The sequence below is a fragment of the Liolophura sinensis genome, chromosome 1, assembly GCF_032854445.1.
Source record: "Liolophura sinensis isolate JHLJ2023 chromosome 1, CUHK_Ljap_v2, whole genome shotgun sequence".
NCBI classification, from domain to species: Eukaryota; Metazoa; Mollusca; class Polyplacophora; order Chitonida; family Chitonidae; genus Liolophura; species Liolophura sinensis.
Genome location: NC_088295.1, coordinates 82,611,296 through 82,683,384, shown reverse-complemented (window position 1 = coordinate 82,683,384; position 72,089 = coordinate 82,611,296). Strand labels below are relative to the sequence as shown.

The window sequence follows — 72,089 nt, the reverse complement described above, 5'->3', positions numbered from 1 at the left end:
TTTGGTAAGCCGCGTTGACTAGCACTTTTCCGTCACCGGGTGGAGTAGACATGCTGATCTATATAGAAATTGTCGCGACGTGTATTCAAATGAAGATTCTTTTCTTGCGGCGTGATATCTTTTTGCGGCGTAATATCTGCACCTCCTGCATGTGCTGTATAGCGGCTGCGCCACACGCGTAGCAACACTAGCACTGCAAGGCTGCCAACGCCTAATAACGCCAGGGGCGCCCTCCAGTCGGTGATTTGATGTGCCTTCGTAGAATCCGGTTCCTTCGCGGCCTCCCCCACCGGTTCCTTCGGCTGTTTCTTGGTGGAATCAGCTGCGCCAAGCAAAGCAGCCTTTGCCTCGCGAAGTTCGTCCTTGAGCTTTTCAGCCTTGGCCTTTCTCGCTGCAGCACCCGCTCGACCCGCAGCGACTTTTTTGGGATTCTTCGCAGGGCCGTCATTCGTAGAATCCGCTGTCACCCCCTCCGCTTCCTTCGGGCCTTCCGGATTCGTTGAACTCATGTTCCTCTGGATCATACGGCTCATTTCTAGGACAGCAGTGGTGTTCAAATGAGCAGTGCTCAGCGGTGGTCATCGCCATGGTTAACGGTGCCAAGTACTTACCATAGCAGTAGTATAGCCAGCAGCTAGCACTGCTAAGCGCCAGTTCAGCAAAAAGGTCGGTGGCGAGCTGTGCCATGAACATTGGTCGATTCTCTGGTGGGATTGGTAGGAGCCAGCTGGCCGCCCTTACATATGATCTCAAGAACATACCTCCGAGACCGTTAACCATCCGCGCACCGAGCTTAGCCACGAACCGGGAGTGCAGCCTTTCAACGTCTTCGTCGCTCATGGCGTCGATCTCAGCGGCTGTTACGTCTTTTCCCAGATATCGCTTGGCCTGCCCACCCACCGCAAGTGCCGCCAGCCTATCCCTGAGCTGCCGTGCATCATCTTGTTGGCTGGGGTCGGGCTATTGGCTGGGGCCGGGCAGTTGGCTGGGGCCGGGCTGTTGGCTGGGGCCGGGCTCCTCCTCTGCGCCCAGAATCTCGTCTATAAGCTCGTCGGTATTCATGCTTCATACGTAGGGGCGACTACGTCTGATATATAATTTTAGATGTGGCATGCGTATCAGTCATTAGCAGGAGCTTAGAATGCGGATTGTTCTTGAGCTCCTGTCGAACCTCTGCCTTTTCGCTCTCGGCCTCGATGATGTGGTTCTCCCCCAGGCATTCGTTGAACGAGTGTCGATCTTTGCAGTGGAATAAAACCACCCACCTTGTCTGCTCTCGAAAGTCTTTGAGGACGGCGTTGTATTTCTGAGTGAGGACCCAGACCCTTTGCTTTGCATGACGGCCCGAGAAAGCCATGAATGACAGCATTTTTTGTTTCTTCTTCATCGCCTCTAACGCGCTACAATCATCGATGATGTATAGGGTGGATCTGTAGAAAGGATCTGTAGAAAACTCTCAGGCAGCCGTTGAGCCGCTCGTCGGGATCAAAACGATAGACCTCAGGGTCAGACTGTATCCATCGCCGCCGGTACGCCTCGTTATGCTTAAGAGTGGGGCACAGGATCACAATGTGATGAAAGAAACCGCGGAAAGGCCCCTCAAGCAGGTCCAGCAAGAAGACTGTTTTGCCGCAGTTCGTCTGCAGCTTTGCGTCCATGATCACATAGAGATATACATACAACACGCCGGGCTCTTCTCTCTCTTTTGTCACCTGTATCGTAATCCCCTCCCTGGCGTTCAGAACGCGCCTCCCACTGCCATGCAACTCGTCATCTTCGCTTGGCCGAAGGTCAAGCCAGAAGGCGTGCTTGTGCGTCAAGAACTCTTCCAGGGAGACGTCTGCCAGGCCTAAGTCTTTAACGACCCTGGCCACCTCAGGGTTCCGCTTTCGTAGGGGGGAGCTGGCGAAGAACCTCTGGACCTCGCCCCACTGCTGGTACGCCCGCATGCCCTGGCTGTACAGCTGATTGGGGACCCCTTCTATTGTGACTTCTACTTTGGTGATCTTCGGGTTGTAGAAGGATTCCGACCTCCTCTTCCACGGGGTTCCTTTAGTCTCGAACAGCATGAGGATGCCCTTTATTGCTCTCGCGGGCGTGTTCAGTTTTATGTTCCAGAGAGTATCAGACTTGTCCTTCACAAACTTTCGGTGGCGGAGGACGCGATCATACAGAATGGAGACGCCCCCGGCAAACTGGGTGCGGATCTGTCTAGCGAGCTCATCTTCAGTGTCCATAACGAACTCCAGGCTGTTGTTGTCGATGGTGCAAGTCGCGTCGTCATCGCCTGTTTTCTGGATGACCCGACTGTAATCGTTGAACGTCAGTTCGTACTCCAGTCGGTCGGCCAAGGCACTCTGGTAGAATGGCATGTGGCTATCTAGAAACTCAAAGTCTAGCGGGATGTGGAACCGGCTGCCAAAGGGGCGAGCGATGGACTTTTCTCCAGCATCGTCGTCACTTGCGTACTCCGCTTCGACTCGAAGTTTAAGCATGTTTTCGCTGCAGATGCCTTGGTAGGCCGCATTCCGCCGTTCGTTTTTGGTCAGCCATAAGTAGCCGTAGCATTGAAACACATCAGAGTCGTAGATGGACATTACCTCGTTCCCGCTGATTCTGATCGTGGTTTTCTTGACTACTGCGCGTCCGAGATTCCCGACCACTGTGGCGTTCCGGTCGGATAAATTGATCGTGATCGAGAAGGCCAAGCGCACGGTACCGGGCACAATGACGTCATTTGCGCCGAGGTTGGGGAAGCGGACCAAGAGTTGTTGATTCTGGTCGATCGTACTCGGGTTGTTGGTGACGACCAAGGACTGCCGTACACCTTGTACCTCCCGTGGCTTACGGAGTGTTCTGAAAGGGTTTAGCCTGCGTCCGTATGCATCCATTGTGCGTATTGAAGGTATACCTTGCAATGTTCAATACGAGGATTATGGCAGACTTTGACTGATAATCCGGCGTTCGACGACGCCCAAGAGGACTATAACAGCGACGACGAGCAGACCACTCTCCGTGCAGGTGGTGATGTTCCCGAGCAACAAAGCCGGGGTGCGGCCGCCAGAAACCTCCAACAAGAGCTGACGCAGGCCGCCGTGAATGATTATTACGATGCCTTGGCGAAGGCGGATCCCAGCCTTACCCCCTCTTTCGCGATTACACGAAGTTTACTGTTTTCCAAGGACGTCTGCGACTCGTGGCTCACCGCAAACTGGACATCATCAACAAACGAACAGGTGAACCGCTAGCCCTCTCAACAGTCGCCAATAAAGAAGGGGTTAATGTTGTTAAGGGGGAAGGGGGGGCTGGTCTTTATAGACTGGAAAAGAAAAGAACAGACATCGTTGCATCCGGTAGCAGTCGCAGCCCTGGAGACAGCCAGTTTAGAACTCGGTGCCGCGGCCGGCGAGGCAGATACCATGGAGCTGGAGGATTTAAGGCAACCAGCGAAAAAGGCCGCTGATGCTGTCCACACACTGGAAACAAGCTCGACGGATAGTGAGGTCGGGCGGGCTCTTGAAACGATAAACGACCCTCCTCTTCCCATGCGAGAACTTCTGGGGCTTGACAAGGCACTGAAGACCTCGGAAGGCGAACACGCGAATAACCTCGCCAAGCTGTCAAGTCTCGATAAGGACATCGCAAAACAAAAACAGAAGTTGGAGGAGGCCACTGATGAATTCTCCCGGCGTCGGATCGCAGACCGGATAAGGAATCTCGAGGACGAGAGGGTGGTCCGGCTCGAAGCAGACTCTTTAACGGCCGAAGCCCTGCGCACGCAAATACGCCGCATCAAGCAGACGGTCGATCGCATCCTACACAAGGATACCAGTCTGGCCGAGCGCGTCCGCACCCTCTTTCGGGAGCAGGGAATAACCGTGGTCTCCATTCTCACGGCAATTGGGATGGCGATTTCGACACTGGGGCTAGCGATAAAGTTGGCGCTGACTGGCGGGTCTGGGGGGGCATCCAGCCAACACCCCCTCCATCCGACGGGCGTGGTCTTAAAGAATGGGTGAAAAAGCATCTCCAGCCCCTGGTGCGCGCCCTTGGCAAGCTGGGTGGGAAGGCTGCCGCTGCGATTCCGGGTATTATTGGCAGTACCGTGTCCTGGCTACTGAATCTTCTCGGGAAAGCAGCTGGGTGGCTGGCCGATAATGTCTGGGCTCTAGTCGTCGCAGTAGGTGGCCTAATGCTCGTGGCTGTTCGCAAGTATTTAACGCATAGTCCACAGCAGCGGTAAGCCGATACCAACCCCAGCGACGACGATGGCTGTCTTCTGCGCATTGTGATTCTTTTGCTTTGGAAATAGGGGTTCTTGTTTGCCTCCGGTGGCAGCAACATGCTGGACGCGCGGTGGCTGGTGGGACGCTTTCTTGTGGCTCAACGATCCCGTGGGAAGGTGCGCGCTTGTGCAAAGTGGGCGGCACTTTAGCGTTCACACCCTCATTGGCGCCTAGCTTCTGGTCCTCTGTGGCCACGACGATTTTGTTGTTGTAGTTTGCCACATGGCCGATCTGCAGAAGCATGTCGCTGGGGGTCATATATAGGCCTATGCCATACACAAAGTCTACAGCGCTCCCGGCATACTGTAGCACGTCCTGGTAGCGTTTGATAGCAGACGGAAGGTCGATCGGAGAGGAAATAGCGTCTTCAACGTTCATGGCAAACTGTTTTTGCGCGTCGAAGGCTGTGCCCGTGCCTAGAATACGCGCCCTTGTTTGCGCTTGGGCGCCTAGAATAGCCCACACGTATGTCCGGATGGAATCGTTTAGGCGCTCTACGCCCGGCTGCGTGAATCCTTGGGATGTGTCGACAATGAACGCCGCCCAAGCCTCCTCGGCGTCCTGCTCGATGTAGTCGACGTGGAGCGCTGTAGGCTTTCTAGAGAACGACATCCTGCTCGGATCGAAGGTCCCATCGCCCATGGGGCTGTAGCCCGTTCTCGTGACATAGCAATATGCCACTCCGAGGCCGTGATTCACCCCCCTGCGCCTCCAGTCTGTGTGCGCATCTACGCGGAACTCCATACAAATTCTCTCATAAGCCCGCTCGTCGTAGGGGGTTTTTGAATGTCGCCCACGCTCTGTATTGCGGCATGGGGGCCTTTATCTCTTCCAAGATCCGCCTAACTTGGTAATACACATAGAACGTGTACAGGGCCCTTATTCGTTTGTCGGAGGCGAGAAGATGGTCTTTTGTAGAGACGCCACAGCCCGTGGTTGCGCACCAGACCGCGAAGTTCACTTGGTTCTGCCAGAATTGCATAGGACTGGTGTTCCAGGCCTGAACAATGTCATTGCTGGTTATCTTTGGCAGCCGGTACTTGGCCAACACATCTGTGAACTGAACTGGAAAGGCCTTCTTTTCATCGATGTAGATGTCAAATCGCGTGAGCTGCTCTGCGTGGGCTTGGATACTATGAAATGCCCCGGCCTTGTAAGTGGCCTCTCTATTGAACCTGTAAGCCTCGCTGTTCATCGTGGCTAAAATGTTCATCACATTGACTGACATTCTAAATGGGGCACAGCACACGCTGCCTCATGCCCTTAACAACCTCGACGGCCGCCTTTAAACCGCCCTTCGCGAGATAACATTCTACCCAGCCTTGGTGAATATCCCCACCGGAGTGGGCTTCTTGCTTGAGGGCAAACGTGTTGAAGTGCCGACGGGCTACTACAATGTCTGTACGCTGGACAAGGACAAATTCCGCCCGCATGGGATTTCTCTGGGATTGAATGAAGCCACGGGCCACTTAGTCCTTACCCTCCCTAGAAATGCCTTCATAATACTCCAAGAGCTTGCCCCCATCTTAGGGTTCTCCGACGGGATTGCGCCCATAGGGGGGACTATGGAGGGTGAAAATCTACCTAAGTTGGTCACACACAAAGAAGTCTTCGTGCATTTGGATGAACTGAGCACCTCAGAAAACGTGAGAATAACCTCAGATTTCGGTGGCGGTTCAACACTACTTCAGGCCATCGCCGTGACTGGTGAAGGGATAAACTGCGGGAAGACGGTTTCATTTCCCAACCCACAGTACAAAGCCTTTCGCGCCGACTATATAACGCACTTGACCGTGGCACTTTTAGACAAAAACGGCAAGAGTACCTCAGTGCTACCCTAGAAATACAATGACTATGGTGGACGCAGCCGGTCCCAGGTCTGCGTGCCTGTCTTTAAGCGACTTGGCAGATGTGTCGGAGTTCGAACTTCAAGGCCAGGAAGGTAAAATCTACGCCTTCCACTTTCAAAGTGGCAAGTACAGCCGCAAAAAGATTACGGGGGAGGCAAGCAGAACCTGCCACGTTTGCTTCCCTTCAAGATGTCTCATCCTCTGTAGAGCAAGAGCGCAGGTCGCCTTAGGAGGTGATTAAAGAACAAAAACTCTCATTAATTCGCTTTGAAGACCGCTTTGTTCTTGCCAGAGCTCGCGACCCCGATTGGTTTATAGATGTGAAGGTGACCCCAATGACGGTCCAGGCCGATATGACCAAGGTGAAAAAAGTTTTCAACTCCGGAACCTCTTTCGTGTCGTGGGTACCAGTCAGCAAGTGCTATCTAGCTAAGGGTGTAAGAGGTGGCTTAGCACTATCTGCGGGCAAAGGTGTAGATTCCGCACTTCTTATAGGGCGAGCAAGTATATCTTTGTCCATGCTAGAAATAAACCCTGGATCTATACTTATCTTCAACATCATACTTGGCGCGGCCTCTCAGCGCCGTTCCTCCTTGATTACCGGTGTGAGACTAAAGTGGCCTGCAGAGCACGATGGAAAGGAGCTCAGACTTATGATCAAATTACCGGCCCAGGGCGACCCAGTCATCCGGAGCTCTCTCGAGGATATACGGGTCTTTGTAGGGAGCGATGACAAACTCCGGATTTAGAATCCGGTATAAAACTTATAAGCTTTCGTGTTAGTATTCCCGATGACTATTTAGAGCTTACTGACGTTGTTGATTCGTAGGACGGACAATATGGGACGACTGTACCCAGCGATCACGGATGAAGAGCCGACGGATGACCATCCCTTGACCCCGACCGCGCCGATGGTTGAAAACCCCCCGGAGGGCGTGGCGCACGCCCATCGCCTGCAGTATATCAGCGAAATACAGAGGCAGCTTGAATCTGAGCGAGATCTCCGCCGGGCCCTGTACAAAAAGTACCGGTGCGGTGTCTTAGCCGCCGAGGCCCTTGATTCGGCCATGCTCACGGCCGGTTTGGGACTAGGGGTTGCAGGTGTGGGACTACTCACAACAATAATTGCAGCCCCTGCTGTCTTGGCTATGGAAGCTGCGGCCATAGCTTGCGGTGTCTTAAAGGCCGCCGGAAAATTCGTTAGCCGCCGACTTCACGCAAAGGCCAAGAAACATAACGATATACGGCTGTTGGCTGAGGCTAAACTTAACAGCATCCGTGCGCAGGTATCTACGGCATTATCTGATGGTGTTATTTCGGACGTAGAGTACAGGCAAGTCGTTCAGGAGCTCAAGAACTACTCTGATCTGAAGCAGGGGATGCGCGCTAAGTCTCGTAAGGCATTCAACGCCGTAGAGATCGATGAAAGCACGAAAAAAACAGCTTATAGATCGCGGCCGAAAACTAGCTCGGCAAGAGCTGAAAAACGCTCTTTCCGAATGATGTTCTGGAGAGGTGCCCAGAGGGAACTTGTTTGGAACCAGGGCAACCCCATGCTATGTCTCGAGAGCCCCGGGGGCAGGGCATTAGCCAGGATCTGACAATAGGGGGTTTGGGGGCCGCCGTAAATAAGCAGGGGGTCTGCTGCCGGAGACATTTTATCGCCACTGTATCATTGAAAAACAAGACCTTTTAATAGCTTTATATCACTGGAAATTGTATGGTTACAACCTGTTATGTTTTGGACAACCAAGTGTGAAATAGGGGGTAGAAACTGTAGAATACACAATTCAATACAGATGTAAGAAAACAATGGCAATTTGGCACAGCAGTTCAAGTGTGAATGCTGTAAATCAGGAGGTAGAAATAAATAAAAAATAAAATACACAAAAGGAAAATAATCAAAATGCATGGTAATTTGGCACAGCGGGTGGATGTCACTCAGAGTTACACTACTTCACATGCAACGGAACCAAATCAGAATACAGTATACATAGCTCTGAGACTGAGAACAGGCAGAATTATCACCGCTGAATTTGTGACCGTCACTCACTAAAAGAGTAGTGGCACTATACGTTTTGAGCACCTAAGTCACAGTAGGTAGAAATAAACTTTGTAAAATACAAAAAACAATTCAAATACATGTACTATCAGTCACATATCTATGTCGAGAAATTAACTCTGGGCACAGTAGTGCGTGTCAAACATCAGTTCTGTCATCTGAATACATATATGAATACACTTTTTAAACTTACATGTTAGAAAAATATCCACAATCTAGTATACATACATATAATATTAATACACTTTGAAACAATGTACTTGTCTGTGGGCTGGGACTCGCCGTAAAAAAATTTTACCCGTCAAAAATACCCCCTTTGGCTGGATTGGCCGTCCAGTTGGCCGGGTGTCTGGCTAGCCTGGTGCCCGGGGGTAAAAAAAATTTCTGCCCAGTGTGAGGTTCGAACCCATGGCCCAAAAAAGCAAAAGGCCTGGTTTATAGCTCAGCCTGTTACCAATTAATCACCACCGTAACGGCGGGCTCCGGATTTTTTGCGCTAGCGACCCACCGTTAATTGGCGCTGACACATCCCACTACCTTTGGGCCATCTACAACACCCCTTGGTAAGGTTTTTCTGCCTCCGAAACTGTCGAAAGTTGCAGAGATTCCATAGAAGTGCGTAGAGCCCGGCGCCATATGCAGGTAACGCATTCATATACTACATATACAGGAGACCAAATCCGGATTTGAGCTAGCAAACATCCCTTATACATGTAGTATATGAATTACACACAGCGCCTTTCCCACCTCTGTCAACCGACTGAGCTATATCCCACGACCCACAAAACATAGGCTAAATTGGAAAGACTATTTTGCATTAACAAAATATTTCCAATCCTCCTAAAAATACTGGATCTTATCAAACAAGACACGCTGAAAAAAGCTGTCACATTTATTTTTCATAAAAATCAGTGGTTTAAGCCCTATACTGGGGAGAAAATCAGCTGAATCACCCTGTTGTGCAATACAGCCGGTCTATATATATACTTTACGCCTTATGTATTAAGTGCCAACTAGGTCGCCTCATATCAATGTGTGTGTAGGCGAGACTTGTAAATAAGCGTGTATGCCTTGGCTGGGGAGGTGCCTAAGGGAGGGGGGGTATGGGGGGCTGGGAAGGGGGGCCTCTATTTGTTATGGGGAGGGCCCCAAGGGGGGGGGGGTGCCAGAACCTATAGTGTGTATACTAGAACCTCTGGACCTCGCCGGGAATAGGGGCTGGGGGCCTCTATTTACCAAGGGGAGGGTGCGCCAGAACCTATACTCCCCCTACTACTATGAATTAAACAGTCATCATTTGGTTTCCATGACCTTCCACGTGGTTTTGCTATGGTCTTGCAACGTATGTTTTCCATGGCCTTGCAACATGTGGTTTCCATGGCCTTCAAATCTATTTTGATTGTATGTACTTTTTCATATATAACTAGCAGACAACAAGCCTGCGATCTGAGAAGCTTCCATAATCGCAATGACTCAGTGACACAATGACAATGAATGATATTGAAAAACACCTACTGGGACAGTTCAGTCAATAGTGGCTTATATCGCCTCAAGGTGAACAACAAGGCCGTCGAGGTGACACCGCTTCAGGAAGTCGGACTGAGGATGCCAGGTCGACTAGGTCGGTGCCAGTTACAATGTGTCCTGTTTCGTGATGTATATGATGCGTCGGTATGTGAACGAAACAAAAGAATAAAAGTAAGGAAAATGCATATAGTTTAATGCATTGTTTAGCAAAATGTATAGTGTAATGTGCCTTTTTCACATTATCACATATATATGTGCCTTGTAAGACACATGGAGCCGCAGTGCAAAACCAACTAAGACCGGCAGCAGTAGCTTGGCCATAACATTTATTGTTATTTGACACCAAGATTTGACGTCAACTGCTATCTGCACAACAGATCTACTTTGTGCGTATCTCTGGATATACGATACAAAAAACAGTTTATGCTTCATGTAATCTCTTTAGCAAACCCGCGGTGTCCTACAACTAGGAAGTAGCATTTGCATAGGAAAGATTTAATCTGGAGAACAACTCTGTGAACTTGTTTGTCTGTTGCTATGTGAAATGTGAAAGTTGAGAAAATATGGCATACATGTGTATTCACCTGAGAAATTCTCCAAAGACTAAAAAGTGGAATGCCCACAGATACATATAATCATGAAAAGGCCTGTTTTGAGAGAAATGTCTAATTACTACCATCGCCTAGTTTTTTCCATCTGGTGCTTCCCCATATCGAGAATTAAAGAGTTGAATTATAACATATTTTCATGAAAGTAGATCTGAGACCTTGAAAGTTCTGTTAGTGTATTCTTTTTTGTCGGTATGGGAAAAGACACCTGCAGGTCAGCAGTGATGCGTAGTGGCGCCTACAGGTAAAGATGATTGTACATATCCTTGCCTCACTCACTTAAAACCCAGAGCTTGATTACAAAACTGAGATCTGAGTAAAGTAGGAATCACGAAAGTCTTACAAGGCTATGCTCAAAGTAGCCAACTCCTTACCGCCTGATCTTTTGTTAACTAGGTGCTATCGATCTTGTGTTAGGGGACCTCCGTGGCTCAGTTGGTTAGCGCGCTAGCGCAGTGTAATGACCCAGGAGTCTCTCACTAATGCGATCGCTGTGAGTTCAAGCCAAGCCCATGCTGGCTTCCTCTCCGGCCGAGAGGGTCTGTCAGCAACCTGCGGATGGTCGTGAGAGCCCGGTTTCCACCCATTATAATGCTGGTCACCCTCGCATAAGTGAAATATTCTTGAGTACGGCGTAAAACACGGATCAAATAAATAAATACATAAATCATAGATCTTAACTAGGTTAACTAGGTGTCATCGGTCCTCTGGTATCGTCAGACATGACAAATAGGGTTTTAGCGGGTATTTTCCCGTATAGGATAGGTCCCGATTGATTGGCTATTTAGTACTTCCTTGTTACACAACACCGTAATTTATATTCTCCTGCTGGTTTTGGTGTGGTCACAGTTGCTATCAAAACCTGAACATCTGATACAATGGCCATGCTGCTGCTGTCTGTCATAGTCGGTTCGCTCACTTTTACCCCAGCTCTGTTTCAAGGTTCGTACATGTATCCTGAAGGGAAAAAGATACTGCTATTTTAAGAGTTAATGCGTGTCTACATGTATGATTGATCTTACTTCTTTATTCCTGGCATATTTATGAATACTTTTACACCAGGTATACTCTGCTTGGACAAGAGATTTTACAGTTTGAAGCATGTGGTGTTCATGAATTCAATGTGTACCATATTTACAGTTTGTTCAGTTGTATATCTGAAAACTGATTCACACTAATCTCTGGGTTCACTGCTTTCTTTTTCAGCGCTAAACCCATGCCAGTCAAACGCCGTTTTATCAGGAACAGTTTTACGCAGCTTCGACAACGTGAAGAACTTCAGTGATATAGAGAATGCCTATTGCGACATTTCGCTCAGCGATGGCTGGTATCGCCTCAAGGTGGACACCAAGGACGTCGACCTGGCCCAATCTGTACCACCTCCTGGCAGCTGTAATGCATATTATCCCATCTGGATGAACGGTACGTCTGTTGTATGGAATTTTCAGTCGTACACTAATATGTACCTACGGATCCCATGAACGAAATTTAGAAGGACAAAAGAATACAACTACACGTTGTTTTCAATCAAACAGCTAATATATGGCAACCATAAACTGTTGAACGTCTGTCACTGTTAATGAAATACACTCACGGAGAAACAACAGTTAGTAGCTGCAAGGCAATAATGGCACTGACGATCAGGCAGTATCCCCTATACATAGATGCGAATATAACGTAACCCCTATAGCATATGACTGGTCACTATAGTCGGGGCCTCGTGTTTTAAACTCGAGCCCTCAACTTTAAAATCTAACAGCTAAAAGAGTCCTTTTTCCACTTTATCACTTTTACGGCTCCGTACGTACTACGTGGAAATAAAGATGATCTAATTTCTGTATGATATTTTCATATGATCTTGCAAGAATATAATAACACTATAATAACATAAATTATAATAATAGATTAATTACGCTACACGTGTAAGGGAGGACACAATGTTATAAATCAAATGAAAATATGTTTCGTTAAAACATTAACTTACGATAGTTAAGGCCAACAGGTATTAGTTAAATGTTATGAGATTTTTTTGGCTGAGTGGTAATACTATCCACATGCATATGCAAATGAATACGTACATGAACTGCTTGGTACATTCATATACCAATACAAAGAATACAAATATGGTATATACCAAAGCGTGTCTACAATGTAACTACACCATACGTGAGATACGGTGATAATAGTTGTATGCACCGTTATCTTTTTAAATGTTTCTACAACCTGTGATTACAAATCCACAACACATTACAATTTGATGGACCTTAATTTATGATACCATAAATTTTCCACACAAAAGAATACGCTAGAAACAATACTGTTTAACGTCACTGTCTATATATGTGTGTGTATGTAAATGAATACAAAAACGATATAGTCTTAGTATCTAATGTATGAAATTATCATTAAGGAACCCCAATGCACAGAATAGTCTCAAATGATCTCTTTGATTCCTTTTAAGTTGCCATTTACATACTTGAATACATTTTAGGTGAACAAAATGCTGCCTGTCTCTCTTATCTTTGCATTTCATTATTCTCTCAAGCTGATCTCATGTCACCTTACATATGCATAGCGATCGCATGTCCATACATCTAGTATTAAATTATTGAGGGAATGCAGCCTTCATATATTTGTTTTAGTAGGGTATATACCGTTTGTTGAATCCAGGACAAAATACAAACGGGGAAAATCCGAAAGGACAAAAATGCATCCGACGAAATCCCTGATTCCCATGAATCGTTTGCGACAGCTCAGTGTGTTCACCATGATTAAAGTGTGTGCGACAGCTCAGTGTGTTCACCATGACTAAAGCGTGTGCGACAGCTCAGTGTGCTTACCATGATTAAAGCGTGTACGATATCTCAGTGTGTTCACAATGATTAAAGCGCGTGCGACAGCTCAGTGTGTTCACCATTATTAATTTATTTATTAAACTATTTGATAGGTGTTTTACGCCGTACTCAAGAATATTTCACTTATACGACGGCGGTCAGCATTATGGTGGCAGGAAGCCGGGCAGGGCCGGGGAAAACCTACGACCATCCGCAGATTCTCACTTACGGCCGGAGAGAAAAACCAGGATTTGAACTCAGAACAACTGCATTGGTCAGAGGATTTTGGGTCATTACGCTGCGCTAACCAACTGAGCCATGCAGGCCCCCGCCATGATTAGAGGCGGAACATAATCTGATTAACTGAACTTTTTCAGCATGGCGTCAGCCATTTTCTTCACGGGTGTTCGTCTGAACCCTTGAGAGATAGTACATCATTCCTATCTCGTGGGCAAGAAGTTTATTTTATCTGCAAAATGGCTTAGAAAACTGTTAGATGGCATGGAGTTTGGACGACGCAGTTTCCATGAAGCAATACAACAAGGGTGCTACCCATTTATAAAACTTGTAATTTAAAAAAACTTGCTGGCGGTCCGAATTCCTGCAATATAGGCATCATGTATGATTAAAATTCGGTTGAATATATATGGGGTAATCAAACCTTTCCATGTACAAACCTCTATGACATAAACATTTTAGTTATATAAAATTTGCTATCAATAAAATCTAAAGCGCTTCTTGAGCGAAAAGCTTTGAAGTTTTGTCACAGAAACAGCCTTTTATCCGCCAACTTCTCCCTCCCCCCACTCCACATACCCACCCACCTGGTACATACCTCCGTATATACCATATCTTTTGAAGTTATTGCATCACTGGCCACGGAGTTCTGTTTTAGTCGACTGGTATCAGCGCGGATATATTGACAGTGATTCTAAAGGCACCGTGGCTGCACGTATTACCAGCGAAAGCACTGCATCTCAACGAACATTACAAGAGAGTTATTGCGCGAATCTAACTCAACAAACTTGATTTGGGATAGCTACATCAGCGATATTATATGGGTTTCACCGGTCACAATCAACTAAATTCGTGTTCCTTGTCATTATCTGCAAATAATTACTACCAGATCGAGCAGAAGATTCAATCTCTTATAGTATCGTCCTCTCTTGTTGAGCTATCGCAATAAGAGAACATGTATATATGGAAGCCGACAGAGGACATATCGCTCTTTTTAATATTGGGTGAGGCAGCGAAGTAACGAGGTAATGAAGTGAGGTAAAGAGGTATAGAAGCGAGGTAACGAGCTAACAAAGTAGCGCGGCAACACACTGGTGTAACTTATATTTTTGACTTATTTTAGCTTATATATTAGCATGGTACACGATGTGAATATTGATTTTACTGAATTCACCGATTCACCTAAAACGTACCTTGCATCTTTCCAAAATCACTGGAAACTGTTGACTGCTTCTCATTGTATGATTCTCTCCTAATTTAGTACTTCGTATACGGTACTTTCTTAGTTCTTTGGTAATTTGTGTTATACCGGTGCGTCGTTTTGGGAATGGGCCTTGCGATTCTTAACCTGGAACGTCCATGTTTCGCCCCATAGATTTAAGGTCTATTTTTATGTAGCCGTCCTGGAACATGTGATATCCTCTACACGTTAATATTCACATTACGATACAGAGAGTATACTTGTAATATGATTAAAAATAAAGAATGTGCTCCGATTAAGGCATGTAAAAACCCTCTGACCGGCCTTACTGATGGGTGACTATATACCAGTTAGGTACATGTGAGTTGCTTGGGTAGTTTGGTACGTTCGTACATGACCTTTTCCAGATTTATATTTTACCCATATTGTTGGATATTTAAAAAATAAAACGTGGACTAGGTGTTTATACACCCTAGTTCAAAATGGTAACACGCTAGTTTATCCATCAGCCTAAAAAGCCTGGGACAGGCGGGCACGGCATAACATGTTGCCACATGCATTTTTGGCACCGTGTCAAGAATTGCACATCCTGTAGTGCACAAAGTTGGACTCTTCCAAATAAAGGGTGGTAAGACAATCTAAATATTTTCAAGCTATGTTAGTCGGCTAAGGGTCATTTAGTCGACGACAGGAGCCCGTTTAACAAAAAAATGTAATCCCAAAACTTAAACGACTAACTTAGTTAGCCGACTGGTAATTTTGTCAAGCTATGGAAGCCGGATAATGCCATCATCGTACCATCGTCCCATCGCACGGCGAAGGCACGAAGCGATTTCACGATGGTACGAAGCGATGGCACGATGGTAAGAGGCGATGGCAAGAAGAATACTTAAGTGACCAGTGACATCGGGCTTTTGTCATTTTCCACTACTGATACTTGTGTAAAATTTTGTATACATATCCATATGAATCTGTTTAGCGTCAAGCGTTTGTCCTTAAGCGCGTGCTTAAGGAAACTGGGACCTACGTGACTCAGTTGGTTTACGCGCTAGCGCAGCGTAATGACCAAGGAGCCTCTCACCAATGCGGTTTCTGTCCAGCCCATGCTGGCTTCCTCTCCCGCCGTACATGGGAACGTCAGACCAACAACCTGCGGATGGTCGTAGGTTTCCCCCTGGCTTTGCCCGGTTTCCTCCCGCCATAATATTGGCCGCCATCGTATAAGTAAAATATTCTTGAGTACGGCGTAAAATGTACGCCGTACTAGGATACGGCGGAATATAGCCACGTGGCTGAAAGAAACACACCATAGTAATAAAATGTATGTACCATAATGCACCACGTCGCTTGTCTAATGTCCTATGGCACCATGATGCGCGGCGATGGCACGATGGCACAAAGCGATCACATGATTGCACGAAGCGAATGTACGTTACTGGCATCGTGTCATCTCTTCGTGCCATCGTGCCATCACTTTGCCTTCTCCGGCTTCAACATCTAGTCCGTTTCACAAGGAAAATATTTGGGTACTGGGTAAAGTTTTTCGTCTTAGACTCGTCGAAAGTTAGTCCGAAATCTTTAGTCACGTCCGAGAGTGACAAGTAGGAAACAAACACGCGTTAAAAGTGTTATGAGGGCCATTTTATAGAGTTCGTTCACTGACTGGAGAAAATAGAAACAAGTCCGCTTTAGGCTATTTGCCAATGAAGCTTTTCTAAAGCTCACAAATCAACAGAACGCATAGGCCTACGATGTTGTTGTTTCACTTTGACTGTCTGTTGTGAGGGTTATATCAATTCGTTGTTAGAAAGGAAAATTGACAAGAAAGTATCACCCTCTTGTCTTATGTCTACACAGTAATTTAATTAATTTATACTTAGGGATCAATTTAAGAACAATCATCAGAGATTCTACCAGTCAGATTGCTGCAGAGTGACAACATAGCCGACTGTGGTTTTAACCGACTAAGCTTTAGACAGTTTTACAGTTTGTTGCCTGCGTACGGTAGCTGGCAGCAATTTGATTGATACAGCCCTTGATAATAATAGTTAAATTGTCTTCAACATATAAATAAATTAAATTACTATGCCTAAATAACACTAAAAGAGGATAGCTTCTTATTCATTTTCGTTTTTAACAAGGTTTGCAAACCCAGGGCGATAACTCTAACAACAGTCGAAGGGTAATAACAAAAAAAAAAAAAACACACACACACAAAAAACTCGTATCTATGAGGCCTAAATGTTGCCATCATGCTGTATAGTTATGTAGAACAAATGAGCTCAGCTATGTTTCCACCCGATTCATCCAAGTTGCAGTTATTTTAATCCTGGGTAGGTATAGACAAAACCCTTCTCCTTGTCCTTCTTTGTATTGCACTGGTGCAATACTGAAGACAAAAAAAAAACTTGTGCAAGCTAAGACAGAAATACTGTCTAATACTGATATTATAGTGTGTCGCCGCCACTTATTGAGTGAGTGCTTGGGGTTTAACGTCGTCATATGCCGACGAAGGAATCATAGGGTGCATGTACGTGTAATGTGCCTCCTTGTTGCAGGACGGATTTCCACCGCTCTTTTATTTAGTGCTGCTTCACTGAGACTTACCGAAGGCATGTAAGCCCGAGCCATTATACTGATAGGGGTCAACCAGTCGTTGCACTATCCCCTTCATGCTGAACGCCAAGCGAGGAAGTTACAACTTCCTCTTTTAAGGTCTTAGGTGTGACTCGATCAAGGATTGACCCTGGATCTACCGGTCCCGAAGCGGACGCTCTACCAACTGTGCTAGCCGGGCCGGTCGCCACTTATTGAAAATTTCAATATACATATACACTTGCTACCATAACGTATGATTATTACACTACCGGTAGCAAGTGCTATTTGTAATCTCGCATTATTACATTCCTAGATTCCCATAATCTAATTATTTTTGTATTATTACTTTCTGGCCATCATGTATTATGTGCAGTGTTTCACTGTGGATAAGCCTGGCCCATTCTTGTTTCTTTGCAATAAATCGAGTCGCGGTGTCCACAATGTACCTGCATTCAGATGGAATGTGCTCTCAAATCTGTTTGTCATTTGTCATTTGTTGCTTCTGATCTTATTAGGTGTGAAGTGTTTTGAAAACACTTTGTTTTATTAATGATAACAGTTTTTTTCCCATAAGCCATATTCTCATTATCTTGCTTTTAGAGTATAAACGAAATTTCCAACGAAGTTCATACAAAGTTTACAAAATAAACCAATCTTTTATCTTTTATATGTTCTTGTGTTTACCTGAAAGACTTTTACGTCATACTGAATAATGTATCGCCCATATGGGGGCGGTTAGATTTATGGTTGAAGGAGTGCCCTGAGTAAAGCACTATCATTTGGCACGATGAACTTTTCCACGTATATATATGGATATATATGTCATACTGGTAGGAAACAAGTGGTCTTCAGCGAACATTAGGCTATGCTAACGTAGTTGTTGTGTCGACAACAAAAAGAGTAGACTAAACCTACAAAATCGATCTGGACTCGATTCCTCAACCGGTTTGTCCTACGTTAATAGTCGCGCACCTTACGGCTTATCCATGTTTTGCTTACTTAGAATGTATCAATTTACCTGCCAATTTATGGCAATTATCAATATGCGATATGCACAATGGTTGTAAACTGGGTTTGTAATGTTTAGATCTTGGACAAACTCGACACGCTATTTGTGGTGACCTCTCAGAAACGTAACTTTAACTTAAGTTATTGAAAGTCTTCAGTAAGAACGGACAAAGCAATCCTCAAACCGTTTTACCAGAGAACAAACAGAGTGGGGGTAGAAAAATAGCCATTCCATCTTGGTTAACAATGACCAGAGTATACAAAAAGTTAATTATTTTTAAAATCAGTCAATATTAAAACCAATCAATATCGCTTCTGGCCACCCCTTGCTTCAATGCATGCAAAAAAAATCTCCGACGCATAGAAAAACTCAGTCGTCTGATGAGATGACGTGGGATTCGTTGTCGTTCACAGCGAACGCCAGTTCTTGTCGGTTTGACTGTAAGGTGTGGCGGTTGTCTTACTCGACGACCCATGATATCCCAAAGGTGTTCTATGGGGGACCTATCTGTGAAACGTGCAGGCCACGGCAAGATGTTGACGTCGTTGACGTCCAGGAAGTTCGGCACAACTTGAGTTGTGTGCGGTCTGGCGTTGTCACGCGGGTACAGGACACCACGTGGCTGTTGTTGAAGGAATGCCAAGACAACAGGACATAGAATTTCATCCACGTAACGTTGAGCTGTTAGGTTACCGTAGATGATGACCAGTGGTGTCCGCTCCTCTCCACAAATCCCACTTTCATCGCGTTGTTCTGGAGGCAATACTTTGGTGGTTTTTAGTAAGTGTACAAGACCAACACACTGTGTGTAACGTTTTTATACACTTATTACATGTGTAGTGCCATCCATGGGTCACGTGAACTTTCTTCGTTGTCTCAAAACAAATTCGTGTGGGCGTATATGACTCTTGCCGCACATGGGAATATGCTTCGTACAGTGTTTTTCTACAATATTTTGGTATTAATTTACTGAAAAGGCAGGTTAAATTTAACTCACGGAGTCGTAAAGTTTATTTTGGCCGTCAGTTTATAAAAGCGGTAGCGGACTTGGATGCTACATCCCTCCCATCATGTGGGTCAGATTCGTCCATGGAAAGCAAACATATTCAGTAACATGCAGGAAGTATATATACGTAGTACATGAGATTCTGAAGAGTGAACAACACTGTACCAAGGATTCGAAATCAGCAACTCAGCTTTCTGACATCGACAGGTGCGGGTGTTATGCATCAATGAATAATATCATTAACATAAACAATGTCATGCACATATGATTAACAACTGCACATATAGCTATGACACTATGCAGTATATTCATACAAAATTGAAACAAGTCATCATGTGGGCTTGATCTCAAACATTTAGGAACACCAAAATGCCATTCATTTATAACAGTTAATGTCAGTGAACTAATTACATTTTGTAATCGCGAAATCTGGTTGGCACCTCTATCTGACGAGGTGGATTCCTGCGGATTTGTGGAGTTGGGATCGGGATATCTCCCGGATATTTCGCGGGACCATGGAACCTTTCACGCGAATAACGGTGTATGGAGCTGGATTAAATGGCGTGCATAGCTTATAAGTTTCTTTTTGGCAAACTAGAACATTATCACCCACTTTTATGGCACTGGGTTTCGCGGCGGCTCGGTTATCAGCATGTGTCTTCATGCGTTGTTTGGACTTACCGTCTTTGGACCGTAGAGAGGGATTTTTTTACAGGTATCACTGGTTCAGGTAGTGATGTTCGAAAATATCGGTTGAATAACAGTTCAGCGGGGGATTTTCCTGTAGACGTGTGGGGTGTCGCGCGATATTGCCCGAGAAAAGTGTAGAGTTATTGTTTCCATGGTCTTCCATGGGCGTCACACGTTCTTATGGCCTTTTCGAGAGTTTTGATGAACCGCTCTGTTTCATCGTTTGTACGAGGCCAGTAAAGCTTGATCTTGCTGTGTTGGAAACTGAGATACTGAGCGAATTGCGCAAACTCTGCACTTTGGAACGGGGGACCGTTATAGGTTCTTAGCACACGAGGGATTCCGTGAGTAGCGAATATCTTGTCCAAAGCTGGCAACGTAGCCTTACAAGAGATCGACGAAACGCGTTCAGTTTCAGCGAATCGTGAGTACTCGTCACATACAACTAGGAGATAATCACTCTGCACTTTGGAACGGAGGACCGTTATGGGTCTTTAGCACACGAGGGATTCCGTGAGTAGCGAATATCTTGTCTAAAGCTGGCAACGTAGCCTTACAAGAGGTCGATGAAACGCGTTCAGTTTCAGCGAATCGTGAGCACTCGTCACATTCAACTAGGAGATAATCACCGGACGGTAAAGGACTGACGAAATCAGCGCAAACCTATTCCCATGACCAAGTTGGTAAATTAGTCACATTCAGGGGTTCGCGAGGGGTGGAGTTTTCCGGGGTTCCCGCTTGGTAAGGAAGACAGTTGTTGATTACAGAGAAGACAAGAGAATCAATTCCCGGAAACCAAACCTTTTGTCTTAAAAGCGTCTTTGTTTCCACGATACATTGATGTCCTTGATGAGCAAGGTCTCACACTCTGCGTTGTATGAATGAAACTGTTGTCGTGGCCGACAGACAGTTCGTGGTGAAATGCAGCAAGCGACAGTAGTTGTTTTGACTTGTAGACAGTTTTCCACCTGATATGTTCTTCGGCGAATTGCTCTTCATGGATAGACAATTGGGTTGACATAAGTGGATGTCTGCTTATGAAATCAGCGGGATTACTGGTACCAGTCCGATATATGAGGTTGTAGCTGTAGCCATACAACTTCACCGTTCTATGCAGGTGAGTGGACGTGACGCTGGGCCTCGTGAATAGCGGAATCAGCGGCTTATGATCAGTGACAGCAGTAAACGTAAGTCCATACAGGTACAGGTGGTGGTGGAGAATTAACCATGTGAGGGCAATGGCTTCTCGTTCAGTATGGCTATATCGCTGTTCAACGTCAATCAGCGCTCGACTGGCGTACAAGATTATCTTACTGCAAGATTTGTAGTCTTTCTGGGTCAGTATAGCGCCTAATCCAACAGGACTAGCATTGACTATTAGTTCGGCTAGTTTGGACGAGTCGAAATACGGCATGACACTGTCTGCAGTTAATGCAACTTTGATCGCGACAAATGCTTGGTCTCCATGTTCTGTCCATAGGAAATCAACATTTTGTTTTGTCATATTGCTTTGAAAGCGTAACTAGATCAGTAATAAATCGTGAACAATACTGCACCAATCCGAGGAAGCTCTTGGTTTCAGTCACCGACTGAGGACGTTCAGAGTTGCGTATTGCATCGACTTCTTGAGATCTGTGGAGATACCGTCCTTCCAGAACACATAGCTATAAAACTTGATACGCGACTTCTGGAATTCGCACTTTTCGGGGTTCAATGTAAGGTTTCGATCGCGCAAGCGAACAAGTAGGACATGAAGACGAATGTTGTGCCCTTCAGTATCTACACCACGTAGGAAAATGTCGTCACTAACATTAATGACACCGTCCTTGCAGGGCTTGTTGAATCAGGTTCTGTAATACCTCAGAAGCGGAACACACACCGAAATTAGGTCGCTTATATCGGAATAAGCCAACATGAGTGGAGAAAGTCGTTATGTGACGGGATTCTGGTGAAGGTGGATCTGGTAATATCCAGAGTTGAGGCCTAGTTTGGAGAACACTGTGGACCCGTTAACTTCGGCCATGATGTCATCGATGGTGGGGGTTATGTGACGCTCACGTTCGATGGCTTGATTAGCAGCGCGCATGCCCAAACAAATTCTGATTTCAGACGGGTTTTTTTTGTTTTTCAACGACTCAAATTGGTGAAACCCATGGCGTTGGCTCAATAATGTCCAGTTCCAGAAGGCGATCAAGTTCAGCGGCGGTGCATTCACGGAGATGAAAGGGTAGACGTCGGTGTGGCTGAGCGACAGGCGAAACAGTTACTATTTGTTTGGCAGTTCGTGTTTTTTTGTGTCCTCTGCGTAACATTTGTTCTACAAACTGAGGAAAAATGACCAATTATATGGTAGTAGTTGCATTCTTGTCTCTTGGCCGAGCATCTGTTGCCTGATGCGTAACGTGTATAACCAAAGTTTTGACATTTTTCACTTGGCTTGGACTGAACAAATTTAAGCTGTTGGCGGTCAGGTTTATGCGACAGTGCAGGCAGTCGAGGTTTCTGGTTAGATTTTTTAAAACAAACTTTCAGTTATAAACAGTGTGTACAGTTTCTTCTCGCTTTTGTCCACTATTGTTTTCAATACCAGAGGAATGGAGTTCTGATTGTTCTACTGATCGTGCCAGGTCCTGGATAGCAGTCAGTGTTATATCTGAATCACGGAGAATTCTGCGACGCAGTCGAGTGGAAGTACAGCCTTGAATAACTTGATGTTTTATTTCCCTTGATGTATCGGCAAATTCACAATGCGCAGCTAACTGCCAGAGTCTGATAACGTAGACATCGACAAGCTCATCTTGGTTTTGCCGGGCATTTCGAAAGACGTACGTTTCGTAGGCCACGCTTTTCTTGGGGTTGAAGTACTCGTTGAGTTTTGTTACAGCTCCATCGATGTCGGCGCCAGTTTTCGTCAGTGTGTCGAGGATGCCACCGACGTCTTCACCAGCGAAATGTAACAGAAGATCTCTTTGACGTTTCTTGTCCTTAATGTCCATGACAATCATAAGGTTATGGAATCTTTTGAGGTAGTTTGACCATCTCTGAGACAAGGAACTGGAGTCGGTGTGAATGTCAAACGACGGAAATACAGGTAGCGCTTGAGACATTTTGTTGTTTCGCGGAAATTGCAGGGTCACGTGACAGGGAGACAGACGATCAGAGAGGAGTGAGAAAGTTTAGAAAACAACAGTTTTTTAGCTTACGTGACTGCAATGATGATAGACAGATTATGCTTTACACCTTCTGCAAGAAATCTGACACTTTTAGTGACTGTCGTTCATCCGCGTCGCCAAATGAAATGTTCAGATCCTGGGCAGACTGGACACAGGGCACGCTATCTCTGGTGACTACTCAAAAACGTAACTTTAATACCGACTATGCGGAGCACATTGTAAATTATAACAGCGGTAACGGACTTGGATACTACAGTGTTCCGTTGGAATGTGTTTACCACATGCCATGGGAATGGTGTACCAGGATGTCTTAAATGTGCGTACTTGGTACATGTGAGGATATTGCTTAATATGACTTAAGATGCTAGTTTTGTTGGAATAGCATACGGGAGCCTATTTGAAATTGTGCATGGCTTGAAGTTCTTTTACTTGTGTTTTTGAAGAAGTGTATATCTACCCACTATCCTTTAATTTTAACTGGTTTTTATTCCTTTGTTATCTTTCAAGTCGCGTGTGTAGGTTGTTTTCGTTTGTATGGACAATTTCGTTTGTTTTTCCTCGTCTTCTCCAATGTTTAAAAAACCAAGCGCATGCATACTATCGTATTGGATTGAACAAAATCAAACTAATCAGTAAATAAATAGTGCTTTATTACAAATAATCACAAATCAGCTTACTCTTAATGTTCCTTCATTTCAGGAAGTGTACCCACTATTTTGAACCAGAAGACATCAGCTAAAGCCTGTATGGTCACCAGTCAAGATTCCGACTGTGGAGTAAGCCTTGACATCGAGGTGATGAACTGTGGAGAGTACAACGTGTATTATTTACGACCTCCCGACACTTGTCCAGCTGCATACTGCTTGGGTTAGTAGGTCTAAAGAGAAATTTCGGCTTGCTACCAAATGTTATGTTCCCGTGGCTTTTTTTGTGAAAATTTGATTTGAGAGAAAAACTTCACCACAAGTTACTGATCATACCATATCTTTACAGACATAAGAGCGCCCTGTCCTGAAGGCACCTCATCGGAAACTGGCACCTATCCAGACTGTTCAGGTGAGAGAGAGAGAGAGAGAAAGAGAGAGAGAGAGAGAGAGAGAGAGAGAGAGAGAGAGAGAGAGAGAGAGAGAGAGGTGTTACTGTCAAAGAAAGAAACAAGGAGTATCAATGCATCTGCTGTAATTCACATGAAACAAATCTTGGCGATGCCCATAAGGATGGTAAATACCCAAATTCCCAGGGGATAACTAATCAGTAATTACATCACCACACTTATTTATTGAAATTTACAGTTAATTTTCCCCGCGTGAATGTCACACCGTCGGTGGAGCCATTGCTAGGCATCAGTGTAGAGAACGCCGCTTTTCAAGATCTGCGTTTCCAGTGTGTGTTTACTCCCCTGACCCAAGTTATTTCTACGACATCGTGTGGAGAATAAATGGAGAAGAAGTGACCAGAATAATCCAACAACCTTCAGCTAATCTTCCCGTGACCGCTCAGCTTCTGGAGACGGAATGGAAGACACGCTACAGGCTTGGCATAAACGTAAGATTTCATTGACCTTGTTTTTGATTTATTTACTTATTTGATTGGTGCTTGACGCCATACTCAAGAATATGTCACTTATACGATGGCATCATTATGGTAGAAGAAAGCGGACAGTGCCCGCGAAGAAACCAACGACCATCCGCAGGCTGGTGGAAGACCTTCACACACGTACCTATGAGCCGAAAGGAAGCTAGCATGAGAATTGACTTGAAGTCAGTGATCGTATACTGGTTTTGTCTGTGTAAGCTTTTATAGGGCCGTCCGAAAACAAAATTCACAGTCAGGTACAATTTGTACATGCACCTTGACTAGGCTTTTTAACAACAAAGCATTGCGAAATCATTTATGTCACATACAGATTTGAGCATGAGGATATTAGCTATAAGTATGTCAGAACTGACCAAACCTGAAATAGGATGTAAATCTTCATTACAAAACGATCGAAGCTGATTGCTCTACTACCATAGCTCCGATTCAGCTATCAAATTTGAAGTATATATTTATGAGTGTAATTTGGATGATAATTTTAGACCACAGCACAAATCGAGTTTGTTTAATGCACCCTCGGTTTGTATTATACAGATCGTTACCCGTTACAGGTGCGATGCTCTGTGAGGGTTAGGGCGTCAGAAGATGGTATCCCCAGTCCGGAACATCACAGTCAGGAATTCTTCGCTGGTTTGAAAGTTGGTATAATGTGAAAATGAAACTGACAGTTACCTACTTATCTATCTGATCGTTGTTTAATATTATATTTCACTTATATCACGGCGGCCGGCATTATGGAAGGTGGGAATACTTGAGCATGCATTTACCTGACTGATTGGTTGTACGGCTAATGACGTTTCTATTAAAATCTCCAGCATGGTCAGATGTTGGGCGATGGGATGTTATAACCATCTGATTAATCCTTAATCAACTTACATACAAAAGCTTCTGTTTTATGACTGGCTAAGATAGAATTGTAAAATGAAATAGTTTATAAAGGAATGATAATAGCTTAACGCCTCATCGATGGTATTGCAACCTTATCGTGGCGAAAAATAATTTATAACATAGTCGGAGGCTTATTTCGTCTGTTAAAATATTTACCGAGGACAAATTTCTGAAATAATAGAGCGTGTGTTTTGAATTTCATTTATGAGGCGTAATATGGTTATTAAATATTTCATTTTAATAGACGTTAACTCCTGCAGTTGAAGTGACAGAGGGAGAATCAGTTATAATTCAGTACCAGGCCACAGTACCCATCCCCTGCAGAAACAATATCCCCTGCACTGTATTCTTCATTGATCGCGCATATGAGAAGATAAATGGACAGTGTAAAAGGAACAAACCCGGCAAATGTGGGTTTGATGTAAAAGCTGTAGACTGGAACGCTATCGGTGAACTAAGAGTGATTGGAGATTATGATAACCGGTACGGTGACCGCCTGGCGGAGATCTCCCTAAAATCCGCCAAACCAATCCCGATGGGCCTCTCAATGTTTGGACTGACGTCTCTCCCCAAGTGGTATTAGTGAGTATACTCTATTACATTAGATATTTATCGAAATCAATAAATGATTTATCGATATCGCTAAAGGAACTAGCAATATCGATAAAGAAATTAGCGATATCGATTAAGTAATTAGAGATATCAACAAATGATTTATCGATATCGATAAATGAAACAGTAATATTGAAGAAAGAGTGCTTCCTATTGGTTTCAATGGAAATGACTGCTCCCTCTAGATTGCTGCGAAGGAGATGCTGAGAGAAAATGCCAGTATTTACTATGGCTGACGTAGCAGGGCCAACCGCAGTGAGGCAGCGGAATCATGGCCGTCTCCCCCAGATCGGTACTAGTATCATACTTGTAGAAAAACTTTGCAAATTTTATTCGTTTTACTCGGTTCCGCTAAAATTTCTGGTTAAAATGTTACGAGAGCAGTAGGCCTAATTATCAGAGGCTAAAAAGGCGGAATTATCGATCGATACTTGTATCAAAAAATATCTCACGCCGCTTTGTGAAAGTGGTTCCAGGTACGGCCAGAGTCAAGAGAACAAATTTCCATCACTCAATTTTGAAATAAACAGAGAAACAGAAAGATATCATCCACATTTACCTATGCCGTAGTGTGAAAACTTATCATTTGAATGGAATTACCTATCATGTAGATGTAAGATCTCCAGTTACCACACATGCCTCTATTGACAGTTAACGATCAAAGTCACGTCAAACACTTGAACCAAAGCATGTGGAACAGGCAAACTACCTACTGGTGTTAAATTTAGGCCCCTGAGTTACGACAATCCGATTTTTAAAAGTCAGGGATAAGAAATTACATCAGAAGTTTTCAGACAATATTGGGCCGTGTATTTGAAATTATAGCGAAATCATAAAAACGAAGACAGGTAGATGATAAATGAGAGACAGTAAACAAGAAATTTGGGATAGTCAAAGTGATAGAACAGTAGTTGAGTGACAATGAAAGAACAAAAATGGATTACCGTAATTCGTTGACCTATTCAACCAGCAGGTTTCAAGGAGCCGCTGTTTGCCAGATCGTTGAATCTGCCAGTTTAATTCGAATGATCGAAACTTAAAAAGGTGCCACATTGTTGGGATGGGCGAATGCTTTCTCGCCTCGACCAATGAAGTGTTCTTTCTTCTCGCTATGTCATTTTAATTTGGACTTTTATGTTTGCATTTGTTACTGAACCATTTTAGTAACGCCATCATAAAATCATGTGCCGGTATAGGTGTATTACAAAGATATTCAGGACGTTTACATGTAATTGTTTTAGCACAGGTAGAATTCAAAACAATCACCAAAACAGCAGGTGGTCTGGTCGGGTCTCTGCTGTGATTGACGGGTCCTACAAACAATGTTGGATCTTCAAAGGCTATACCCAGAGCTGTGCAAAGTTACGACTTGCATATCAATACAACACGGCTGTGTATATTTGAATACACTGTCACTTTTAGATTGACCGTTCCTCCCCAAAATTTCCTCACAAAGAATCGTATTGTTAGATCTTGACAGCCTCCATTGGTATGGTGTGAATAGGTAGGTGAAAATAGATAGGTAAAAAAATAGATTTTCTTGCGAGAAGAAACATGTAATGCTGAGTCTAATTTCTGTATTTTAAGGCGGAGAAGCGCTGTGGCTCGTTTTAAACAATGTCGTGTTCAACTGCTGAAAAAATATACAAAAATAACGCTGCAGTTGGACCGATAATGGTGGGTCGATCGGATTACACGCAACAGACAACTTAACATGTTATCCGTACTGTCACACTAACATGTTCGCTGTACCTACACGTGTGTTTGCTGTATAAACTCATACATGTAAACTTATATAATTAAATTAAGATGTGTAATAGGCTATTAAACTATCTACTTCGCTGTGATCGACGTCGACGTCACCTTGTAGCATCTGAGGCTTCTGTGTATATACAACACAGACCACAGGAGACAATGGCTTACTCTCCTAAAGCAGAGGATGGTTAACCCAAAGTTTACTCGGCAACCGCTAGTAGGTTAGATCGGTCTGGCGTGGAGAGAGTAACTTTCGCTATAGCTTTACAGATAATTTCGAGATTATTTCATGCCAAAGTGTGGATTGCGATTGCGGTAACACAACGCAGGATACTGAAAAATGGATATTTTGTCCATACAAAATATGGACCAGATCTTGTCTAAAACTCCCTTTGATTACGGGGGACCTCAGTGGTAGTCGTAAGAGACCTGCTAATTCAGACAAAAGAAAAGGCCGAAGGACGAGCCCTGTGAGCACCCCCCCCCCCCAAAAAAAAAGAAAAAGCCAAACAGAAAAGATGTCCGCATTTTCACCACCTGAATGCAGAAGTTGTTTAGGTACTTGCTTGTTTGACACGAACTGTAACGAGTATAGTACTGGTCAACCGCTCTACAGTACTGTTCAACCTACATGGTCACAGGCTCCCAATAATTTTTCATAACAGACAAAGTTAACGTTTAGCGCTGTAGCTCAGTCCCAACCATTCCGTGGCCAATAAGCTTTGACTCATACTTGGTCCATCCTGTGAAAAAGAAGCATAAAAATCTTGACAAAGGTTGACCGTCAAAATCTGGAGCTTTGTATGCCGGCAACTGGGAGGGGTGCCTAGCAACGACGTCACTCGCAGCATCATCACTATCTGTCTCCTTGTGTCCTCTCTCCCAGAATTTCAAACTTTCATCATTGAAGCTAATGCGTGCCCAAAGCGTAGACAATTTCCATCATTTTGAAACGAAAGCATGCGCCTGTACACAAAAAAAAAATGGCAGGATGGCAGCTGAAAAAGACTTTACACCCCTATAATACACAGAATTACATTCGTATTGTAATAAATTGTAATGAGGCACAGTATCCACATCCACCAGGGGAACGGAAGTACATCCACCAGCAGGAAGGGCATCTATGAGGAGGACGGTAAAGAGCGCATGTCATATGACGACAGGGAGTCATTAGGTGTGTGTACATATACCGTGTCTTCTTTGTGTCAGGGCGAGTCCATGACACCCCACGCAGTCACATTATACTGCACCAGACCAACCAGTCCTGTTTCCTTGCTCTTTCCTCTCAAATTAAAATCAAAAAGAAAAGCGAGGCACCAACAAGTAAAAATTTCTTAACGTCGATGGTATGGCCCGACCCGGGTTTCATTTCGGGTCTGCCGAATTCGAGGCGGACGCACTAATCATAAAGCCAACGAAGCAGTGATGGTACATATGAAAATCCTTCAAGATGTAAGCTATTTACTTTCACTTGGCTGTTTTTCCTTTACTACTTCGTTGCTTTGGAACCCTCTAACTCTCTAACTATAGCCAGTCAATGAAATCTGATATACAGGGATATAAGCTTCCGTGATGAAAACAAACTTGATATCAACGGCAAGATCAAAGGTTTTTTTTTCTGAAATGAGCCCATGAAAACTTATTTTTTAATTCCGATTACAGTTTTGAACGTGTTGCTCTTATCATGAAATGGAGTATTACATTTTGTAGGGCCTTGAATGTGGGCATATTTAAATGTAAATATATGGTCACTTAGACAAGAGATGTTCATGTTTAGTTGGGCTTACAACAGCATTCTGAAGAGAAATATCAAAAAGGCTAACAGTGCCCATCATTAGAAGACTCGTGTTAGAAAGCAATAATAAAGTTCAGGATGTACACGAAATATTAGATGCTTGATAAATCCACAATAATACATAATTAATTAATGTACAAGTGTGATCAGAGTGGTTGAGAGCTACTACGGCCCATGGCTTCCATTCAGATAATCTTGATGCTTTTTAATAACCGAAGTTCTCAATACATAAGTATAGCAATGTAAATAAGCCATCGTCCCCCTCGTGGATGTTGTAATCTATACCTATAAGAAGGTAGATTTCTCGCTGTCCTCCTCATGGATGTCACTCTTTACACCTATAGGAAGGTAAATTTTTACCGTCCTCCTCATAGATGTCACTCTTACACGTATAGGAAGGTACAATTAGTCACTGTCCTTCTCATGAATGTTACTCTGTATACCTATAGAAAAGCAAATTAGCCACTGTCTTCCTCATGGATGTTACTCTTACACCTGTGGGAAGGTAAAGTAACCACCGTCTTCCTCATAGATGTTACTCTTTACATCTATAAGATGGTAAATTAGCCACTGTCCTTCTGGTGAATGTTACTCGGTATACCTATAGAAAGGTAAACTAACCACCGTCCTCCTCGTGGATTTTACTCTTTACACCTATAGGAAGGTAAATTAGCACCTTCCTCCTCATGGATGTTACTCTGTATACCTATAGAAAGGTAAATCAGCCAACTTCCCCCTCACGGATGTTACCCTGTATACCTATAGAAAGGTAAATTAGCTACCGCCTTCCTCATGGATGTTACTCTTGGTGTTTTACGCCGTACTCAAGAATATTTCACTTATACGACGGCGGCCAGCATTATGGTGGGTGGAAACCGGGCACAGCCCGGGGGAAACCCACGACCATCCGCAGGTTGCTGGCAGACCTTCCCACTTACGGCCGCAGAGAAAGCCAGCATGAGCTGGACTTGAACTCACAGCGACCGCATTGGTGAGAGGCTCCTGGGTCATTACGCTGCGCTAGCGCGCTAACCGACTGAGCCACGGAGGCCCCTCTACCATAATTCGGTGGACGTACATTTCGTGTCAGACTAAACAGATGGAACGCATTTGTGTCATCTACCTGGCCGATATGTGGGCGAAAATCCGTCCATCCAAGTTGCTGTGCTGTACACACATTTCCTGTATCTAATACAACCCGGTAGCTTAGCTAATAAAACATTTGAATGTAAATTTACTTATATGTTTGATGTTCTCTTCTTTGCTGATCTGTTGTGATAAGCGGACAAAATATTTGTGTTCTCGGTTCTGGGTAAAGATTGATATAGTAAACTGGGGGTTTCATGCAGGCTATGAAACCTACAACCTTGACCAGCTCAGCTTGACAGAGTGTGCGAGAAATCACAAGTTCGGGACTCCTGGCACTGACATGCGTCACAAGTTAAACAGAGTTTAATACTCCACGGTTCGGTTACCATATTTCCCCGAGGACAAGAGATGGCACAAGGTTTCACGGGACTAGTTTTATTCAAGTTTTATATAATTTCTTAAAGCTAAATATTTCGGTGACGCCATCTTCCAATTCTTCTGCCAACGAAAAATTTTTTCAAGCTATTCACGCAAATTAGACATTTCTTTACGAAACGAAAGAATAAGTACTATGTTCCGAGAAGAATAAGTACTATGTTCCGAGTAAGAACATCGAGCTTTTTTTCTTTCAGCTTGGCGGCCTAATAAATAATTATTACGTAGACGATATAAACAATGGTTGCTTTGTTGTTGACAGGTTCAATATTCATGACAAAGAAGCAGAGCTTGCAGAAGCTGACTGTATGATCTTCAACGATCCCATTTCCGCACATTTGATAAAAGGTAAGGTAACAGAGTTCTATACTATTTGTGGTGCTTTTATCAAAGATAGTCAGTCGTTACCTGTCGGCTCAACATCGGTCAATAAGTGATTCAGTCTTGGTTGGTTACTATTGGCACATTTATTCACTTTATAGTTGGCCACAGTAGGGTCTTCAAACTTCATCAGGCGAATATCAGTAACCCAAAAAGCTATTTTTTTTTACTAGCTTTATGTAATGTATGTGTTGATCTCAAAAATCCAAATCTCAATATCGGAAAAGTAGCAGACGCTTTCCATGTGTAAATACAAAGGTGTAGACAAACTATTTTTTTTAAATTTCCGTGAATATTATAGAAAGTTTATAACTGTTTAAGAGTTAAAAGTTTACAAAGTGTAAAAAAGTACTTACTTACATTCTTACTTGTCCGTATTTAATACAACGTATTAAATACGAACAAGTATTAATATTATAATTAAAAAGCCGTTTTGTCTTCAAAATTTTTTCATTAGGTTAAACATATATGTATATCATTAAGTTATACCCACGACACTCGTCTAAATACAAGGCATTAGAAATATGCATTGAACGCTGACTGTCATGATATAGGACTTAAGTTCACTTCTAGTATATTTGTATTTCTGAATTTGACAGAACGTTCGATGTGCACGTGGCTGGCGAGTTTGTGCTGTACAGACATAAGACGCTTCCTCAAGAGTGAGCTGTCTTCGAAAACTTATTACTGCAGTAGTTTTAAAACAATGGGAAACAATCATGGTCAACCTTTAAGCAAACCTTCATATAAAACAAGCAAAAAATCTCTGTACTATACTAAAATATCGCCCATAACATTCGATGTTCTCTTGCCACTGGGGGAGGGCCGTAAAGATAACGGCACATGTCAAAACAAAGGATCTAAGCGCTCGGCCCGACATTCGTATACCAAACGGACAGTATCTGAGACGTTTCCAGTTGTTGCTCACAAGATTTATTTCAATATCGACCAATTACACCCAGTTCCCAAAGGAATACAAATGCAAGAGGAATCCAATGAAGTTGTGGTTATCAGTATGACGTATAACGTTTTTGTTTTTCTTTGAAAAAAAAGGCTTGGTGTTGGATGTAGTATGTTTGTAATGTATGTATTTTATGTAGGCTTGGGGTTTAACGTCGTACCTATCAATATTTCAGTCATGTGACGACAAGGAGTCGGTGGGTCTGGGGGGATTAGTTTGTAATGGCGTTTCCCCATCCAAGTCGAATGATGCACGCCAATAACGAAACGTTGAATAAATTGTTTTCTCAAGTAAAACTGCCAAATGAGGCTGCTTTACATAAATGTCAGGTACTCAAGAGAATTAAGCCTTTACACAGCTATCATAAAGAACATCGATGGTATAAGGATACACGCGTGGACAGTAAAGAGGGGGAACGTTACACATTGAGTCCCACAGAAAATGCTAGGCTTTGACCCTTGACAAATTACGCATGTTCAAGGCAACTATAGATAACAATTCAAGACATGCTTGGGTACACCGTTAAATACACATTTTATGTGTTAGGATGTTTAACAGCGAGTGAGAAAATTGGCAACAACCTGAAAAACTCTATTGTGATTTCTCACCGGTTTTAAAGCCGTGTCTTCTGACGGGTTCCTAGCACCAACACGAGTTAATTCTGCGTAAAATACGCGCCTGGCGTCAATATGACGTCTACAACGAAAAAGAACATGCGTAACAGTATCTTCTGCAAAACATTCCTGACAAAGACCCGTGTCATGGAGATTGAATTTATGCAAATAGCTGTTTGTTTTAATGTGATCAGACAAGAGTCTAAATACGAGTATTTCGTCACAGCGACAGTTGAGAGAGAGACTGTAGCTTACAGAGATTTGAGGGTTGTGAGAATAAAAGAAACTTCCTGTGACAGAGTTATCCCATTCATTTTGCCATACTGGTATAAAATTCGCTTTGACATAACTAATAGCTTCTTGCACAGACAACGGGATGGTGTGGGATGTATTGGATAGATCAAGGGCCGTTTTGGCCAGTTTGTCGGCCAATTCATTTCCGTCAACACCAATGTGGCCCGACGCCCATTCAAACGCCACAGATACATCTTGGTAGCCAATATAGTACAGATATACAGTATTTCATACACAAGCGCTGACGACTTATTCCAAATAAAGTTACCAAGTGCCTGTAAAGAACTTAAGGAGTCTGTGAAAATAACAGCCTTAATCGGTCTTAACTCGAGTAGATAGTGAAGTGCACACAAGATTGCGGTGAGCTCTGCCGTTAACACGGAAACATAGTCAGACAAGCGGAAAGATTTTCCATACCTCATTTCTGGAATACACACCGATGCGCCCACGTTGTTAGTGCCGGGGCATTTGGAAGCGCCGGTAAATACTAGTAAGTAACGACAAAGAGTCACTAGGTATGTGCACATATAATGTGTCTTGTAGCAGGGCGAGTCCATGCTGCCAAAGTGCTGCCGCCACTGATGCCAATGTATCATGCCGAAGACACTATACATAACACCCCACCCAGTCACATTAACCAGTTTCCTTGCTCTTACCGCTCAGTGCTGATCGCCAAGCAAGGCAGCAAGAAGTACCATTTTTGAAGCTTTTGGTATGACCAGACTCTGGTTTAATCTCGATGTTACGCGATTTCGAGACGGAGGCTCTACTCATTTTGCCAATGAAGCGGTCGATTGTATGTAAGAACTGAGTACATAGATATTGTAGTAGATTTATGCATCTCATGCACAAGAATATGATAGGAATAATTCTTGCAAATATATATTACTCTGTTAGGAGCCTTGTCGACTGGAACTGTGACAAATATTCTGGTTGGCCTTGAACAGAGCATTGAATGGTTATATGGTTGATGGATACAACAACCTTCTCTGTCAAGCTCGCGTCAAGGATCTTATCGATCTACTTCCTCCCAGAAGAGCTGATACGCCTGATAACCTACTGTCATCCACATTATATGACTCAGATGTGTGCTTGACCTCTGACCTGAGAGCTGATTGGAACTTAACCTGTATGCTGTTAACGAGTAATAATGAAAGCTTGTTTCAGGGTGTTAACCCCACAAACCTTTGTTTGCGTCTAATGTATATATGGACATGTTTTTTCTGTCTGAAATAAGTCGTTATTATTATTATTATTATTATATACAAAGAATCAAAATACGCATGACTGTAAATGGCTTCCATATATATCAGCTTCAATCACCAACTGAAGTGGCATATTTAAGTAAATATATATTGTGGTCATATCAGGCCAAGTCACTGAATTGTTTTTTGGTTACTATTATTACGGTACTGTTCTATTTTATCTCGTCTCTGACAATAAAACATTGGTATTACTATCGTGTCAGGTACGCGGATTTTTCCAGCCATGTTTTAGCGGTAGCACAATTCACTGTGTCTGTGGAGGGGCCGTGCGATCAGGCGAGCAGATTTTTGTGTGGTCTGAGTGTGAAGACAACCGGGCTCACCAGACAACCCTTGTACGGGTTTATGGCTGTAACCAGAACCAGATGAGAGTTACCAAAAACACATACTACGAGGTATGACATCTGCATGTTATTTTAGTCTGTTGAAATTATTTTGTGTAAACCCTACACCAATGAAAACGCATGCATATCCGACTACCAACGGGAACAAAGGTCGTGATTTATTACAAATCTCATAAGTTTGGTGTACAAATTGTTTAACCAAAATTTGCTGGTAAGATTTAGACAGAAATTTCCCACTTACATGTTAACGTTACGTATTTACAAATCTTTGTACCAGTTGTTCGGGAGTGTCAGTCTCATCTGGGAAGATTTCATAATCAGCAAGAACAAGAAGCCCAGACATTCAAGATACACTAAAACCAAACTGTCCAGTACTAGATCTACCCACTTGTGCTTAGAAAAAATACATGTCACATAACTGACTATAATTTTCTTCTGTTCAGCTCCTTGTGATATATAATGGCCACATTTCTTCAGGTAAAGGTCCCTAATGGTATGATGGTAAAAATGAAATCAGGCTATATCACAATCACCCCATCAGCGTCAGATCTAAACCAAACTACAGGACTGTGCGGAAACTTCAATGGCGATGGAGATGATGAGCTCATTGACCCGAATGGAAATAAACACGATGATTGTCAATGTTGTAATGAATACGGCATTACCTGGAAGTAAGTAGCACTGAGTGTCTGTGTGTCACATTTTAAATGTAAAAGCACCCACGTGTATAGAAACTAAGGTATGAATGAGCCAATTATAAAATTATTTTTATAAATTATTAAATTGGTATTCAAGCAGTTTCCATTTTTTCCGCTGCATGGTTTGTGGGTGTGAGAAAATACGGTGCCCGGAGTAATCCCATTTAACGCTGGGGGCCTTCGTGGCTCAGTCGGTTGGCGCGCTAGCGCAGCGTAATGACCCAGGAGCCTCTCACCAATGCGGTCGCTGTGAGTTCAAGTCCAGCTCATGCTGGCTTCCTCTCCGGCCGTAAGTGGGAAGGTTTGTCAGCAACCTGCGGATGGTCGTGGGTTTCCCCCTGGCTGTGCCCGGTTTCCACCCACCATAATGCTGGCCGCCGTCGTATAAGTGAAATATTAAATATAAATATATAATATAAGTGAGTACGGCGTAAAACACCAATCAAAAAAAAAATAAATAAATAAATAAATATATTTAATGCTGTGAATATTAGATCACTCATGACTTCAAGACAGACAAAAGCTCAGAATAGGTAGTACTTCTAGAAATGAATGGAGGTGTAACGCATCTAAATCGTTGTGATATTTTAGTTATTTGCTAACTACTAACTAACTAATCTCCTAAGCAGATGTGTTTTGGATTTATTACTATCATTCCTGACATAAGTTCCTGCCATTTGTTTTTAGGATTGTAAATGCTACAGAGTCATATTATGGGTACCCCGACCACAACCTACCACCAGCAGGTAAAGGCAGATGTGCTTGTAATACCTCCACAACCTCTCAAATCATCAAAAATGTCACCTGTTCTAACGTGCCCGAGGAGGGTTGCGGCACCCAAGATCCTGATGTGACAGAAGAGTACTGTACGCAGATCCCCGGGTCATCTTCCGGACGGAGAAAGAGACAAGCGGAGGATACCGAGGGGCTGAATGACGACGACGTCAGGCCCGCCTTCCCCACTTACAACGTCACCCCCGTTTGAGGTAAGCTGAAAACACTAGAATGGGATGTGTTTACATATAACTACTCATAAAGGTGCTCTCTGTAAATTTTGTTCTTCATATATTTTATTAATCATATCTGCTAGCCACCAGAATGGACCAACGGTTGGACTGAGGAAAAGGCCAGGCGTCACTGTCTCCAGTTCTATGAAAAATCCCCGGCATTTGACCCCTGCTCAAAAGTCAGTAACCTGGATATGGATCTTCAGATCGACTTTTGTGCCATGGACATACTAGTAAGTGGTGACTTAAGGAAATCTTCATATGAACATCATGTAGTCATGGAAAAATGATGCCAAAATAGGGTCCCCAACTTGGATGAAAGGGGCTGTATATAACCATGAGATAGATACCAAAGGACTTAAACCTTTTCGCCCATGCCGGTAGCAAAAATATTGTCCTAATTAAAAATAGTAAGAAAAGAAGCCGGCGAACGATGGGTTATTCTAAACTTAATAACACCTCTACCTCTGCAATATAAAACTCAGATTAAATTTAGGAAAATATAGTGTATAAATTTTTCTAGAATATCTCACGTTGGTCTTTTTATCTAGCTTACTGGGACCACAGATTGGACCCTTTCTTCTTTGGAGATTTTCAAGGACAAGTGTATATCTGAAGTTCGTAAGAACACGACTTTATGGGAGCCGGAGAATAATGAAAAATCTATGCTGACATTAGTCTTGGAATCAAGCTGTCCAGGAGAGTGCTCTTTTCACGGTGATTGTTTAAAGGGTAAGGCACACATTGTCAGTAAAATTGTGATCAATTAATGCTGACTCAATGGTGTTTTCAACATTAGCTAATACAGCTTAAACTTAACTTTAAGCTTAACTTAACTTCTGTAGGGTGCAACCTTCCTCCAAGTCTCCCTTTTCCTGAGACGCTCTCCTTTCAGGAGATAATTTTCTAATCACCCAATTACTGATTAATCGAAAGCGGAGAGATAACCACGCCCACGCAGAAATCGTGTAAGGTCAGATACTTTGGAGGCCGGTTCAAAGGTGAAGCTCTTGTTACGGTATTGAAAGCAGCAACAGAAAACAGACTCAGTGACTCAATATTACAATGTAAACAATGCTTTATATATAAAATGAGACGTACAGTTTTACAGACAGTTCAACAACAACAACAACAACAACATACACATCAGTATTACCGGTCTTTAAAAGTTTCCAGTTCACCTTTGCATCCCAAGGAACGTATTCCAGGAGATCCAACGTAAAGACCATGGGATAAACACACAATTCACACAAGTCACAAATTGTCCTAGTGAGGTACTTCGCTAGGTTAGCGAACGCGAACACAGTACACAGGTTACACAGAACTGGAACAGTCAAGCCTTTGAATGACGTCACACCCGCAGAGCACAACACAGGGTAAATACAGGCATGGAGGTATAATCCACTTTAGAACGGTCACAGCTCCCGCAGAAACTCACAAACGAGCCGTTCAGAGACGTAGAGTAATGTCACCTTGTGGCAGAACGAACGTCCTTTGCAAAACTGAAAACTTCAGTTTAGAGTCCTTGACGACCTTGTCGGTCAGGTGAGGTCAGCGTGTTAAACAAATTACACAGTCAACACTGTATAATCATAATAAAGATCCGAACACCAATAAACGTGACTTCCGCAGAAATTCACATAAACCAGACATCAGTACAACTGTGGTACACAAACGGTGCCGGCATAAAAATCTGTCCTCCCAAATGAAACTGGCATCACCAGCTCATATAAATATAATGGACTCGATACGAGAGCGTCGCACACTCTCCTTGCTCCCAGTGGATGCAGCAAAAATACCTCCTCTCTGCACAGAAAACACGGCTTATATACGTGCCAGGTGGATTCAACTATTTTTAAACACAGAATTAACAGCCAATGAACAGCCAGTGAAATAAACAAAGCCTTGAACAAGGTGCTTTCCACCAGGTCCGCGCTGTACATATATAACAGGGCCTGTTATGCTTTCACAAAGGTCCGCAGACTAACAGTACATGAAAACGTTAAATAGTCATACATAACACTCTATGCAGAACAAATTTGCTTTTCGTACCAAAGACGCTTTAAATGGTACTTCTTGCTTTGTCATGGAGACATATCTTCTTGACAAAACAAGCAATTCCTTTATGCTGTCTTACGACATGAACGGAAACGCGTATCGATAATATGGGAAAAATCATGAAATAAGACATAACGGTGAACTGTCACACATTTTAAAAGAACAACAGCGAAAGTTAACTATCCAGGAATTAGGTGCCTAAACCCCTATTACAGGCCTCTTGTAACGCTATGGTAAACGCATGTATCGCTTCTGTATATATGTTGTCATCCCCATTACGCCATAACTAAATTGCGACTGCTTCGTTAAATGAGAACTTGGTGCCGTTGGTTACGTATGAGGCGAATATATCTTGGGCTGAACATCGTGATTGTCGCTGATGGGTCGTGCATAGTACCTCATTTCCAGCCGAGCTTCGTGGAAACTGTGGCAGGTTTGAAAATGACTGATTTTTGGCAATCATCCAATAATTGTGATCAATGGCGACCATATTACCTGTTGTCCCTGTGTACTTTAAAGTCAGTTGAGTTAAAATCTTCTTTTTACTTCTTTTATTCTCGTACAAAAACAGAATCTCCAGATCAAAATGTCAATTTTCAGGTTCTTGTGTTGAACAAAATACAGTGATATGTTTTTATGCAGATTTGTTCACAATATTCTGCATAAATTTGATGTGTGCATGGGATTGTTGAATTTCAGAACGTAGTTTTGGATTAGTTTGGATGAAATTCGAAACATTGTAATGTGTCTTCTTACCAAATCCGCGAAAGTTTATGCACGCGTACAAAAAGGCATTTACAGTAAGTCATTCAGCGTTCTAATTTAGCTTATTGTAGTAATTCCCCAGTTTTGCTTCAACCTGTTTGGGCACGTCAGTCGGGATGCATCTGCGTGGCTGAATAACTCGAGACACTATCTTATCTATATGTAGTTTAGCGGGAAAAACTGTCAATTTTCCTGTACCTTGAACAGAGAATAGTACATTGTATCCCTGTACGATCTGGGCTGTGCCAGTAATTCAGATCGTGTCAGTGTGTTGTCTGACTTATTTACTATTTCTGATATTAAGAGATCTTTGGCGGTTATGTAACTCAGTGAAGGATTCAGTTCAGTCATAGCTGACATAAAACTTGTTGACCTGTGTATATGTGCATTTGTCAGCTGAATGTTAACGTGGTACTACAATTCCAGATAGTGTTTTTTCCGTAAAACGTATTTTTGCAGTTATCTTCAGTTATATTTTCGCTCCCGTTCACTGTCGATTTGCTGTTGTTTCTGTCGTGGCTCCATTTTTCTTGTTTGTTGTTGCCTCGGTAACGTGCTTGTTTATTGCGTTGTCGGAGTTTGCAGCATTTGCCATGATGGTTTAAATTACTGCATATTCATTTTATGGACAGGTCAGATTTCTTGTAATTCAACCCTTGTGAAGCAAGTGATTTCCATAGTAATTACAGATTGAATTTAATCCATTTAATGACTTGGAGCGAGTTTTGCGATGGATTCATCGAAGAAAGCTTCTTGATGCTTTCTGTGTGATGTTTTGACTTACCAATATCTTGACTCTCAGATTATTCCATTCCAAAGCCAATATCTTATAGCTGAAAGAGTGTCATGTTGGGATCAAAGAGTGCATGTCCCCACCCCTTTGTAGATTAGATTTCCTGAAAGCGAAGCTCCGACACTGTGGCCTCAGACCCCAATTAATTTTTCCATAAGCGACAATGTTAACGTCTAGCGCTGTAGCTCAGTCCCAAACATTCCGTGGTAGGGGCCTCCGTGGCTCAGTCGGTTAGCGCGCTAGCGCAGCGTAATGACCCAGGAGCCTCTCACCAATGCGGTCGCTGTGAGTTCAAGTCCAGCTCATGCTGGCTTCCTCTCCGGCCGTAAGTGGGAAGGTGTGGCAACAACCTGCGGATGGTCGTGGGTTTCCCCCGGGCTGTGCCCGGTTTCCACCCACCATAATGCTGGCCGCCATCGTATAAGTGAAATATTCTTGACTACGGCGTAAAACACCAATCAAATAAATAAATAAATAACATTCCGTGGCCAATAAGCTTTGGTACATACCTGGTCCAGCCTGGGAGAAACAAGCCATAAAAATCTTGACATAGGTTGATCGTCAAAATCTGGACCTTTCCATGCCGGCAGCTGGGAGGAGTGCCTAGCAACGCCAAGGCGACGTCACTCGCAGCCTCACCACTACCTCACACCTTGTGTCCTCTCACCCAGAATTTCAAATTTTCATCAATAAAGCTCATACCTCCTCAAAGTTTAGACAGTTTCCAGCATTTTAATACCAAGCATGCATCTGTACACCAAAAATGGACGCCTGGAGCAAAAAAAGACTTTATACCTTAAAATTCACAGAACTACAATCGTCCCTACCGAAAAACGGCAGTTGTATATGGGTCTGTGTCCCTGTGAACACAAACAAACCTATGCGTTCTAGATTATAATTGGGCATGCTGAAAAGAATGAAAACCGGCCTCTGTCCACAAAAATGTTATGTTGTATTGTTAATGATGACGTAAACTTTGATGACATGAGACATGGCAGGTTGACTTTATTGCCTTCAGCGCTGATAATTACATTGTGCTTTCACGGTGTATATTCCAGGATATAGTATGCCCTAGTAATGGTTCCAGCAATATGAAATGGATTGGATTGCTGGAAAAACTTCCTAATTAAGTGGCAGTTGATGCCGCTTGTATTTTGAATACAAGATTGATCTACTATTATGAAAGTTTTCTCATATGCTAACAAAATATTGCCATTGATTATTAATAAGTTATTATCGGGCTTTTATATTCGTCCAAACTGTCAAATGCTCCCCTCATCGCGTGAGGTACATAAATGGATTAAATAGATGCACGTTTGACACTGTGTAGGAGTATGGTTAGCATTTCAACCAGCTAAAACAGCAAACAGTAAAAATAGAGTTTTGGATAAAAAAAAAATTTGTTGATGAATGTTTTACTTTATGTTAGAAACTTTCATTTGAAAAACCAAGCAGGCTCCTTTTTGTGCGAGACCGGCAAACTGAAACTCTGTATTTATACCATTACTTGTGTTATAATTCTGCTCCATTGCCGTTGTGGCACACTAGTCAAGCATTATAGATACATTAACGAGGCATTGACTTTAATGCTAGATTTTGTACTGTGATGTGAAAATAAAGCGCCAATCTCGAGAGATCTGTCGATCAAACCATCACTAGGGCATATATAGGCAAAGGACTGCATATAGGCCTATGCCCCCTGAAAGTGTCAGTGGCCGGGCAAGCTTTTATGCTAAACTAATGAATCATTATTTAATAATGAACGTAAAAATATAGCAAGGCTCAAAGACATTTGAAGGATAATTTCAAACAGCTAAAGAATAATATGTAAAAACAACAACGTCCTCAGAACATGCATGTATTTTACATGTGTTACAGTTGAAGATCGCTAAATATCCCTTGTACATCATATTCAGTGGCACGAGCCTCACGCGCGTATATATCTATAAATTAAAAGACGAGCTAAAAATGTCTGAATTCGCTTTGACTTCCAAGTCTAATTTATGCCGGAACTCTCACGTAGCTTTACTATCTATGAGCGAACTTGTGAAGTATTAGTTTACTGTTTACCGAAATGAATGTAACTTTGGTTATTATTTGCCCTACGACACATTAAACATAGCTTTAATTTACCTTAATTTGCAGAGTGACTTGATCTCGTAGGTAGACCTGTGCTTTCGACTGCCCTAGACAAAAACGCAATATTGAAATGAAGGACATTTTGTCACATGATAGATACATACTTCAAGTGGCATTCACAAAAGTCTTTTCACGTCGCCTGACGGCCATACTAGATTTGCTGAAAAATTGTACCCTTATTCTTTTTTTTTAGAATATGGGTCTCCACAACAGTTAAATGGCTCAGCGTAATATTGTGCAAATCTACAAACCCCTCTTTGTTAGGCGATAGTTATTTAAATGAGCATTGAGTTATTTAAATTGTATTTCTTTTGAACAATGAACTTCATGAAAAGACGATTGAAAATTCTCAGTGTGATCGAGGTGGAAAATTATTTCAACCATTTTAGTGAAATTCTATGAGGGCATGGCTTAGGATATAGATGCAAAACATTTTTACGCAAGATTCATGTACGCTTGTTGATATACGCTTGAACAAGCTGCTACATGTATTGGATATATGTATAATTGCCATACAGTTACAGTACAGTGAATAAAAGTATGCAGTAGGTACATGTACATGCATAAAGCCCTTTCTCTCAGCGATATAGGTCTATCATCTTTCAACGGTATAGAATGATCGACCTTCAGTTCCCGGCCTTTCCGAGAACGAAAGAACAAAAATAGCCAGTATGGTGCACAATTGCTGTTCTGCATCTCCGGTTAAACTTTTGTTATTTTTGTACATCTATATTCTTATTCTTATCGACATGTATCCTATAACAACCGTTAAGAAAACGTTTAACCCCATATATCCGCTGAAAAAGTTCAGATTATCACGTTAACTTCCACCTTTATAATTGTGATTTTGCCGGGCATAATAAGACGCTGGGTCTTATGTTGACGTTAGCATAAAGATGCTGTCATATTGGACAAAGGTTTTACAGGGTAAAAATAACAAAATTTCCTCAATATTGTACAAATTTTTGTTTAACAATAGGCACTTATATAACTTCAAATGGTTAAAATTTATTAAAGATACTCGAGAGAAAACCGTCTAAATACGTATGGGAAAACCAATATGTGAACAATTCTGTATGTCTGTTGAAAATTGTTAGGCAGACATTAAAAGATCAGTTCATCAAGAAATGGCAGTTTGAAACCAAAGATTCCTCTAAGGCAAGTATATATTTAAAACAGACTTTGACATCGAAGAGTATCTAAAAATACTTGATGAAAAAAGGCGAAAAATACGCTTTCGAGTACCTAGTCATAAATTACCCCCTAGAAACAGGAAGATGGGCTAATGTAATTGGAAACAGACGTTTGTGTATCCTTTGTCAGACAATCAGCATTGACGACGAATTCCAATTCTTACACACATGTACAGTCTCAGTTCTATTCGACTGAAATACCTGCCGAGATATAGCTATACTAGATCAAGCACAATTAAAACTCAAGAATTATTTAGCACTACAAATAAACATCTGCTAAAAAATTACTGTTCAAAATGAGTATACATGTTTGGTACATATATATAAATATATATATATTAACATGTTCTGTAACAATCTTGATTCCATTGATTAGCCGCCATGTTTATCTATGTGTAATACTTGCATCCTCTCGTGCTACCCTGTATGGTCTTTTAGTGTAAATAATGAATAAATGAATGAATAGGTATGTGTGCTTGGTGTTTTATAAATCATAGAGGTGGAATGGAAGCAGCCACAACTCGACCGGGTCATTGTTGACTGACCCTCCGAGTGCATGCTGATCTATTGTTTAGAAAAAGCTCCATGCTGTATTGCTTTGCTACACCTACATTGCCGACAATCTGTTAGACTGGCTTAGAAGGGGGCTTCATTGAAGAAATAAAGTGCAAATAAAAAACATTTCTGAATTATTTATAAAATTACATATGAGCACATGTTTGATTGACAGCTGTACGGGACGTAGTAAGGTTGTAAACAGTGGCCAAAGAGAGAGGTTGCTTTGGGTTTTTCATAATCTGTAATACTTTGCAAGCATTGGGGAAACATACAAGTTCCAGAAAACTTGGATAACTTGTTGGGCTATAGACTGTTTAAGTGAATTTGCGGCTTTATGTTAACCATGTATTTTTCTTTTCATTATTGGCAGGTATCATCATTATCAATGTATACATATATATACGCCAATATATACTTTTGCCCCTTGCTTCAGGAGAATGTCAGTGTGAAGCCGGCTGGATCGGGGACGACTGCTCTATTGACATGAGCCGACCACCGCAAGTGTTGGGGTTGCCGAAGAAGGGTCTATGTGACATCCGGAATCGTAAATGTGACCGGACCTTGGTGTACGGGAAAAGGTTTGCTCGCTCTGAGTCCCTCACGTGCAAGTTTGAACAAGTGTATGTAAGTAAAGGTGGAATGTCTTTTCAGACTGAAAGTAAATAAGTTTCAAAAGTATAGACAGTGTCCAAAGAGATTGAAGAAGCGTAAGTAGGCAATAACTATAGGCCCTACGTTTCCAAGGATCGTCCCTTTGTACATCTCTGTTTTATCTGACGGCTCAAAATGTCCAGAATTGTAAACACATTTCCAAACTATCCAATCAAATCCTGTCTCCAATACATACGTGTGTGTGTGACACACTAGGACACCTACGTCCCAATGCAGATGTCACTACTGGTTTACGTCTATAAGAATTGCAGAAGGCTTGCAGGTGAACTTTTCTCAGCTGTTGTTCCTCACATCGACATACTGTATGTTTTACTCAAGCTGATGCATTAAACTACATGTACGTCCACAGGTGGGCAATGGAACAACCGTACGCGAGGCCCCGACAACTATTTTGAGCACGAAGGCATACTTCCGGCATTCTGACGAGATCGTGTGCTCCCTGCCCAGTAATGTTACATTGGGCACTAATGAGGAGGGATTTCCTGTTGGATATTTCCTGTCTGTGAGCAACTACAACGCAATGTTCAGCCAGGACTTGCTCTTCCTGCCGTATCATTCCGAAGAGTTCATCTGCTCGATAATCGGGATGGATGCTAGCTGTGAGAAGATAAAGGTATGTCATGTACAGGCTGTGGAGTTTAAGGAGGTAATGTGTTTATATCCCTTTTTGTCCTGCCCGGTATTAAGGAAGTTTAAAGCTTTTAGTGATTGTTCTAGAAGCGTGTTGTGAGTTGGGGGAGAGGGAAGGGGCCTTTCGTTCGTTTTACATCACTGCAACCACTAGCAAATTTTGTACAGAAATGTTGAACATCGCCGAGGTCACTGGGGTCAGTGTGAAGAGACAGGAAGTGATGTCAGAAATACAAAATCTCTGCCTCAACTTTTGTTTCTAAAAATACTTATACACGTTCATTCTCTGTATCTCAGGCACTGTGGGTTCAAAAGTATTCTAAGGGAAACCTTACACCGTTTTCTTGATGAATGTTGATTATATGTCCTGGTAAGGACATCAGTTGTGAGGTTTAGTTTCAACAAGGCCACATGGATCGCAGTGGCTCCAAATTCGTTTCACATATAACCGTAAATTCACGTACAAAATATATTTTTCATGTTTTAGGCCTATTTGTGTGAAAATATTGTGTCAGATTGTATTACATTACTTCAACTGCAATCATTACATCATTTCTCTTATCTTCCGAAAATTGGGGCTTCCGTGGCTCAGTTGGTTAGCGCGCTAACGGAGCTTAATGACGCAGGAGTCTCTCACCAATGCGGTCGCTGTGAGTTCAAGTCCAGCTCATACTGGCTTCCTCTCCGGCTGTAAGTGGGAAGGTCTGCCAGCAACCTGTGGATGGTCATGGGTTTCCCCCTGGCTGTGCCCGGTTTCCACCCACCATAATGCTGGCCGCCATCGTATAAGTGAAATATTCTTGAGTACGGCGTAAAACACCAAACAAATAAATAAATAAATCTTCCCATAATGTGAATGGATATTCTGCTATGACATATATAGCTGTGTCTGAATTGAGTATCTGTCTGTCACATGTTTTATTTACTACGTCACCCTTGGCACCAACACATCTATTAACTTTCTTTGCTGGAGATACTCCAAACAGATGAGCAACCTCAGTGGCAATTATGTCTTTACACATTTTTACATGTACCACCACTGGTTGTTTCCAATCCCCAAATGCCCCACAAATACAAATACGTTTTCGTTCAATTTATAAATATCATTTACTAGTAGTGTAAACCTATTGCGATAATTAGAACAACAAAACTAAGAGATCTCAAGTTCTCTGGCGTGCAGTTTTCTTTGACTCGATGTAAGCAGATTAATGTGGTGGCCCTGTTGACAATACACCTTGTAAATAGGTGTATACATGTAAGAGTTCCAAGCCTGATCTTATAAGCACCCATTTCTGCTGGAGATGCACATATTTTCTGTGATACTTCAACAACATATTGTCATCGGTTTGGACTAAACACAGACTCAGACAATTGATAAATGTATTTTTTAACGCTCACTAAAAGTACATTCCAGTCCATATCTAAGTTACATAACGGCGTATTTCATTTGTAGGTCGGTTCCGGCCATTCTACCACAGACGGCATGGATGTTGGTGGTGACCAGAAAGAGGTAAGTAACACTCCAACCCATGAGGGTCTAGGGATAATCCCTGTGTTCATCGCTTCCCTTGGAATAGGAAAACAAGAAATGAAATTTACTTTGCAAACCGTATAATCTTTTGACAATGTACAATATTCGCCAAGAATTTGTAGAATAGTCTGAAAAATACTCACAAAATCAGGTTGTTTAGTGGCTCCACACTGTATGGAGTGTGGTCTTTGCAGTTTCTTAATATCTTTCCACCAGTGCTCCGTTTCACAAAAAGTGTAAAGGCTAATATTAGACGGGTAACACAGTTGGCCAACCAACAATTTTGTTTCGTCCCTTTCACAAAGAAAATGATTGGCTTTCGATTAGAGCTTTTTGTCTTAGATTTTGAAAAGAAATAGCCCAAAATTCGATCTTAGTCACGTCAGGAGATGGCTGAGAGGAAACAAAGTTCGTGTATTGATTGGAGAAAAAAGAATAAATGCGCCTTTATCAGCAAACGACAGTCTTTTTAAAGACAATAAAGCACCAAAATGCATCCGTTGTTTTTATTTCGCTTCAACTGTCTGTTATTAGAGTTATCGCCCTTCGGTTGCAACCGTCAGTAAAACGTAAATGAAAAACTTTTCACCTCTTTGTGCTATTTATTCATGGTAATTTAATTTATTTATATTTTGAATTTGATTTAACAACTATCCTCATGGATCCTACCAATCGAATTTGCTGCAGAACTACAGGAGTTTTGTGAGTCGGAACCAGATATGCTGAGTTCATTCATTTAACCACAGGAGAGTAGCAAATTTTGTAGCAGTTATATCACTGTTTAGGTTGGTATGTGAACCGTGTCTACTTGTTCTTGGCTACATGTATTTTACGTGATTCCAAACAATGTTTTATGACAAATTATTAAAACGTTATGTGCTAATTCGCTTGACATTTTGTTGCACAGCTTGGGGCTAAGGTGGTCAACTGTATCCGATCCAGAAAATTTTTTAATCAGTGTTCTCTAGTCTACTGTCAAATTTCTGTGATGCATGGATTTGGATAAAACTTTCATCAGCAAGTTATTATTGTCATGGTTATCAGGATTTGGCTTCCGATACGAGACGTTTTAAACCATTCTTCACCATTGTGGCAAAGAAGCTGTTAATAAAACCCGGATTCAGGGAAATTTTAAACCATACTTGACAACTGTCAAGGGCAGCATATTATGAAAAAAAACTGTGAAGAAAAAAAGGCTCTGCACTGCTTCGCTTCTCAATCAAACGTTGGTAAACATCCCAGCTTTACCCCATATAAAAGACCCCTTATATTATATTGTAAACATATGTGCCTTTAATAGACGTTTATTACGAAGCTGAACTCATGAAACAGGTGCTCCCATTCTTAATGCATTTGTAGGGTATGCTGTTAGCTGAAGTAAATAGCGCTGAGCTTTCATTAGAAGAGTACTGTATATAAGTTGTATAGATTTACAATAAATGAATTTAAACTTATTTAGCATATGGCGTGACAATATATGATGAAACATAAATAAAGAAATTCTTGTGTGGTTCAAAATCATCTTCCCCTGTCCATTACCTCACTTTGTTCAGCACTAAAAAGATGTCGACACAACAGTTTCAAGGCACACATGTAAGGTCTAGTAATCTGCTTTTTATTATGGAGGAAATTCCTCAGGAAAACGCCTCAACATTGTAAGATCTACTTTTGACCGTACCTGTGCCTGACCGTACCTTGATAAAACAAAAAGTATAAATCGCATCACTCCAATTTTTCACACACATGTTCTGCAGAAATTGTCCGTCGTATTCAAGTAAGTTTCACTCGTTTTTCTGCATGAAAAAAATTAAACATCACTGCCGCACCGAAATGGGGCGATTTCCTAACTAGTTGCATAGGGTACAGTTTGTCTTTAGGAGTGAGTGCGTGCTTGGGGTTTAACGTCGTACTTAACAATTTTTCAGTCATATGACGACGAAGGAACCTTTATTGTGCATGTAATGCGCCTCCTTGTTGTAGGACGGATTTCCACCGCTCTTTTATCTAGTGCTGCTTTACGGAGACGGCTCACCGAAGGCAAGTAAGCCGTTCCGCCCGAGCCATTATACTGATACGCGTCAACCAATCGTTGCACTATCCCCTCATGCTGAACGCCAAGCGAGGCGTTACAACTTCCTCTTTTAAAGTCTTAGGTGTAACTCGACCTAGGATTGACCCTGGATCTACCACTCCCGAAAAGGACGCTCTACCAACTGTTTTATCGGGGCCAGTGTTTATCTTATAATGTAACTTGCAAAGAGTGCCTAAGACACACCAACTGTATGATGCAATTCCAGGCTACTTGTACTTGTTTATGGACACTTGGATGTAAGTAAATGTGCAAGGATGCACCATTCTCTCTAAAAGGACGCGAGCGTCACGAACAACATTGACAGTTTCAGTCGTGCATGTATATATTGAAAATTGAGAACAGACGCATGCATAGAAAAGAGAAAAACAGAAATCTGAATGAAAAACAGAACTTATTGCCCAGAAGATGGAAAAAATTTAGGTGTTCTTATATATGAATGTGTGTGTGTGTGTGTGTGTGTGTGTGTGTGTGTGTGTGTGTGTGTGTGTGTGTGTGTGTGCGTGTGTGTGTGCAAAGTATATATAATTAAGACAGAGTTACGGGTGTTTATGAATCTAAGAACATCGACTTCTTCAAACCTCACTCAAATATAGTGGGAATAACTACACAAATCTGTACAATATGTTGGAAAAAAAAAACTATTGCCATATTCTTTTAATATTTTAGATTTGCCGCTTGAAGGTTTGTCTTCTTATGACAATGAACGTAGAGCCCAGAGCGGTGTCATGCCACAGAGAATCTGTGCGATTAAATTCCTGCAGGCAATCGCGTACTACATCTATGATGCATACACGAGATGTGGTGGAACTGATAGTGTGTGATTTGGAATTGACGGACATCGGCTAAGTGTAGCCCATATGACCCACCGTATAAAGCCTCTGTATGCATTCCCGTGCTATAAACATATCCCTTTAATTTGTAGGACGAAAAAGAGCCAAAATCTGGATCTCCAATCGATCAGACACCCTCTTTTTTCATAGTCATGTTAATTTGCGGGTAAGTGAACAATGGAAGGACAATATGTGTGAATTGAAAATAAAATGCTCAGGATCTCTTAAAGTATTATACTGTATTTTTCATGTGATTTCACCAAACAAAATGTAAAAAAAGATGGAAATCCTGATAAATGGCTGTGCCAATGTCGTCGTTAAGGGACTGCTGATAACACTGAACTGGCCCGCTGGTCACGAAGCGATCTTTGACTTCAGTCAAAATTTCAAATCACTTTAAAATTATTTCATCCGTAACAAGGTCAAAATATTGCTTGACAACGTGAATTCTGGGTAAGTTACTATAAAGCGACTTACAGCTAAAATAACGAAAAGGAACATACCAATTTTAATGATTGAAATTTTGACTAAAGTCTAAGATCGGTTGAGGCGAAGCTATCTTTGACTCAAGTTAAAATGCCACATCACATTAAAATTGTTTTTTATTATGTTAATAGGTCAAGATTTTGCCCAACTTTGGCTATGGTACACATTTCAGCTACATTAGCTGAATGAAACATACAAAATTTTATGATAGAAGGTTTGATTAAAGTGTAAGATCGCCTCGTGATCCCGTGATCAGGAGCTTAAGACATCATTTCGATATCGTTCACAAGTACTTGGGTACATGTAGCTGAAGGCATTTGATTTACTGTGAATCTTCAAGTCATCCGGGTTCTAAATACTTCAGTAGTAGAAAATTTGGAATAGAGATGTCTGCCTCGTTTAATATTCAAACTTCTGGCATGGTAAAACTGAAAAAACCTCCCATTTTAAAGAGTGGGTGAGTGCTTGGGGTCGCCTGAGTCATAATACTGATACGGGTCCACCAGTAGTTGCACTATCCCCTTTATGCTGAACGCTAAGCGAGGAAGTTACAAGTTTTAAGATCTGAGGTGTGACTCGACCCAGGATTGACCCTGGATCTACCGCCTCCTGAAGCGTACCCAATACCAAATGTGCTATCGGGGCCAGTTCCACGTTAAAAACCTGAACGTCACAACTGACACAAATGTACCTATTGCATCGAAAAGAAACCAAACTATGCTAATCGCCATTTTAGAACTAAAAAGGCGTTTGACATCCTGTTTGGGAGCCAAAGCATTTGTTTTTAATTTAATAATGAATAAAAGGAACTGTAAGTGACTCTTTTTTTCGAGAGTAGTCGACCCTTGCAAAAGGGTCACGTGAATTGAAAATTGCGCGTTGCACAGCAAATGCAAAAGCAAATGCACATCCTGCTCTGTATTTCTCTCTCCTGTCATTATTTTTGCCACATGTATAAGGTGCATATCGCTATACTTGTGACATACGACATACATTACATTACATTTTTGACTCCGCATTCTTTACAGGATGAAGTGGGCATTGGCATAGGCTGACGTGCAGGATCGACTAAGCTGACGACAACCAAGTGAACGACAACGACCATGGGAACGACAACGACTAAGGGAACGACAACGACCAAGGGAAGGACAGCGACGAAAGGAACGAAAACGACCATGGGAACGACAATTACAAAGGGAATGACAACGACCAAGGGGAAAATGGCGAATAAGGGCAGGATGCGAACAAGGGAGCGACACCAAACACTAATGTGTTTTATATAAATGTATCTAACTGTATCACATAAGCACTTTGGCTTAAAATGTCTCAATCGACAAATTATACCAATACATGTAGAATATGTGAAATGACATATATCGTTTTGCACCATCTGATGATATGCGCTATATACAAGTTTTATAACGTTTTCTTTCCAGTTTTTATTGTTTTGAGTCTAAATTTGTTTGTCCATGCTGAAAATTCGTCATGAGCAGAAAATTTACGTGTCTGTATTGCTTTTACTGATGCCAAAAAGACCTGCTGAAAATAGGCTTAGCTTTTCGCCTTGCTCACGTATACCACTTACCACGGACGCGCAAGAGGGTTGGCAGTTCACCATTGAAGCCGAAGGAATAACGTTAAAGTAGCTTCATGTACCACAGCGTTCCAACTGATGCTAGTATATGAAAGATATTGCCCCGCTTAAAATTCGTGTAGCATAATTGTACATGGGGGGGGGGGTGTTACTATATAGTGAATTGAACAGCTGCACTGAAGGGAACCAGCATATAGTGAATACAAACTGCTATAAACACTGTGTATGAGGCTCAATCTGGGAATGTGTATATATCAGATACCGGTTAAGCTACTTGTCACGCAATATCCTCATGTGGGCAGGTTTCACAAAGCCATATCGGACTCGAGTCCAAAAAGTTTTACTTTCTTACGTAACAAGCGGGATACTCAAACTTGACTGAAATTCTGCTATCATATATGAGGCATGAAATCGGCGATAAAAATGTATCGCTTAATTGCAATTATTTAAGAGTTTAATTTAGATTACAACTATAGCCTGAAATTGTGGAATGGTGAAACACACCCCTGTGTATTTTATTATTTGTATAATATATTCCTGATGGACCGATATATTTTTGTGAGATTTTCATTCGCCGACTTATATTTGCATGTTAGACGTATATTTTGTTTTATTACCTAAACTATTATTCTCAGGCCACATGGTTTGACTTAGTACACTGAGGTTAAATCTGGTATAAATATGACTGGTGAATACTACATACACGAAGAGGGTGTACAGCTGTCCGAGAGAAACAAATCTTGCGTGTTTGAAACATATAGAATCAATAGTATTAAACCATTTATTAAACCATTATATATATATATATATATATATATATATATATATATATATATATATATATATATATATATATATATATATATATATATATATATATATGTATATATATATATATTTTGTAGCTTATATAGTTTCACTTCGAGTTTTCTTATTTTTCCAGAGCTTTTATACATCTCCTAATTTAAATGCCTTGACGCAGCTGCATCCGTTGTATAGAGGGGCTTAGGCCGATTGCTAAGCAGACAATGAGTACACCTGACGACCGATTCTCTGTGATAATGTTTTTGTCCTGAATAAACGTTCATTTAATTTCAACGCCTCTCAACAGGCTATTTGTACATTTACTTTGTAGTATTAAACTGTGTAAAATTGTCCATCATCTGGAGTCTGATGGCGTAGTGGTTAGCGTGGTAGCGAAGCACAATGTTTGTGCTGATTTCGTATCCGGTTGCACGTGGGATTGTCTGTCTGCAGTCTGCAGATGGTTGTGAATTTTCCTTCCGAGTTCCCCCATTTCTTCTCACCATAAGACTGGCCGCCGTCATATAAGTGAAATATTCTTGAGTACAGCGTAAAAATTTAATAAAATAGAAGAAAATTATGTACTACTGGGCCACAGTTTGTCTGGGGGGAACTAATGGGTCTGCATGGAAACATCATGCGGTTTTTGTGGTACCCATACAGTCAAGTTTGAGTTAAGTATGATGTATGACGTACAATAATTATCAGCTCCCAGTGCAAATATATGGACTTGCCTTGTTGGACCTGAAGAAACAGTTTGATTAAAGTCAGATCTAGAAGCCCCATTCGTTAGGAATATGAAGTCGTGGACGGTTTTAAAAGTCGTTAAATGTACCTTTCAATCGTTTTGCGACACATGGGGTGAGGTCTCAACCACGCAACTAACGAATTTATAGATCCTTTCGCTTTCACTGCTTGATCGATCTTGGTGACAAGAAGCGGTCGACGAGGCTTGTGTGGCTCTTTCCTCAGTTTAAAGTGAAATTCAGCCCCTAACTAATGTTTATGTCCACTGAAAGACTATTTTCTTTGCATTTATTTTTCAACCCAGTAAAAGTTTAGTGAAACTTTGTCTTGACACAGCTTCAGCACGTCTCCATTATCGAGAGCAAGGTGACGTCACGCCTACTCTAGCTGTTTGATGGTTTAAGCAGTAGCTCATGCCAGATAAAAGTGGACTTCGGCGATGAAGGTTCAAGTGAAACTGGACACACTGGAAGAATATTTCTTGGACTGTTGATACTGTAGGCCCACTACAGCAGTTACAAGGAACTCCAGTGACAATGTGTAAACAGTCCAGCTGCAGATGCACGGCCGAGTATTAATGGTTCAGGTCATGCTCGTAGCCTCCGGAGAGGTGTTGGTTTTGCCCCCTATTAAATGTTAACAAAATTACAATAAGACTGTTGTACAGCTAGATTCATGCTCAATCCGGAAAAATGGAAATAAATCTAAGTACCATTGAGGCTGATATGGGCAGTCGACTGTCACTGGATTTCAAGCTTCATTTTCTTAGCGGTGATTTCTAAGATGAACGAAGTACTGACCCAGTCATCGCGGACGTCAAAACACCTCGGCTTGAACACGGCGTTTCAAGAATTTTACTGTATGCTATAACAGAAAACAGAAAAAAACATCCCATGAATGCGAGAAAGACGAAGGAGCAAAATTTAAATTCATTTGTATTAAATTCAGAGAAAAAAATGCAACATAAGATTTAATTTTAAGTGTGGTCCACAGAGATGCCGTCTTCTCATTCCCATAAACCTTCGGCATCCCTAATCAATTTTGCACTGACTGTGTTATTTAGAAACAAAAAAATGTATTCGGGGAGATGAATGCGGTTTTGGCCGAGACAGTATGCTGCTGTCTGATGTAATTTGTGATAGGCCTATCGTTGTTAAATATTATACGGCTTGTAAATCAACTAGTTTGACGTCTGTGGTGGCCTGAAAATGATGTCTTGTGCAGTAGTTCTGTTTAATCATAGTTCAACATAGTTCCATGTCAGTTCATGGAGTGAGTGGGTGAAGGCTACGTTACAACTTAGGCCGCGCAGTCTGATACCGACGTGTTTAATTGGATGAAATTATCAATATGGCGGCGTCGATGCACATCAGCCATTTGTATAGTTTTGTCATTTTGTTCCACAAGTTATTCTGTGAAAACTCATTGAAATAATAAAGTATGATACTTTTAAGAAAGCTTGAGTATCCTGATTTCGACTGAAATATGTTTCAGCCAAGTGGCGCCTTGTGACTTAGGAACTTAGATTTTTAGCTCTATGAAGCTGAACTCCAACTAAAGCGGCAGTCCGAACACATTAATAGCATTATATCTCAAGTGTACAACCTTGAACACAAAGTAGAATATACACAATCCAGAATATAAACCTGTAGATATCTCGCGCCCAATTAGACTGTGGAAAAAACAAATACTAAACTGGATGCGATGACAGCGGTTAGAAGCTGAGCCAAAGGTTGAGGCCGTAGGTATGGACAAGTAACATACATATTATTCACACATGATTCATCAGGTTCATATAATACAGACAAACAGGCCGAGCAACTTAAATAACTGCTTGTCGCAGCTAAAACCAAATGTCTCGTTCAAGAGGAGGGATACGTGATGTAGCCGTGGATTGCCGAGCAGGGAATGATGAGTTGTGGTTGATCATACATTGAAATGTATAATACCTTCACATCAGAGTACTTACCCTGCAGTAAAGCTGAACAGTATTGAGTAACACGACCAGAACACACACCAGCAGTTTGCCCATGATGTTCCTGGATCAGAAATTGAGATCAACTTCAAGACTGTCTCCTTACGTATTATCCCGTAATATCAGTAATCTTCCATCATACATCGCTAATGATTATTTTTGGTCACGCCGAACTGATATGTGGTTATACTTCAATGTAGTGTAAGTAGACACAGTTTGATGATGGTGCAAGTAATGCTAGGATTTATTTATTTATCAGTGACGTCCCGCGTTCAAATCCAGCTCTTGTAGCATTAGCTACGGTCGTAAAACGAAACATTTATTGGGCACCACTCCGGGCACTCCAATTTACATCATGCATAATCTTGACTTTCGCCATGAAGGTAAAAAGTTGAGTGTGGCTGTGAAACTGAGCACTGCAAAAGTGGAATCTGGCTTTCTGAGATATGGGGTGAAATTCAAATCCGTTGAATATAAACTTTAATTTATACTTACACATATCTCTTTGAAAATGTTGCTTCAGTAAGCTTTGGGTTTGGAGTTCCCAGAGCCTTATTGAAATAAATTTCTTATTTCATGAATTATTTCAAAAGGAGTCGCAACTGCAACCTGTTGTTGAAATAATATTGCAATTAGGGCTGTAATTGCAAACTAATTAAAATAGTTATTTCAAATTAAGTGTATGTTTGTTTCAAAATGAGCTACCAGAAACCGTGTGAAGTAAACCATTGCTGGGTAAATAAACCGTAAGCTTGCAAAATCAAGGTCTCAAAATACTGTGACCTTTCCATTTGACAATTTAATGATATGTCGTATGTAATTATAAAGAGTGGATTTAAAGTGTCAACTCATATTTTTGTTATTCGACATTACATTTTCTGGATATTGCACATATTCACCAGTTATAAGATCTACTGGTTACAAATGCTGTATGGTACATGTATTGGCAATAAGCTTGTATTATATTGACTTCACTTCCTTAATACGCACTTCAGTTGGTTAGCGCGCTAGCGTAGCGTAATGACCCAGGAGCCTCTCACCAATGCGGTCGCTGTGAGTTCAAGTTCAGCTCATGCTGGCTTCCTCTCCGGTCGTACGTGGGAAGGCCTGCTGCAACCTGCGGAAGGTCGTGGGTAACAGTGTACAATGTTAGTTGATTCAATAATTCAACAAGGCATTTCACTCACTTTTGGAATTAGTATTGGGCATTTCCTCGGAAGCTATTTCCTCCCTAAAACTCCAGGAATGGTTAGAAAACAGTTATGTCCCACACTTTGGTTATTATTTTTACAGACAAATGTCATCATATTTTCATAAAACAAATTTCCTGCTGAGCCGATTTTAGTCGCTGTACCTAAATAATCGCTGGCATGTATTTACACGATGTGTGTTGTTCAAGAAACGTATACAAGATACAGAAACGTTCTCTGGATACAGGCAACATTGAATGAGAACAACAAACAAAGAGCACGCCGATGGTACTCAGTTGAAATGGTTGAATGTTGTTCAAGGAAACAATGGCTGTTTGGCTTTATAAGCCATCTTTTAAGCATGACTTTAAAGCACTAAAGAATTAATACTGTTCCGACAATGTTTGACTGTTGCAACACGAATGCTGTTCTAGTTTCCTGTATTTACATTGTAAGCTGATTAAGTATTTCGTTTACGTTTTGTCACTATCACCATACCTGTATGTACCTGTTATATTCACACCGTACCCAAGGCTTTAAAACTATTATAGAATATTGTTCAGATGATGTCTGGCTGTTATGTTATCCTGCTGTTTTATTCTCCTGTGTCAAAATCCTATGTTGATTTAACATTTAGTCTGCATTTTGTGGCTTTGTCTCCATACCTGTGGACAGGTCTACGCACTTACGGCCGGAGAGGAAGCCAGTATGAGCAGGACTTGAAATCACAGCGACCCCATTGCGCTGCTCTGGCATGCTTATCACCTCGGTCACAGAGGCCCATGTGTACAAAAAAAAATAATAAAACCAATGTTATTACTTTCAGGAATTCGTTCATAAATCCACCATCCTGTTATTTGACTAAGCATCCCGGAGGCCTGGTCCCTTTGCATTGTTTTAATGTTATTATATGTTAAATGAGATGTCATCACACATTTTTAGCAGTTCTAGACCAATGACCTCTGATAAATTGCAATGAACCTCTGTGCTTATTTTGTGCTAGGGAGCTTGAAATTGTTGCTCTTTTATCATTTTCATGAGCATCTAGAATACAACCCTGACTTAAATTGACAGGAGACCGTACTTCACCAAATTTTGATCCTTCTTTTTCATCATTTGACGACTATTGCACTGTTGTCGCTGGTCCAGTTTTACTGTTTATGATATAGTTTTTCTTATTATGACCGTATTCCTAGTTAAAACGTATGCAGTTCGATGGTACTAAAGAGTGCACACACCTGTATTGCACACAACCAAACAAAAAATATAGATTCCGACCGCACAGGCTTGATTTTACGCATACACTGCGACCTGAGGACACGTCCAAGTATGCGTCAACAGTTAAGTTTACTGCATGATAGACTTGATCTTCCAGTACACAAAAATCATGCTATATTTTACAAGGTGACGCTTGTAGCGTTTCGTTCTAGACTAATTGAAAAGGCAAGGTGGCATGTTCCCTTGGAAACATATGGTATGATTAAATAAATGATCTGTATGCCAACGATCAAGCACCTGGGCGATCTAAACGCCAGCTTCTGACGATAGCATTGGGAGTATGTGGCAGGTCATCATGTAACCAAATTCCAAATATAAACCGTACATTACTTTGATCAATGGTAAGTATTTAGAGCCTGTATCGGCCATTTACAAGCAACAGGCTTCTATAAAAGTTTTCAGGTTGCATGTACTTGCAACAACGGCATGCAGTAAGGCAGAGATGGTTAATGTCCGTCAACTCAAAGAGAACAGATAGACCTATATATATATATGTACATCATATATGTGCACAGTGAACAAGGAAACGTACATTATGTGGCTATAAGACGAATATCGTCTCTCTGACATAACGAATATCAAGCCATGGCTTTAAGGAAGGGCAAGACTCTCCATCCATTCCGGGCGTTAGATTAATGAACGCAAACAACCAAATGCAATATAGTTTTTTTCAACCAAATTATGTACGGAAATTATGAACGGCTGATATGTTATTGAAATGTAACAAAACCGCTTGTCATTTATTTCTAGAATGACCAAGACCCAGCTGATTTTCGTTCGTGTTATGGTCGTTCGTGGTTACAATTCTACCGAATTCTTCCAGTAGGATTAATTTTGACGAAGGTATGATTGCAAGAGGGATATTTCCTAAAACAAAAACAGAATTGTGGTCAAGGAGTAATTTAAATGAGAGAAAACAATAAAACGCTTGCGGCAATTTAAAACATCGCGCAAACATTTCTACTTTAGATTTTAACTCAGTGGTGCTTGTGGCATGGGGTGTTCAAATGCAAAAAGTGAAATTACCTCATAGTATACATGTAATTCTTTTTTGTAAGATCAATCCCACCAATGTTGTCGCTGTGAACACAAGTGAAGCTTATCCTGGCTTCCTTTCCATCCGTACATCAGAAGGTTTGCAGCAACCTTCGTATGATCGTGGATTTCCCCCGGGCTTTGTCCGGTTTCCTTCCACCATAATTCTGACCGCCGTCGTTTAAGTAAAATGTTCTTGTATACGGCGTAAAACCAAAAATCAAACAAATAAATAAATTGTAAGATCAAAGTCCCTAACAAATCTGGTATTCTGGGTACGGAAGTTCGACATTTTACTGTTTACACCTATTGTATCACTATCTGTAGCCATTCTCTGTGTAAAGCCGTCTTCACGCCGTTCGATGTCGCAGTGCCACATGGAATTCGACAAGTCGAAGGAAAGAAAGACAAACGTTATTTTATGCATTTTGTTAGGAATCCACCGTTAACAGGAATTATGAAATAGCGTGTTCTATTTTCGTTCGACTAGCCGAATTTGGCCAGTTGAAACGACAAATCAAACCATGCGAATGCGGCTTAACTTAATTTACTGATGCATGCTAAAGTAAAATGTACACAGCTTGAGGCTGGGGTGAATTGACGATATCGATCCAACTCAGCACACATGATGGCTGTTACAAAGCAGTATGTTGTCTGAATCTTCTAACCGCTTCATAAAGTTATCAATATATAATATTCTAAGTATTCGCAGTTCTAAATATACGTTTATTCGTTTTCAGAGAATACAGATAAAGCCATGATCAAGTGAAATAGACGTACACAGTGTCCAGAAAAGGTAGGCCAGGATGGCATCTTAAGGTCTCATCTTCCGGGTTTATATATGGGTGGATGCTCTACTTAACAGTCAGGTGCTGCCCAACATCAAAGCCACAGCACGAGTGGCACCTGGTTCGACTCCTGTAGACATAGACAGCAAACCCTTTGTTGTTAATTCTGTACAGTAATTGCTCTTTAACTCACCTGCCCTCAAGTCCAATATGGCATCAAGACATCTTACAGACAAGGACGAATACTAACTAGAACAAACCTTAATGACCTACTTTTTTATAATCTGCAAACTGGATGCAGGAGCTGTATGCACAAAGTTTAATTAAAGCGCCCGAACACATATAAATAACCGATTTTAGTGCTTAGGGGTATATTTCTAAATACCTTAAATTGCCAAAAAAAGTCACTGACTTTTTACTGATCTCGTATCTTTCATCTCAGATGTTTGTCATGATGATGCTCATTTGGAATTCCTGGAATTCTGGTGAGGATGCCAATAATGTTAAGGGATGAAGGAGATGTAATGCAGTGTAGCGAGTTATTACAGTTCCTTGGTACAAGCATGGAAATACAGCTCGACTGTTAAGTCAATAAATCTCAGAAAACGTAAACAGAATAAAAAATAACAATTCTGGACTATTTTTTCTGTGCTGAGCCAGTGGTCTGTTGCTATGGGAACAGTCGGAAATTAGCTTCAAACATCAGAAAACAAACAAAAACTTGAATCTTACTCTTCATTACCCTTCTAGGTGTTCAAACCATAAACACCATTTTGCAGTTCCACCGCATGCCCGTTCAATTCAAACATATGTCATGTATTCTTGTCTAAGGAGTTAAACGTCCATAAAATAAATCAATATTTTTTTTCTATTGAGTTACTGAAGAGTTTCAAAACTACAACCGTTTCTTGTTATTGTTACACTGCTCTAAACGGAACATATTTGCCTTTCTGCTTTAATCGGTTTTGCTCAGGCTGACAATTATTCTCATACTCATTCTTTTTGCGATAATCTATTTTCTTCCAGAAAAAATGACATCGATAACTTCTAGGTCTACAGATTGAACTTCTCCGATTTAACTCTTGGATATCGATGTACAGATCAAATTGTCAGGTGAGCACGACACCAAGACGCAGTGTAGATTAGGCTGCAAACTCAACGCAGCCAATCTGTGGATGTCCTTTTTTAATAAATGACCAAGGTCATCTGGAGACACGATTTTATAAATCATTAGGATCATCATATGTGCTAATTCATAAAACACTAAGATCATCTGGAGATACATGATTTCATAAAACACTAGGATCATCTCAAGGTGTGCTGATTCATAAAATACCAAGGTCATATGCAGATGTGCTGGTATACAAAACCTTATGATCATCTGGAATTGAGTTATTTCATAAAACACTAATTGGCGGTCATCTAGAGAAATTCTGTGTCGTAAAACATCAATGTTATCTGGAGGCGCCCTATTTTCTAAAGAACCAAATTCATCAGGAGAAGTCATCAAGGTAGTCTGGGGATATCCTATTTCATAAAACATCAAGGTTATCTGGAGATATCATATTTCATAAAAGTTCAAGATAGTCTGGAGATATCCTATTTCATAAAACAGCAAGATCATCTACAAATGTGATATTTTGTGAAAAACTTGAGTTCTCTTATTCTTTGTGGTTTGGGTACAGCTATACGAAAGATATATGTCAGTCAGGTGATCGTGAGAGTGATCGTCGTGGAATTAGTATTCAGTTAGGCGTTGTGTCAGCATTGCCTGGGCGTGGACAAGAAGACAAAAGGCACAGAAAGCAACTCTTAATATCTCTATACACAACGACCAAGGGTGGTGTGTGTACAGAACCCTAGGGATAGTTTGTATACGACTAGTAAGATGCTTATGACAGCATGTTTGCCCAACAGGTAATGAATTAATTCGGCGATATTTCGCAAATATACGACATGATAACATCGCCCTTGATAGATATTTAACATTGCCTTAGCCACTGGCTGTGTTCGGTTTGCGTGACAATCAGCACGCACATCAATACATTTATGTGATTTGCCATCAGCTTAAGCGGACTGTTCTTAATAGAGAAAATGAAAACCTTTGGTTTGGGGCAAAAGGGAAAACTTTTGGGTTGAAGTATGAGCTTTAGTTGCCTAAACCCAGTGTCTGCAGTGAAAGTGAATACAGCGTGATGTACAAGGTGAAGGTGGATATAGCATCATGTACATGGTGAAAGTGGATATAGCGTCATGTACATGGTGAAAGTGGATATAGCGTCATGTACATGGTGAAAGTGGATATAGCGTCATGTACAGGGTGAAAGTGGATATAGCGTCATGTACAGGGTGAAAGTGAATACAGCGTCATGTACAAGGTGAAAGTGGATACAGCGTCATGTACACGGTGAAAGTGGATATAGCGTCATGTACATGGTGAAAGTGGATATAGCGTCATGTACATGGTGAAAGTGGATATAGCGTCATGTACAGGGTGAAAGTGGATATAGCGTCATGTACAGGGGCTATGCATTTCCCAAGCATAAATATAATTATAAAAAAAGTCTTCATTCATTTTCTTGAGTGCTCAGTTTTCGCTCGGAAATTGCTGACAGCATTTTACTGTTTTGACAATTTGATTCTTTGTATCTATTTCTTCCAATACCTTCTTAACCCCAAACACTTATCCTTAGGCGATATACATGCTTGCAGGCAATAAGTCAAATTATAGTGCTCCGTCCATTTCATCCATGCAGAAAGACATAAAACGCTCCAGAAAACGAATGTCTCAAAACGTATATTGATTTGTGCTCGTGTCTAAGCCCATTGTCACCGTAGAAGGTTCACTTCTCAGTATACCGCATATGCCGGCATCGCCGGTTCCACTGTTAATTTTGTCCGCTTCTTTTTTGGTGGGCTTGAGAAGACGCGCTGTTTTCCACCAAGTTGGCCTCATTAATTACTGGATATGTCTTGCGTCTATTACTTAACACGAGTAACTCAGGTGAATATTGATCAACTCGTAATCAATCTATGTGGCAAAGACTTTTGAGCATGGAATAGGAGGTATTAACCCTAAGCTGACTCGCACAGTCAGTTCTCCACAAATTTTAAAACTCGCGCAGATCAAGCAACAAGACAGATTCATGTACCTTACAGAGTTACATGCTCACTATAAATTAATATTGTGATTGATTACAAATCTACAGTGCAAACGGAATAATTGAAGGTCTTCCCGTGAGATCGGTGATATATGCCCACATTACACATGGACATATGTCCTCGGTCATATATAAGTCATAAATCATTATTCACCTGCCATTTTCCCGAATGAACTGCACATACAAGTTTATTTGAATCAGATGAAAGAAGTCAGCCAGGGAACATGCCTGCCATGGGATGAGTTCACCTATATTTTGAACCACGAAGTCATTCATGTTAGTCGTTGTAGCCAGGAAATGACTGCGTGCCTTAGTTGTGAATTTCCAAAGTGTTTTTTTTTTGTTTGTTTGTTTGTTTTTTTTGCTTGTTTTTTTTTCGCGAAAGTATTTTTTACAATTGAATCTTTAATTACATACGCAAAGTCGAAAAAAGATACGCCCTAAATGCAAGTACGAACAAGACAGAAGGAAATAGATGTGGTTCTAAATGCAAACCAGACACACAACCGTGGGGGAATAACAGTGATAGAGTTAGTTTACACAAAACACGCTCATCAGATGAAAGTTATGAAATATTAATTTCCAGACGTGAACAAACATCAAATTTCTAGTATTTGTGGTTTCATGACTAAACAATTCACTAAATTATCTCCATGATTAATCCACATCGTTAAAAATTGATTATAAATTCTGTCTTTACAACACAGAAAAAGCCATCAGAATCACATACAAGCCAGTGAATCGGCGTTTATTTTCTTTACAACTGTATAAAGCTGTATGAAAACAAGTTCGATGCGAAAACAAAGGGCTGTTGTCTTATTAATGTTACCTATGGTAAAATAAGGTTTGCCAGTCCCAGGTAAAAATAAACAACACACGAGTTCGGTAGATGTTCCAATAATTTTTAACATGACGGAGGGAAAGATATATACAACATATTTATAAACGCAGCTCCGCTTACATGCGGAAATGTTTAAAGGGAAAATGTTGAGATGAGCTTTGGCAGTCTGTGCACGGAGAAAAAGTCAACTGTCAACTGTCTCAGTAATCTGAGTTATACAACTGAGCCAATTGCACTCAGAAAACTGAGTCATATGACGAGGTCAGCTGAGTCATGAAATACATTGTTACATTGTTGATTCAGAAGTCGCCAAACCTGTTGTTAGTCGGAAAATTCAGTGTAGTTTGTCATGACTCGGGTAATCAGGCTATATGAGAGTGGGGAGTTGAATTACCTCAACTTAGATTTTTGAGTCAGTTGATCCAGAATTCTCCCTCTGTAGATCGATAAACTTGCCGGTTAACATGATTTAACAAGAAAATGAAACCATTGGCTATACAAAGTTAAACAACATTTTATTTACACGAACAATTAGTGAAGGTAAAGAAAACAATCTCAGTCAAAGAGTTACCTAGGTCTGACAGTTTAATATCCATCTTAAGAATTGCTTTTGTCGAACAGAGGATGCCCATTTTTTCAGAGAAAATCTCTTGCCAACAATTCAAAAAATGTCTGCGAGACACTGATCAAAACTTGTCCTTTAGCAAGCAATGAAACGTAGCGATAAAGAACACTTTAGATTAGAAATTCATTACTGCACATCCATGGACACACAAAGTTAATGCAAGGCAAAACTTTTGCTACAGGGCTAATCTGTATGTCCATCGCATGGGTCATACTTAATGATAACACATAACCGCTTAAAGACAGAATGAAGACGTAACTTAAGGTTGAGACAGAGATGGAATGTTGGAAGTCACGTATTTTGAGAGTGCTATGAGGGATAGTTTCCATGGGATGCCACGTGGTTTGTGAGTGCTGTTCAAACTAAATGATAGGCGACACGCACGGAACATATAAATGATATTGACCCTTTCATACTTTATACTCCAGTGAGCATGATTTCAACTCCCTAGATGCCCCAACAAAAATAATAACTTCCACAACAACCCTCCAGGTTACAGCAATCGATGACGAATTGGTTATAATAGGTCAGATGGTTTTCCAGAATGTGTATCTCACTCATTGAAATTCGTCGTCATTTAAATGCTGGTCACTGTTGTATCCTTTCCGTTGTTGTCTAGCTTCTAAAATCGCCAACGCTAATTGTCTGTTGAATTTGTTCATCGTTTTCAAAAGTTCATTCTGATGTAAGGAGCTAAATGTGGTTTTGTACGGCCGCTTTCCTCTAACACCATGGAATATGTTTCCCGGAAAGTTCCGTTTTGCACCTCCCGGCCGCCTGAGCATTAAATCTTCGAAACCATGAGGAACAAACTCTGGTAATACCTCCTCTTCTCTCTGAAAAGAAGACGGAACACCTATAGACGAGATAAATAAGTACGCATACGCTTAAACGTGTACATGTACCAACATATCACACTTTGAGCTTGTGTTGTTTATCGGAAAAGAATATTTATTGATGTGATTGGAGATTTACATTTTACTCCAGAATATTTCACTTATACGACGGTGGACATCAATATGGTAGGAGGAAATTGGGCTGACCTTTCCACATACGACCGGAGAGGAAGCTACCATGAGCTAGACTTAACTCACATAGATCGCGTTGCTCAGAGGTTCCTAGGTCATTGTGATGCGCTAGCAGGCTAACTAATAGGCCTCGGAGACCTCCAAAACAATGAAATAAAATCAAAAAGTTGCGCATATTTTACTGACTGCTCAGTTTGGAACATTTCTTTAACAGGTTAGTGATCAGCATACGAAAATAGAATATCGGAATGATTTCGCCCTCTTCAATGTTTGATGTATTCCAATGAACAACCAATCTGCGACACTGACTTCACCAAAATCAACACTATGGCGTTTAAACCAAGCCTCTCGGCATACCTTAGAACCTGCAGATGGCTAGGCGCGCTTTCCTTCCAACTGGTCACCTAGTATTAGTGAAATATTCTTGAGTACGGCGTAAAACACTAATCAAGTAAATAAATAAATACATACCTCAGCGTAAATGGGTGAAGACCGGACCATGGCGATGAGGTTCAGCAAAATTATGGCTGTGAAAAGTGTAGAGTGGTTCATTTTTGATGACTTCAACAGACCTGTAAATGGAAATAAAGACAACCTAAACGTTTGCGATGTTCGTATTGTCCTGATTGTCAGTCAGTTTTGTGTGTATTCTTTGTTAAAATTATAAGATTCTTGAACATGAATTGATTGCGCCAAACGCCGTAAGGAATAAAATCTGGAAAATCTGGTCATAATTTTGTTCGTATTTATTTTGCAGTGGGATATTAAGTAGAGAGAAAACATCTCAACATGAGGAAGCCTATTTGTTCATACGCGGCTATCCAGTGGGCCAATGTGACTGTCATTACGGCAAGGACACAGAACAAATATGTCTTTAGGAATCATCTCATCCAGACACTCTCCTTCTAGACAACTACAGTTACCACTAAGTATACCAGTCCCTAAATACAACAGCCTATGGTCTATGTGACAAGAAACATAAAACACACGCCAGTTAGTATTAGCACAAAACGAATTGACATTTGGACATCCATATTATCTCCACAACCGCCGTCATGGAATCATTTACACGCTTAATCCAAACTGACGTGACCTACTATTAAATAGTTCAAATTGGATTGGCCCATTAGCCCTCCGAAATAACATATGGCTTCGAAAGAACGATGTTCTGGTGTTATTTTTCACCATTTGAATGAATTACCTTACGGGAAGCCACCTACATTACGACTTCTAACAATATGTCTGTGTCTTACTTTCCCTTCTTGACAACAGACAGGCTGGATATCATTCACATAGAATATCAACTCAAGTATAAAACATTGCAGATTTTTACGCTTTTTTAACTGTTGTGATGGCTTCCTTTTGTTCACTAAGAAATAAAAAAAACGTCAACATCATATTTTGCGGAACGCGACTGAATTATATATGCACTTAGCATAAAGAAACATTAACAGACGAAAACAACGAACAACGTGAATCTCTTTCAGATAGAATGGTTCAGCAAAAAACACTTAATTTGTCAGTAAATCTTCCTGGGCAATTTGGTTGGAGGACTGACAGTGTTAATTTCTAAGTAGGTGTGTACTTAGTAAAAGACTGAAAACATACAGTAAGGAACAAAAAATGTAATACACACATTCTGCACTGTTGTACTTTTTTTCTTAAAATAAAACCAGATGCTGAAAATGTATCATAAAAGACCTTTTCGCACAGTCATTACTTTACCATGTATGAAAATCATGATAAGAAGGCAACAGCTCACGGGATCACCGGATGTACCGCTCGCCTTCCTGAATCGGACTTAAGATTCTCGAAAGTTTACATTCTCATTCTACAGTCCCCTCTCTCGGGAAAGTTAAGCTGAACAATGAAGATCTTGCTGCCAAAAATTAAGTTGACATCATTTTGTCTTTCATGTAAATCTTGACACTAAACCTTTTACACAAGCAGCAAATCAGTGGGCACCGTCCAGAATGTCGTCAGTAATTCCCTATGTTGAATGTAAATTGTCATATTCAGCGTCGTTCATATCCAGGAGTCCGTCCACGAAGGACCCCACGTGCTTACTGAAGTGACTGGCTTTACTCTTATTATTACCTACTGGAGAAGCAACTGACACTTAACCCAACTTCACCAGCACCTAGGAGGAAATTACTGCGACTGTTTTGTTGGTGAATCAGAGGAGAGAGCACTCCTGCGGGACCTTCAAGTCTGACAAAATCCCGTCTTACTGTTACACGTGGCGAGTCTGTGGAAGCGAATTGGGCCCAATTAATTAAACATCATGCAGCTTCCAGAAGGACCGCCCGTCAGGCACAAAAGCCGGGTCTGGAGAAATAAAGCCCTCAATGCCTATAGGTATTGCAGGCGGCTGTTGGTTTGACATAAAGTAGAGCAATGAATCAAAGTCATCAAAGGCTTTGGCGTCACTTTGAGGTCATTAACAGCCCGAGAACGCCATATGCCAGGAATTATTCTCAGAAGTGCAGACAATTGAATGTAACTGTTTTTAAAGTCAAGAAAAACTTAAATAAGCCCACTCGTCAGAAAAATAATAAGTGATTGTTTCAAGTATCCGTAACTTTTAACACGGTTCAGTGTATTTTTAGTGAAAATGCGAATCGACCAGAAGAGGAGTCAAGCGTTGCTCTTTGCAGCACAAGAAGTGTTATGCGTGTATTTTAGATAAAATTGCTTACATGATTGGTTATCATGATATCCTAGAACTTCATGACCGAGTGTTTTGCGTGCTAGCACAAACTAATACCGGGTAGCCTCTCATCAGTGCGGATACAGTAAGTTCAAGTAGAGTCTGTGCTGCCTTCCTATCCAGTTGTATGCGAGAAAGCCTGTCAGCAATCTGTGGATGGTCATGGGTTTCTCCCGAGCCCTGTCCGGTTTCCTCCCACCATAAAATTGGCCGCCGTCGAGTAAGTGAAATATTCATCAGCAGAGTGTAACCCACCAATTAAATAAATAAATAAATACATAAATCTTGATATCAAAAGCACCAGTCTTTGTAATAAGATTTAGACTTCAAAATCGTCTATTGCTCCTGGTGGCGCATGGCGGTCGACGGTGCTTTCGTGTAGTCTCACACCAAGAATGATCACTCGCCTCAATTAAAAAAAAACACCTGTCAGACGTTTGAAGTGTGACAAAAAATTTGCCAAATGCCGGTAGTTTACTCCGGCTTCATCCACCAATGAGACGTGATTACATTGTAGTAGTGAGCAATTTTTAAGGAAAGCAAACAAATTTTTCTGGCATATTTTTATGTTTGCTTTGACTTGAAAAGTCGGTAAGAGTAATCCCAAAAAGTGGAAATGTCAAAACTAAAAGAAGAAAGCAAAGAGGGAGAAGCTAAACAAATATGTACAATGTAAAAAAAATTAAACTGCTACTCAAAGAAATATTAAGAGTGAGTGCTTGGGGTTTAACGTCGTTCTCAACAATTTATTGAGACTTACGAAAACCTTTTGTTTAATCCACAAAACTATTATCAGTTCATTGGCAAAGAATTAACCAGATCGGGTGCCAAGTAAATGTATGATTACTCACTGAATCACGAAGTGTCAATTCCATGGTTTTGAAATGATATCGCCATAAGATAGGGGCAGAGGTATCTTACAGTATGGGTATGGTGAGAAGTTAATAACTAAAGCACAGACGTACAATCTACCATAAACATCTTATCTGACATCTTTTATCCCCCAAAATCAAGATCCGTTATTCAGTTGAATTAAAAATGTAAGTTTGAAACCTTTCTTACCTTGAGTCTTCCACGGAGACTGGGAATTTGGTACAAGATGCCGAATGATCTTGATACAGTAAAGGTTGTTACAGTAACGATTTGACTCTCATAGTCAGTTATAACTGGTTGTTCCCACTGGGGATTGCTCCGGCACGTCTGCCCCTGGCATCGTCCATCCTCTATAACTTGATCAACCACCCACTCAGTGCCCACACTATACCACCCGGGCCACCCAACATTAGCCCCGTTCTTGGAAACAACAACATTGTCCAATCAAAATGGAAGAGCTGCAAGACGTCGAATCCAGGCCAGCATCACCCTCAATTAACGTGTGTCAAGATCCAGAGAGCGCTATTGGTCATTCTGGCTAGCATGTACAGGTAGAACTTTGAAATGACGCAGGGTGCCCTTGACGCACCTGAACGATTAACAAATAAGCCTACATCTGATCAGAAGTACGTACTGAAGCAGGCAATGGACAAGTCCATCCAGTTTAGACATCTCATTTCCTTCAAATCGATGTGTGCGCCACATGAGCATGAGGGAGTCTGTACTTGTCATTTGGGTGACATGGTGTCTTATTTTACTGACGAATGTGTTTATTATGGATGAGAGCCGAAAAACACTTGAAAATTCAATGAGAGCAACGTTTGGGTGGAATCTACAGGCGCATTAAGCATAAAACACAAACAACAGGCAATACACATAAAGACACATATATATAGATATATAATACAAACATTATTACTCACTTACTCCAAAGTGAAAACGCCTCTCCTTGCGATGATAGATTGGCCTTTGAAAGCTGTTTCCATCAATTTAATGAACTGGTGATTTGTGTAGAGTGAGATAAACTGGTGTGATAAATTGAAACCTTTCAGCAATTTTACCCAAAGAATAGGTGTGCTAGATTTCCCTCTCAAATAGCCGGTCGTTATAACGAAGTTGACACTCATGGGACAGTTTAACTCCGGGTCAGACCAGACCCAAATTTGTTGACTTTATTACACACAAAGCGCACATTATCATCGCTCTGTCGAGTCATCGAATATATGTATGTTGTAGATAAACATCTCCCTGTGTTACTTGATTGTTTTTGTAATGGCTGGTAACTTTGTTAATTATTACTGTACGTTATGCCTAAAAGAAATATAGCCCCAATACTGTTAGTCTATCTAACCATCAAAGAAAACACGGTCTGTGGGCAGGGCACAGTCACATTTTAGAGACAAAGCCTGGACAATTTGAGGTTAATGCTACTACAAAATAATCAAGGAAGTGTCAGTGTTATGCTTTGTATCCATGGTTTCCAGGAATTCGCCGGCCTAATGAGTTGTTTCCTTACAAGATTCTCTCTACTGTAAGACTAACCCACGTTTGCACGATGACCTGATGTTGTAGTCGGTAACACGTTACGTCTTCTTTAGCTCTGAGAACGGTTGGCCATGTTCCCAATTTAGGTTCTACATTAACCGCTCTGAATCTTTACACGTCAGTCCCCTCTCCTGCACCGTCCTCTAAGTGCCAATGATTTACATCTCAAAAGCAGGTGTTCCGAGATCTTACAATAATTTGAAATTCATATAACCCCCAAAAATAAAGATCATAACATCGGAATTAACAGAAATCTGACCGACGCATCCACGGGCCAGCATTAGAACTTTACAATCGGTATTTTCTAATCAAGTGACTACGTTGCCATTGTAGACTGTCTTATCCCCACAATTATGACCCTGTTACTTTTTTCACGACAATAGCTTACATTTCCTATTGTGTATTATTAACACACAGATCAGTGTATAGAGTTCCATCACATTCTCATTCGCCCTTTTAATGATGTACCTATTCCTGGTTTCATTCAAATATTCCACGAATTTACGTCTCTCCTGACGAGGACGAGCGCGGCCAGGAACATTTGTGATAATTATGACCTTTATTAATGATGAATAACTAGGTGGTATAAAGACAGAATTACAAGATTAAAAGAAACATGTTTCGTAGCGTACAGTTTTGACATATTGAGGACAACGCACTCGAAAAGATCGCGTTCCAGGTTAGTGAACGGACGAGTACAGTTCTGTATTCCTGAAAGGTAGCCTACGAGGAATGAAACAGATCTCAGATCTGCGTTTTGTATAACTTACGTAGCTTATTTTTACATACAATCAGCAAATGATGTTCAGATTATATTCCTAAAAATACATCTTTTTAGACAGATGATATGATGATATTCAAAACTTTGACTCAACACATTCAACAATAAAAGTACTTTTGTAATTCAAAGTTTGAAACACATTCTTATTATAGTCTTTTTCTTTAAGCGAGTTGCCTATATTTAAAACCAGTCATAGTCGTTACCAAAACTGCCTTTAGTCACTGACTCGTAACAACACAAGCTCTATATGTGAACATGTTGAAAAGTTCATATGCTTGCAAGCAAGAGCCCATCGCCTCGATCAAAATTATTCAAAACCATTTGCATGTTGGGTATTAGGCGGAGTTCAACATGTTCTGACGGAGGGCGACACCAGTTACCTCATATGCTATCAACTTAACTGTAAACCCTGTTATTAGCACTGTCATATTTGATATTGGTTACACGTTTTAGTATAGTATGACCATAAGAAATGAATTTTATTTTATCTCTTGTAGTATACAATCTCACGGCAGTGTGGATTTCGAGATGGATGTTAGGAAATTAAAGCAA

The 72,089-nt window shown here is 41.4% G+C and overlaps 2 protein-coding genes across 3 annotated transcripts; both read left to right on the top strand.

Annotated features, from left to right (window-relative positions):
• Positions 1 to 11,136: 11,136 nt before the first annotated feature.
• LOC135461814 (pancreatic secretory granule membrane major glycoprotein GP2-like) lies at positions 11,137 to 26,149 on the top strand. Of its 2 annotated transcripts, none has more exons than XM_064739055.1 (7): positions 11,137 to 11,275; positions 11,540 to 11,755; positions 23,781 to 23,948; positions 24,075 to 24,137; positions 24,374 to 24,626; positions 25,229 to 25,315; positions 25,810 to 26,149. In XM_064739055.1, exons 1-5 carry the CDS (start codon positions 11,212 to 11,214, stop codon positions 24,517 to 24,519), a joined length of 657 nt encoding a protein of 218 aa, XP_064595125.1. In that variant the 5' UTR covers positions 11,137 to 11,211; the 3' UTR covers positions 24,520 to 24,626; positions 25,229 to 25,315; positions 25,810 to 26,149. The 2 variants fall into 2 exon arrangements, with proteins under 2 accessions (XP_064595125.1, XP_064595126.1); XM_064739056.1 differs by having other exon boundaries at positions 25,212 to 25,315.
• Positions 26,150 to 34,973: 8,824 nt separating this feature from the next.
• Positions 34,974 to 52,943, top strand: LOC135461812 (von Willebrand factor D and EGF domain-containing protein-like). Its single transcript, XM_064739054.1, has 9 exons — positions 34,974 to 35,161; positions 35,588 to 35,781; positions 36,496 to 37,048; positions 37,367 to 37,547; positions 44,755 to 44,945; positions 45,343 to 45,606; positions 47,077 to 47,133; positions 50,169 to 50,242; positions 51,591 to 52,943. The coding sequence occupies exons 3-9, from the start codon at positions 37,010 to 37,012 to the stop codon at positions 51,610 to 51,612; spliced, it is 828 nt and encodes a 275-aa protein (XP_064595124.1). The 5' UTR covers positions 34,974 to 35,161; positions 35,588 to 35,781; positions 36,496 to 37,009; the 3' UTR covers positions 51,613 to 52,943.
• Positions 52,944 to 72,089: the final 19,146 nt, after the last annotated feature.

Excerpts from the sequence above, each read along its gene's own strand:
- LOC135461814 (XM_064739055.1), top strand. The coding sequence starts at position 11,212 with ATGGCCATGCTGCTGCTGTCTGTCATAGTCGGTTCGCTCACTTTTACC. Across the intron at positions 23,949-24,074 it reads TCCAGCTGCATACTGCTTGG|ACATAAGAGCGCCCTGTCCT; the intron begins GTTAGTAGGTCT and ends ATATCTTTACAG. Across the intron at positions 24,138-24,373 it reads CACCTATCCAGACTGTTCAG|TTAATTTTCCCCGCGTGAAT; the intron begins GTGAGAGAGAGA and ends TGAAATTTACAG.
- LOC135461812 (XM_064739054.1), top strand. The coding sequence starts at position 37,010 with ATGGATCTTCAGATCGACTTTTGTGCCATGGACATACTA. Across the intron at positions 45,607-47,076 it reads CTAGCTGTGAGAAGATAAAG|GTCGGTTCCGGCCATTCTAC; the intron begins GTATGTCATGTA and ends TTTCATTTGTAG. Across the intron at positions 47,134-50,168 it reads TTGGTGGTGACCAGAAAGAG|GACGAAAAAGAGCCAAAATC; the intron begins GTAAGTAACACT and ends TTTAATTTGTAG.